Below are 72,089 nucleotides of genomic sequence, written 5' to 3'. Positions count from 1 at the left end.
TGGAATGTATGGGGTTTGTGCCTAGGAATTTTACATCTCTGTTTCTCCTGGTACATGGAAGCTCTCTTCAAACAAAGCAAGGGAGATCTTTCCTTGTCTAGGGCACACTGCTCACATTGCATTCTACTTTTGCTCCTGAATGTGTATTTCTGGATGAAACTAAACCATACTTCATTTAAATCTTATTTCTTATCTTCTCCATCTCTGAAGACTGCAGAGAAGCTGTGTTTTACCTTCCCTGGATAACTTCCCTCCACCAGTTGGTGTGGTGGGGTCTCCCTGGCTCTGGGGAATGTCTCGTCCTCCTTGATGTGATCTCTGCTGCTGGTTCCAAGGCCCTGTTCCACTGTGTATGTCACTGTTGTCCCATCTTCTTTCTGGAGTTGGTTCCTCCTGATACCAGCAACAGCCTCCAGGAAGAAATCTGTTAACATCTACACAAGGCTCTTTTTCACTGTTATTTCCATGCCAAACTCTTCTCTAGCACAATCTCATGACCTGCACAAGCTTTCAGTGTTGTTTTTTTTATTGCCTTCTTGTATGTCGTCTTGCTTAAGGTTTGAAGACTATCATATTTGTCGGTGAAGCTGGAGCTTCCCGTGTTTATTCATCTGTGAATAAGAGAGGAATGCCTCAGAGGCCTCTTCTGATCCTCTCTCACATTGGCTTTTTCCACAAAGCACCTCAATACCACACTGGGCTCTAGTGCTCCTATATTCTACATCTGCCAACACATATTCTGCTTTCCCCTTCCGTAATAACTGAATGATAGTACCTTTGCCTAATTATTTAACTTAAAACTCTGTTCTCTTCCCTCACCCCTCACGGCTCATTACAATCAAACCTCCTGTAGGATTAAATTCTTTGAAGTCTTCTGGGGGCAAGTCTTAGTGGTGCAGCCTTGCAACTCACTAAGGAGCTCATGGCCTGTTTCAAGACATGGCAATACGGTATTACAGGGTTACAGAGCTACAAATGTCAGAAAGTCTCCAGAGGACCTTGGGCATTGCATTTACTGTAGAAGTAGTTAGTGCTGTTTTCAAAGCATTAGGTATCTTCCAGCAGACTTTCTCACCTCACAGCATCAGCTCATGCATGGCCAGCAATTCCCTTCCCCTGTGATGTGAGGTTCACCACAAGTTTGTCCTCTACAGTTTCTTCTGTGCAAAGGTACTCCCTGTATCCCTTACCTTCTGTGATTTGTCACCGATTTCATCCCTGTTCTCTCCTAAACTAGTATTTATTATGCTGTCTCTCTCCTACAATTTGTTATAAATTTGTGCTTGTAGTCTTCTATTTAATAAAGTCATTTGGGAGATAGCTGGTATTGGAAGGAGACATTCCAACTAGAAATGAATGTCTGTTGAAGTGATCATCCTTTAGCTATGGACAAGGACACACTAAGGAACAGAAAAAGACGTCTGAAGCATGAAAAGTGTTTAATGAGACACGATTTCTTGAACTACCTCATTTCTAAGCAGTTATTATTCTGATTTCATCCTGGAGAGGGAGAAGACGTCCCTCCTCCAGAGTCAAAGGCTACCAAAACCCATGGTCAGAGATGGGAAAGCTGGGGGGGATCATTCCTGTTTTCTCTTTGCTAATGCTCCACAAAGAAGAGAATTTTGGGTTAGAGCCACTGATCTTCCTGACTGTTTGACTGGGTGTGGTGGGTGACTGTGTGTGTACTTCTGCCTTTTAAATTTTCCAAAGTTAAATAAGTATTCTTGCAGGTAGGCTAGCAACAGACAAATGAACATTTCTGCATTCATTTACCATGGGCTTCCATCATAACTTGTAACATATGACTGGGTGAGCCTTGTGCTGTTATAGTCTGAGGAGAACACCAGTCACCTCTGAGAGTGTCTCCAAACATATCCTCAGCTCCATACAGGGTGCTCACAATAGTATTTCTTGCAGAATTAATTCCAAATATAGAAAATAGAAATTCATAAGTATATTATTTACTTATGTTAGTTTATTATTACTTTAGCTTAAAGTCAAATAAGCTATTTCTTCCAAAACCATGTACAGTTAGTGTTTAATTCACAGCTCAAAACTCCATGACCAAAGATAGGACTACACAGGTAATTAACAAAAAAATGCACATACACATGTAACATGCACCCAAAATTTGTCTGCCCCTGAAGATTCCTGTCCAAGATATTTATAATTTGATAGAAAGTGTTATCATCCAATACTGAATAACATTCACACTTTAATCCTGAACTGTTTTTTCTTCTCCTGATGTGGAGCTCATCACGGTTCAAAGACTGAAGTATGGAAGCAGTATCAGACCTATGAAATAACACCACACTAGTGCCACGGGGTAACACTCTGACCCCACTTGCCAGCAGCATGAGCACTATTTGCCAGAGCTGTGCAAGTGTAGGTGAAGGAGTCAAAAAGCACCTCTTTCCTCCTCCACTTTGAAAGCAGAAGCATCAGGACTGGCAGAGCTCTTCTGTCCAGTGGGGCAGTTAAACAACACTAAAAGCATCATCCAGACATAACACTGAGCACTGTGAAGAGCTGTTGGCTGAACCGACAAAGGCCAATGTGCATAAGTCTAAGGAGTGAATTTACTTCTGATATGTGGGAGTCCCCCCTCAGAATATTTAAACCTGAAAAATCTGAAATGGGTCTGCAGCTTATGGAAAACAGAAAAGAACAACTATGCCTGTGACTCCTGGAGACAATGCTTTGTTAGCAAGCCCAATATACTAAATCTATCTTTGAATGCAGTTGAGTCTTGTCTGTTAAAAACTCACCATCCATCTTAAAAACTATTTCCATCCTTCCAGCCCAGGGCAAAATACTAAGGAAGAAGCAGTCGCCAGCCAGAAGCCCTTCCTTACATCCCTGCATAGCATCAGGCCGGCACTGGTACCTTCCATGGCCACTCGTGCACAGCTGTGGTTACAATGCAAGGCTCACCGCTATCGCTCCAGGCTGTGATCTCCACACACATGTGACAGAAGGCACAGATGGTGCAGGTGCTCTAGTATTGCCCATGGCCTCCCAGCAGGACTGGGAAGTGCTTCTGCTTGAGAGAGTGCTCTCCAATGGAGGAACTCACACCATTTCCCAAGATGCCAAATTAATCCTTCTAAGTGTCAGGGCAAACTTTCTTTATTCAGTCAAGTCTTGTCACAAAAAATTAAAGTGTTTCAATAAATGTAGGGAGATGTGTCAGAGACCTGACCTTAAGCCCTGATTTTTCACCTCAAACAAGGGGCAGCACAAACATCTGTAATGGAAAAGGCTACCACGTGTCCAGCAGGTCCCACACTCTGCAACATATTAGAAGTCTAATCCCATTGTGTTGTACAGCCAAGCCCCTTCTTTACTGGCAGTGTAATTGTAGTTTCAGGTAAATCAATACACTGGTTCACTTCACTGCTCCACAAGCAGTTCTTGATGCCTTGGTGCAACACCTTTAAGATAATGTCCTGCAAGCATGAGGGCAGTTGTCTGGATGTCTCCTGGCTACCCCTTCCCACTACTGTGGTTGCAAAGCCCTACTCTGCTTTCTGCAATTTGCACTTGTGGTAGGCAGGTCCAGTAGGGCAGCAATGTGTGATAAACCCATGGATGACCATGCGTGAAGGTTGCATAGTCCTTTCACACTCACCTTGCAGACTCAGGGCTCACAGTTACCAAACAGACTCATGATGAATGGAAAAATCAATATCTTGTGCAGCCAGCACTCTGGGCTGGCCATGTAGCCAGGGCTTTCCATTACAGTAGCACCCTGGTACATAAATAGACTGCCCTGGGGAGGTAAATTCACAGGACAACAAGGGACTTCAGAAGAAAATGATTAATGTGAGATGTGACCATGAAGTTTACAGTGTGCCTCAGCAGAGCCAAGTCTCAGGGCATTTAACAGCAGGAATTCTCCTTCGTGGCTTCAGGCTGCTGCCTCCAGATCAGGCATTGTGCTTGTGTCTCTGCAAAGCGAGCTGCAGGGAGGCTTCCAGCCAGAAGAAACCCTGTGCTGCTCATTTCCCATTTCATCTCCTCAAATTAACACAAAATATGTTATAATTTCCTATTTAATTTGAGAAACTGAGAAACAGATCAGACTTTTTTGGAGGGGAGGGGACAAAAGAAATATCACATCAACATTCCCAGCAACACCCTCAGATGCTCCACGAGCAGCTCATCTCCTCTGAGGACGGTTGCTGCAGGAGTGATGTTCAGCAGGACCTGGGAGGGAGCACACCACAAGGTGTGCTGTGTCTCCTGTGATGTGCTGCAGGACAGACAGCCTGTCCTGGGAACCTGGGACACTCTGAATGAGGTTAAAGCACACACAAATGACAACACTCAAGCCATTGGTGAAAATACAAGAGGACGTGACATGGAGTTCAGAAGTTCATCTTTGTGTGCCATCAGAGTAGTGAGGTAAGCAAGCCTGATGTCCTTTCAGGGCAGCTGCTGCCGTGGCTTCTGAGCCATGTCCTGGGTACAGCTTCCCCCTGAGGCGGGCAGAGCTTCCCCCACAGCAGGTGTGACAGGTGACAAGAGATTGTCCCCCTTAATGATTCCAACTACTATTCCCAGCCTTTCTCTCTCCTTTCACCTTCGACGAGGTGAGGTCTCTGAGGGTTAACACTTGAAGTATTTGACTGTGGAAACTGTCTGACAAAATGCATTTCAGCCTGTAACTGCTTTGTGTTCGCAGCGTAACTTTGAATGTCAGCTGTTGTGGCAGAGCACTAAATCTCTCCCTTTATGACCTGAATGGGAAATGTCTGCAATCCCAGAGGCTTAAAATCCCATCTTCACTTGCAAGGAGTCAGAGCAGCTCAGCGTGATTCTTCTCCTATTTCTCCAGAGATGGGCAATTGTGTGATCTGTTACTAGGATGCTTAAAGCAAGTGTTTACAGCAAAATAAAAAAAACACTACACAAAATCAAAAGGTTAAAAAAGAGCTGCAGGGTTTGCATGTCCTTGTAAAGGTGATGATCACATATGTTTTACCTCCGATGTGCTTTCTTTAAAGACAAGGCTATATAGAAATGGTTATAAAGCATGAAAAAACATTGCTGAGAAACACAGATCTTAAAAGTAATAGTAAAACACATAGGCAAGCAAACGAGCCTTCATGGCTTATTACATGACATAACTATTAAGAACAGGAGAAAACATGGAATAATCCATTAAAAGAGTGAGATAAACATTTTCAGGTGGAAATAAAAATATGACACATTTACTTTTTTTTTTTTTAGATTTTTGTATGTAAGAATAATAGGCTATTGGTGAATTGTTGCAACTGTTACATTGAACATGAATGCTAATAACCAGCAAAAGGTGAGGAAAAAAAGCCACTGCTACTATACAAAAAGTCAGAACTTGCACTCTTGGGACAAAACATGACATCTAACTAATGACAGCTATTCTGCTAATGAAGTATCGGACAGATAGCTCAGACTTTCTACAATGAAGTATCAAGCAAATTAAGCACAGCCATTTAGCTAGCAACAGGGTTGGGGATCAGTGGGTAGAGGGAGCCTTTAAGGCAGATGTCACATTAATCTCTGGGATGGCTTCTTCACCTCCCCTTCACAAAGGGGCTTTTTCCAACACAATGCCATAAACTTGTTGCAGCTACATGCTCAAAACTGCAGCTGTGATGTGCAATTGTGATGTATTATTTTCAACAACGTGGGTATTTTTGGCATTACCTCACTGACTGCTTTAAACCTCCATAAATTGCCCTGTAAGTCTTAATACATAACTTTTCCTGCTCTGCCTACCAGGGTTAACATTGGTCAGAAGAAGCAAGGAGCATCTTACGACTAAGTATCTGTGAAAACAGCACACAGGCAGGGAAGGATTCAGAGCCACCCGTATAAAAAGAAGAAAAACCTGGAAAGTCCTAACAGGAATCCTCGGAAGCTCTTTTAAAGAGAGTTTATAGGCTCAGATATCTATTGTGGATGTTTTGCAGGTCAGCAACTCCAAGTTAGGGCTAGTAGGGCAGTCAAAGCCGATCTACTTCACTATTCTTGAGTATTTCATCGTTAGAAAATACCAGGAATATTACATTTGAAATGCAAAAGATTAACAACCAACCCCGCTTTGGAATATACCAAAACAGAAGTGTAGCACTTTCCCCATAATTGCATGACAATGCACTCACATATCAAATGAGCATGTTGAAGCATCTGCCCAGTCTTCTTTGCTATAAATCTTTGAGATGCCTGTTCCTGGCTTCTCTGTGGAAAATACAGCTCACTTACAACAGAGCAGAGAGGAAGCTCCAGTGTTGCTGAGTGAATGTTGGTAGAGCAATCCCAGCCTAATGATTTAGGAAGTGATATTCCCAGAGTAGAGGTCAGTCACGTTGAAGAGGACTTTATGATGCCTCTGACAATCTTTAAAGCTTTCTTTACCTACCCTATAGAAAAGCAAAGTAACCGGGTAATAAGTTTTTCTTTTTCACTTTTGCTGTGATTATTTTATTTGCACTGCCAGTATTGAGGAACTTGATTTATGAGAACAGCTGATGAAGCTCAGGAATCCTCAGCGGCTGCCTCTGAGGCTGTGCTGCTACTCCAAGAGCTGGGCAGAGGTTTTACTGTACTGACAGAGATTTGACACAACTTTCTTTCAACTCAACAGTAGGTCTTTAGGTCACTAGCTTTTTTAGGTCACTAGTTCAGATACCAAAAGTGCATGGTATCTCCTGAGATGTAGTTCTTCTCTAGATATAGCTTGTGCCCTCAATAAAGTGCTTTCCTTGTTTAGATCTTGCTCTGGAATGTCCTCATCCGTTAAATGTCTTTTCCTCAAGAAAGATTTGCACTAGACTAAAGAAGTCAATGCTGTCAGTGGGCAACAAATTAACTTAGAAGTCTTCTCTAGTGGGATCCCTGGAAGCGTTACATCTCCAGAAGGCAATCTTTTGGTCCAAACAACAACTTAAGCTCATGTCTTTGAGAATGTTGTGATCCATGGGACAGCACCTCAGGCAGGGAAGGAGCCAGCTCCAATACTCACTGCAACCCACATGGGAAAACCAGGTGTTGCATGGGAGAAAAAGACAAGATGTGCAAGCAGAGGAAGGGATGCCAGGGATGCCAAGTGCCTGACAGGGCCGTGCTTCCCCTGGGCACTGCTGACAAGGAATTTAGGGGATGTCTGGTGAAGGATGGTGGTGGAGCAGGAGCAAGTTGTCATCTGTGAAGAATAGTGAAGCAGGGAAAGGATTGGAAGCCAGAGTGAGAGGGTGGCCATGGCAGCACTGACAGCTTGAGGCAGTGTGCTTGGCTCAGGGAGAACTCTGACACTGGTTGCCATGAGGGTCCTTCTCTTGACATGCCCAGGCCTGGGCTGCAGCAGCCCTCTTGCCCAGTGCCACTTGCAGATACTGAACCACAGCGTCCACTTTTGTTTGCATCCAAGGACGCTTTGTCTACTAGTCTTCTTGTTGATCAAAAGCAGAAGAAATTAAAATCAATGTGGTTTTGGTCAGCAGCGCTCATTGAAGCTTCTGGGCTTTTGCAGTCTCAGCACAGCAGCAACGAGGACTTTATAATGGTATTGCTCTGACTCCCCAAGAGAGCAGTGGGCACAGGATCAGAGATAGTCAGGCTTCTGCAGCTTTCAGGGAGGGAAATGATGGTTCTTGTGTCCCCTTGTCCTTGCCTGAGCTAGTTAAAGGGGATTGCTTTTAGAGAAAGTGCCTGTCAGCAGCTCAGATATCACTTGCTGTACTTTCGATGCCCCGTGTGGTCCTAATTGGTTTCGCAGGTACCTTACACAAAATTACCTGTCTTACTGACACTGGAAGTGAAAATGTGCAAAACTTTTGCAGCTAGAAGGAGAATGATGGATTGCAAGCTTCCTTTTGCCATGCAATTACCTGATGGATCTGGGTTTTTCCCAGTAATTTAGAACAATTACCCTTATCCATAACCTACTTTTTCCATGCTCTACTGCTCCCGTCCTGTGGTGAGAAAGGCAGCAAGCTATCATCCAAGAATGAAATAATTTCTCGGTGAAATCTCAAAGCATGTGACTGACATGTGTGTTTGTGTTGGACAGATGCTACCTGGGACTAGTTACGGCATTGCTGTTGAGATCGTCACAGCCCCTTGTGACATGGGTTGGCAAGGGGAGAGGTGCTGCTGCCTGGGAAGCTATGTCTATATTTCAGCAGAGCGTCTGAGAAGGTTTGATGAAGTCAGCAGTGCCAGGTCTGCCTGTGGGGCAGAGACCCCTACCCCCAGCACCGAGCTGTTGCTGTGGTTCCTGAAGGTTCTGCCGGTGCCACAGCACAGCCCAGGCAATGAACTGTGGAGACTGCCCAGCAGCTTCTTCCTGTTACCAGAAATTATCTCATCTTGTTCTGGAAAGCCAAACATCATTAGGTGTGAAAAGATAAGGAATGATCATTTGGTAGGGTGAAGGGGAGGAAGGAAAAGGAAAGCAAAGCAAGGCTGCTGTTCTGAGCCTGGAGTGAGCTCTACTCTGAAAAGAGAAATAAAAGCCAGGCTGCAGCATTCCCAGACTGGTAATGGCATTCCTGCAGAGAGGGTAGTCTCCAGCAGTGCATAAAGGAGCCGTGGGGAGAGACCCTCAGACAAGGAGATTGATTTTGTAATTCTCAATCAGTGCTACAGGCTGTTAGCACAATTGCACTTGTTTCTTTCAAAAGCATTACCAAGACAATTATTGAATTTAACACAGCCATACACAAATGTTTGGGTGATGTTCCAATCACACAAGATCAGGAATTTTTATTTATGTCTTTATTTGTTTGCTTATTTATTATTATAACACCTATACTCCCTTTTAGTCAGGGGGAGCCAGATGGCAGCACTAAAAGAAAGTCAGCAGCAGCACTTTGGGGAAATAAAGTGTATTCATTTATAAATAAATAAATAATCCATGCAGTCCATTAACCAGAGCTTAAGGCAAACAGCCATAATGATTTTCTTAGTTAAAAGGAACAAGACCATTCTGAGAGTCCTGGTGGGTTCTGTGACAGATCACCCACCTGCTTGGTGCTGACAGTCATTAGCCCACTTCCCTGCCTCCCTCTGCTCCCCAAAACACCAGCAAGTGCCTTCCTCAGCACGTCGGGCTTTGTGGAAGCATTGTCTGCTTCCTAGCTTACAGTAGTGGGGAGACACTGAGGCAGAGGACAGTGGCAGTGGTGGTAAACAAAGAAAGAAACAAATGCACACATAAAGATCAAAATCCCACATATTTGGCCTGTTGGAAAAGGATGTGATCTTTCTCTTCTCTTGGGGCACAAAGTGTTTTTGGATGGGGGATTATTGCACAATATTCCAATTATGTCAGACTATTAGGAGCAAACTGTAGCAGAGATCATGAAGAAAACACTGTAGTCCATGCTGGCATGTTTTTCTGAAGCCCATTTGTACAATGTATGGAAATGTTTTCCCTGAAGGACATTCCACGCTTGAGGCACAGCTCTCATGGGATTCCCACTGATAGGAAACCTCAACAGCATAGTGTCTGAATTGGGGTCTGGTGTGGGTACTTCTTAAAAGCCTTATTCTTTCCCTCATTATTTACTGATTATTTAATAACATTTCCTTCAGAATTTCATACCAAGTGTTTAATAAAATCGTTGCAATCTAAAAGCTCATTTGTACCTCTCTCGGACCTTCACCAGTATCTGTTTTTATGATGTGTATTTATTATACACACACATTACACATGTAATTTCAGAAAACAGCTATGCCTTTTTCTTTTTGATTCACTGTACTTGTTAAACTTGAAAAACCTACAACATTATGTGTGATAATAATTGTTTTGAAAAAGCCAGATGGCTTGATTTTGAACCAGACATTGAAGAACATTGATTTGAAAGCTCAAGTGAAAGAGGTTTTGTCTGTATAAAGGGTGTTTCAGAAACCTTTGTGTTTTTTTTCTTGATGCAGTTCACTCCTTTTCTTTTTTTGTTTTTTAGCATTAGTTTCAATGTGCTGTTGGGGACATGTGTGACCCATCCTGTGGCACTGAGCCCCTCCAAGAAGACTCCCAGGAGGATGCTGGACTGTGCAGAGGTGAATGTGAACATGAATTTTGTTGTACTGGGACAGCATGGATCTCTAAGGATAATGTATAGTGTTTGCAGTTATCACATCTTCTGCAGGGGGAACCCTCTCAATAAATCCCATGTCAGTATAGATTTACTATGCTGAGTTTCGACATGTGCCTCCATTAATGTCTGTTTACATATAAGAATACCTGACACGAACTTCAGATAGCCCTGGTAGTTTGATTAAATAGGAGCTTATCTTCTGATCAGCATAAAATATACATTTTTACATTTCACATTTATTTTTTTGATGTCTACAGGGCCAAGATAGGCACAAAATGACTACAGAATTACTTTTTTCTTTTTTTTTTTTTCTCTAAAGCTACAAGCCATTAACTCCCTCTCATGCTTATGGTAGCTGCTCTTCTGGAAAAAGTGATGGAAGACATATGATGTTGGGGGGCAAAATATTTCCTTTTGGAGTTTTGCTTACCTGTCTTTGTACCTGTCTAATTGTGAATGTTTCTAATTTGACACTTTTGGAGAAAAAATCCTATGTTACTTGTTTCTAACTGGAGGCAAATACTTTTCTTCTAAGGGGAGACTTCCACTCTCTAATGAATCCCCTCTTCCTTCCTCCTAGAAGACACCTTTCTGAGAGCACCCTGGCTGTGCTGGGTTCCCTTGCAAACCTCTCTGGCTTGGCAAGGAGACATAGCTTGGGCAGGAATGGAAGCAGCTGCTCTGTTTTGAGGTGTCAGTACCGCTCAGGGAGAGTCAGTACACCCTCTCCCTGCCTCTGCTCATCTGTCCTGCCCTCAGCACATCGACAGTGTGGACTGACAGGGGCTGGTGCTGGTGTGCTGGTGCATTGGAGGTGTCTGGTGCTGCTGGGAGAGGTCAGCTCGAGCACACTGTGAAACCCACGCTTGCAAACTCTTACTCTATTTACTTGTACTGGGACTCACTTTGTGCTGGAGAAGGTGACCTGGGGTTTTAGCATCCTGTGCCCTTGCAGGTGAAGTCCTTGAGCCTGGAATGATGTTCTGTAGGAAGCCAGGCAGTGATGATATTAAGCAGAAGGGAACCTGAAGGCTGTGAAGCGCTACCTGGTGCAGACTACCAGAGACACTGACTAGCACCTCAAATTCGATCCCCTGTAATCAGTAGCACTAACAAAAATGGCTCTTTTATGTTTTTTTTTTTTTTTTTCAGTTTTAATACTTATCTGTTTCTGGATCTGGAAGGCTTCAACACTGCTGAAGCTGCCAGGTGATCTCCCTCTTCTTTTTTCTGATCTTCTCTCCTAGAAACGCTTTCATCTGAGATTTCTGAAAAATATCTTGTGACTGACAACCAGTTATTGAAACATATTTTTGGGTGAGAAACAGAGATGGTGATGGAAGGAGTCCTCTCATCTGTCTTTGCAGAGCGGAAGAGGGCATAATTATCTGCTGTGGCCTCTCCTTTAGAGGAGTTGGAAAAGATGTCCTCTTGCTCTTGGGAGTCCTAAATCCTACCAATTCCTCTGAGACCTTGTAAGTCCTGTCTCCAGGTTCATACTGCTCCTCAACTGCTTCAAGCTCCTCAGAAACTTCTTACTGCTGATGTAAATGGGTGTGCTTGATGTTCTGCCCAACAACTCTTAAAGAATCATTACATTTACTTTTATAATAGCTATTATCTGGTTTAATTTTTTTACTATCTCACGTCTTCCTCTGAGCATTGTATGGATTTTACTACTGCTTCTGCTGAGACATCTCCTTATTTCCCATATATCTTCTAATTCTCCTTTACATTTTAATTTTGTGCTGCAGTGAGAATCCAGGGCTTTTGCTGTTAAGGTGAGGATATCATTAGAGTTTTCCAAGACAGATTAATTAATAGGTGGGTAGTTGGATTAAATAAATTGAGCCACATCTCCCTGCCAAAGCCAAAACTTGTGATGAACTTCACAGAAGTTTCAAAGGCAATAATTGTTACTTTTTGTGTGTTTTTGCTTCCAGCTCTCCCCTAAGCGAGACTCTGAAGGAACTGTGGAAGATCCTCCTCATGATGGACTTCCAGTCTGTTACAGGAGATTCATCAGGTTCTCAGAAAGAAAAAAGAAAAAAAAGAATGAAAGAAATTCTAACTGTGGTGCCTGAGTAAACCCAATATAGACTCCTTTGAGCTTTGCTCTTCTTAAAACATGGCACATCTGTTCTTGTACAGAAGAGCACAGGTTGGCTGTAGACCAATCTCTTGAAGCCTGGGAAGGACTTGTGCTGCCCCTGGGCTGGCTGCCTGAGAAGGATGCTTGCTGCTTGCCAGGTTCATGTGCATTGTGTGCTGCCCTGAGATCAGCAGGAGGAACAGGGCTGGGACAATCCAGGCAGGCTGAGTCAGCTGCTGCACCAGTGCCACCATGCCCTGCTCAGTGCCCTGTGAGCAGGCAGGCACCAGGAGAGATGGCTTCTATCAGACTGACTGTCAGTCCCCAGAAAAATGAACAGTCTTCCTTCGGCATCCTTCCTCCACAGGATTTAATGCCTTCACTGCTTAGACTTACTTGCCTCTAGCATGCTTCACTTTATATTTAACATCAATTCAGGTGACTTGACAAAAAGACATTGAGCTGGAAGCTTAGTCATTTATTTCTGGCTATCCCATTTGGTCTAATGAAGTATATTAACTGTTCCTTTCCAGTCCCAGTCCATCATAGCAGCAGTAACAATGCTGGTGAGGGCATCTGGAACCAGAAACGCTTCCCAAAGAACCTCTTTCCTCTCTTGGTGATGTGGCTCAGTTCTGGGCAGCTGTTTCTCAGTGCCACAACCCTGCACATGCTACCTCTGCCACCGCCAGCCACGGAGTCACCCACAGTCTGCCCCGGGAGACATCAGAGGCCAAGGAGGCAGCCAATACTCTCTGCCATTCATACAAGTATTCAGAAGAATGGGTGTTGACTAAATGTACCCTTGAAGGCAGGAAAGGATAAATGCAGCTTTGGCACAAGGAGGAAAAAGAAGAAGGGTGCAGAGGTCCTGGGCTGGGAGAGCACACAGGGCAAACCCTCCCTGGGATGGTTTTATCTCCCTCCTTCCAGTCCCTGAAGTGCCCAGGTACAGAAGGATTTCACTGCTTGAGAACACTTCTGCAAAACAAGAGGCATAAAAAAACCCTCTTTGAAAAGGAATTTTGCAATATAAGCTGGTTTGCTTTCTCTTCCTATAATAAGGTTAAAGAAGCTTAAGTTTCCATGAAAACCTCTCAAAGAGTAAGATGACAATCAGAGACAACTCATTAGAAAACACATTAGAAAAGTGTTATTCTGCTCAATCTGTGATTAACATTTTAAACTCAATGTTTCTAACACGCTTAAGTGCAAAGTTCATTTAGATTTAAGGTTAATGCTTTGTTAAATATCAAAAATTAATAGAACTTTTGTTAAAATATTGGTCAGATGAATAAAAGCCTTACAAAGTGTGTTTCTTTATAGATATAGGTGCAAGCCTTGATATGCATAATCATTCTTCAGTAATTTTTAAATGAAGTAATTGAAAAAAAACTGCAGTGAGTTAAATAATTACATGGAAAATGAAATTAAAGGAATAAATGGTTTCTTATCTATTTTAAAACCTTTTTTTTTTTCCCTTCCAGTAATGAATGTGTTTGATCTTACCCCGTGACCTGGTTGAAATAAAGTGCTTTCTATCCAGTGCATGACACATGGCTGCTCTTACAGATTCACAAATTTCAAGGAGCAAGTTGCAAAAGTAGATGTTTATTAAGGCAAGGTCAGATGTAAAGACTGTGTGCCTCTTCCTTTGTAAGTGATCATTAAATCTCCAGTCAATTGATGCTTGCTATTTTGATAATGTAGAAGTACAGAATAAATGTCACCTTCCTCCAGCCTACTCTGCCATATTTCTACTATAAATGGAAACTAATTCATCTCTGCTAAGCTAATTCCCTCTTTTCTCACACAAAACATACAAGACTAGAGGGTAACAAAACCCCAGTAAAATGCAACTAGTAGTAGAAATGGAACTGTAAAGATAGGGGGGTCAGCAAACACTTAATGTGCACTTTGCTATCCTTTCACAGGCTGCATCAGTCATTGACATTCATGTTTACAACCAAGAGAGTGTCAGTGCTGCAGATATGAAATTGAAGAAATGTTCAAATAACCACTCCACAGGGAAAGTTTAGGAAATAACCTCCTCTAGTTAAACAAACAAACAAACAAACCCCTTCCAAGCATCAATACAAAATGTGGAAAAACAGTGTTCAGAGTGTTCTTCCTTTTAATAGTGGAAGACAAATCTGGAAGCACTGGCATTATGACCACTTAAACTGTTTGCCACCCACCCTGCTCTCAACAAGACATTGAGCTAGAGATTCTGTAAAGTCTCTTCCTTCCTACATTATTCCACAACCACATGGCTAGGTGTCTGTCTCTTCTACAGAAGACCAAAGCAAGGGGAAGACTTCGGCGGCCAACACTGATTTCTTGGGAAACAGCAACTCCGTTTGTGATTTCATGTTCTATTTTTTCTGGGGTGAGAAGCCAGAGAGGAAATCTTGGTGGAGGTTTTGTTTTTTAGGAAGGGAAGTCAGTCTTTGAAACAGAGTATTTTGATGTCTTTTGAAACAAAAAATAAGAAAAAAGAAAATGGCACTGGGAGGTGTAGCAGCTTCCAGTGATGCGCTTAGCCCTTCAGTCTGTGGGAGAGGGGTGGACCAAAGGCGCTATGGGCATTGGGCTTTGCTCACCTAGCTCAGGTTTTGACTCTTCCAGTGCTTTTGCACCTTCCAGTGCTGCATGGGAGAAGCTACCAGGTGAGCTTGGTTATTGGATGCCTTTCTTCATCCTCACACCAGTGCCTTCAGCGCTGTTGTTTCAGCATCCTTGGGACTCCCCATTGGATTCCCTTGGAAGAGAAAATCAGTCAGGGGGTGCCCTGGCGTTATTCTGCATGTTGCCTGGGTGAGTAATTTGCACCACAGCAAGTAGTGGCACCTGGGAACCTGACTGATAACAGTCCTCTGCTTCTGTCATATTATACAGTAAAATTGCAGCTTCTTCCTCCCATCCAAAAAGATCTGTTGTGTTTTTTTGCTATTGTAACTGATCAAATGTGTGAACAAGGATCAGTGTGGTTTGCAGCACAGTCAGTGCTTAATACTCCTTTGGGAAAAGACGTCTTCAATATTTAGCTACCAGTAGATCACCGTGTTACCTGTATTAATTCCCTGATAGTTAATGGGGGCCTTCTCATGGATCTTCAGTTTTCTGCCTTGGAATCTGCTCCTGCTTCATGCTCATCCTGGAACAGAAATCACAAGCCTCTTGTCTGTCTTTTTCTCACAGCCCCATTTCACAACTTCCATGTGCCTTTTGTTTAACCAAGAAAACTTATTTTCCAAAAAGTCTTTTCAATCTCTTTTTATGAAGATCTTTTAAGATAATTGAATAATTGTTTTTTGTCCCTATGTCTGACATCTTCTTTGTAAAAATCCGCAAAGTGTAGCAACTGGCACATTATGCCTACACATTTCTTTTTGGCATTTGGTCCCTCTACAGAGCTGCATAGGAGAAAATCCTTCATTTCCAGGAGCTTTGAGTAGACCTACTGGTTTACTGCTGCCCTGAGATGTGCTCTCCATAGGCTTCATTTCACCTTCACTTTGCAGCTGTGTATGTACAGATGACAATACCTGACATCTGGAGGAAGACACAGCTGAGCAAGTCAAATGCAGAACAGCCATCCCCTGCAGTGGCTGTGGACTGTGACACTGTGGTTCGACACTGTGGTTCACCACTGTGGTCCTTGACTGCATGTTGCTTTTGAACATTGCTGGTGATGATACTTCTTTGCCTCAGCTTCTTTCCCCCAGTTTGTTTTGAGGATGTTGGTGTCCTTCCTGTGCTGGATGGTCTATTCCCATTCAATCTCTGTTGTGTCTGTTCCCAAACCCAGCTCCCCACCTCACTTTTGCTCCCCAGGCCTGTGCAGTTGATCTGGCCAAAGTTCACACTTAATTACCACCCCTGTGTGATTTCCAATTCCTGAGAATGGGCAGGAGCTGTAACTTTGTTCAAATCTTAATTTAATTCACTGGTGGTGTGTCTCCTGTGTCTGGAACACACTGGGCCTCACACTAGCATACAGAGCTGATTTTTACTGGATATATAATGGCTGAACATTTTGCATAGCTGTGTCAGGTTTAGATCAGAGTCCTCTCTGCCACAGCTTTTAAGTAATATGGTAAGTTCTATCAGCCCTCTGCAACTCATCTACTCATAGCACTGGGCAGGCATGTCGCCCTTCAAAGGACTTCCTTCTGAGGAGCTATCTTCTAGCTCCAGCTTCCAAATACCTGTAAATATTTAGTTTTCTTTGCCAGAATGATCTACTTGTACCTGAATTTCATATCTGAAATGGTGAATTCTACAGGAGGCTCCAGGTGGTGTTCTGCAGGCAGGTAAGCTGCTGGGCTTTTGCAGCATTACCTTGTGTACATTGAGAAGCTCAGGTAGATCTCTGTTCAGTCCTGCCCGGTTTAACTACAGCCATCAGATTAACCCCTTCTGAAGACACTGCCATCCATTATTTCCCACTGCTTGGGATCTGTAACAGAAAGCACAGAGCTGGTTGCCTTCCTATATGACTCTGCCTGATCCTTGCTGCCATACCCAACGGCTGGCAGTAGCTCTCTTGTCACATGACCTTCTGCAAGTGGTGCCATGTACTGCTTTCATAAGTGCTGCTGAGGTGCTGTGTGTTTCAGTTATGTTAGTGCCTTTCTCCACCAGCTGCTATCAGTCAAAACAATTTTTCTTCTATTTCTTTGGAGTTTGACTGTTAATGTTGACTCAGCAGTGTTTCACCTTTACCTGTAAAAGTTACACATTGTATTGATGGTGTCTGGGTTACACACTCAGTTCTTATCTTGGTAAATTCTTTGCTTCTGCCATGGAAGTGAAAAGCTTCTACATTTATATGAAAATACTTTTATTTAGAAAACAATTGTAATTTATAGCTCCAAAAGGTTTTCTCGATTCCAGTTTAAATTTATTACTTCTTTCCAGAACCGCCTTCTGGGAACATTTCTATCTTTTTGAATGCATCTTCATGTTCTGAATACAAAATTTGCAGCAAGATCCTTCTAGATGATATCCCCACAGCAGCTGAGGAATTGAAGATGCTTGCAAAGCTTTGAGTTTCAAATTCTTAGCTGTCATTAATTTGAAGATTATAGTCAGCAAGCATTGCAGATTATAATGTACGATGCGATTACATTCTGCTAATGTAATCTATCTAATTTTTGAATAGATTATTTGTTTTGATATTTCCAGTGCTTAAAGAGAAAGGGTTTTATAATCCTAAACACTAACCCAGGTGGGATCATTTACTCCTGTGGTTACAGTAGAAGCATTGTCTCTCTGGACTTTCCTATTTGCTGATTTTCACTTTGTCAAGCAAAGAGAATAAGCCTGAAGTAACCAAAGCCACCTCAAACAACTTAATTCCCGTAGATGCATTTTTTCCTGATGTGTTAGCATGTACTGTCTGGTTTGAGGTATTTCAAGATGCCCATGTTTCTGCACTATATCCCTGGCCCTGATTCTCCTCACAGGTGGAGGAGGAAGCATGATGCGAGGCAGATGAGGATGTCCATCACTGGCTTCCTTCCTTCCTGTGAGAGATGGGTGGTTCTCAGCCATGATCACATTTGATGACAATGAAGTAACACTGTGAGGAAAATCTCCTCCCCAAGATGTTCCTTTTGCAGCTTCTTGCTGGGACTTCTCACTGAAGGCTCATCAGCTTGCAGCCTCCTGGGTCAGGAATAGTTGCATGGCAGTCTAGGGGTGCTGAGTGCAGGAGACCAAGGACCTCCAGCCTTGTGCCCTAGCTGGCTCCAGCCTGCCACTCAAATGGCTGTGGTTGCCCTGTAGACATGCAGCCAACTGGTTGCTACGGTCAACATCTCTACAGCTTCAGAGGGAACTGTTTTTGTCCTATTTTCTTCTGGCTTTATGGCACATGGAGTAACCTGGGCAGCTGTGCTCAGACCTTTCCTCTAAATTTAGTAGCTATTCTCTAACTTCCTTGAATTAAAAGAAGGATTTCAGGTAGTCCATGGTAATCGTCTGACACAGTTTTTTACTTTCACAGTCCCACCTCACAGCACACTCCATCAGATTTGTTGTGAGCTTTTCTTACCACTTTACTGTCAACTGAGAGCATCAGAAAAAACTCAAAATCACTTCTAGGATATTTTTTTGACAATCTTTACAATTGTATCTCTGTTTTCAGGAACTTTTGATGTATTGTATTGACTTGTCTGTTACAGGTAAAAATACTTTCACTCACATTAACTTGCATGAAAGAAAAAGAAAAAATACCAAGTAATCTACTAAATATCTTATATTTAACAATTACGCTGCAAACAGTCGGATGTAGCTGCACAAAAAAACCTCAAGAGAGTAGCCAATACTACTGGAAAACCCCACAGAAGCACAGTGGTTGTGAGGTCTCTGGTTTCTAACATGGATGATGCATGGGTTTCTTGCCCATCAGAATACATATTCAGAGGAAGTATCACTAACTTTGGTTGTGAAATTGATCTGCTCCCAGTCCTTAGAGCCGTTAGTTAAAAGCAGGATAAAGACTTATCTGAAAAGTGATATACTAACTGTGGTCTTTGAGAAGCCCGTGCCATGAAGTGACATCTAAATACTTCATAAGAGACCTAACTTGTAATTTAGAGAAGTGTCAGAGCTGAGAAGTAAGAACTGCATGTTTTCTGAAACCTTTTGTCCTAAACCATTCTTTTTTTCTTCACAACAGGTGTTGTCTCGCACTGCTGGTGACAGGACAAGAGAGGGAATGGCCTCAGCTGTCCTCCCAAGCACCACAGGGGATTTTCCAAGCAGTCACTCTAAGGAAAGTTCAACTCTTTTTTCTGCTTTTAAGAGTATTACGGCAGCTGGATGTAGATACAGCTCAGAATTAGCATACCCTACTCAGGTCTAGCTCTGATTTGCATAGGAAGTTCAGAGATAATTCAATAAATGCCATCACATCCTCAGAAAACTTGTTGAGATTTAATTGGATTGAACAATAATTTTATCTGGTGTTCATTGTAATGAACGTCCCAGCAGCATATTCATTTTTAATTGAAGGAATTAATTTTGTAATTATCAGTGTTCAGTTCTTCTGGAATCTCACTCGTCTGAATGTACTACCTGCTCCATTTGTGTCTTCTGACATCACTGTAAAACCACGTGCCAGATAGTTCTGGGTTTCTTTGTCTATCGTACCTATTAAGCTGTGTCTGACACCATACTGGAAATCAACGTACAATTTAAAAAATGATTAATTGCTGTGTTTGTCTTTCTCCCCTTCAGATGCTCAAGAAGGTGCCAAAGCCTCTGTATCCTTGTTCCTGCCAGCATGGCTTTCCCCTGGCACAGTGGCTGCTGGGATGGCGTGTGGCCTCCGTCCCTGCCTGCTAATACTGGCTCTACACCAGAACGTGTGGTGCCGCACACGGTAAATGCTGAACCCATGTGGAAATATAAATGGAATGATGGGCAAAACATTCACCCAGAACTGCAGCTTGCTATTATACCTCTTTTTCAAAACAGATGAGAAGTGAGACAGAGGAGTGTCTCAATGCCCTGCCCCAGCCCACTGAGACAGTCATGGAGTAACAGCCCAGGAGCCGCCGGGCAAGAGCTTGGCACTGCTGGCAGGGGCATGGCTGTGGCAGAAGGCTGAGCACAGGGGTGGCTAAAAGGAGACTTCCAGCCCCTGCCCTCATGCCCACAAGCCTGGGAATGTCTGGGAGTATTCTCCTCAGCTGAGAGCTCTCCCATGGGGCCAGGAGACACATCTGCAGCACAGACTGTGGGGCTGTGTCCTGCCACCCTGTTGCAGGCAATGCCGATCATAGAATCATTATGGCTGGTAAAGATCTGTAAGATTGAGTCCAACCTCACACTGTCATGCCCATCACTACATCGTGTTCCTCAGCATCTCATCTATGTGTTGTTTGAATATCTCCAGGGATGGTGACTCCACCACCTCCCTGAGCAGTCTGTTCCAATGCTTAACCCTCTCAGTGAAGGCTCTGAGCTCTGCTCAATGAACAGATGCTTTTCTCCTCTTGCTGCCTGTGGTGTCCCCATGGCACAACCACTGAGCTCTCACATTTAACCCATGTCTCCCAGCAGGACCTAGTGGTGATAGGGTTCAAAGCATCACTGAAGAAAACGTGGAGAGATGAGTGTTCTTTACAGCAGCTCAGAGGTGCTGCATAGTTTTGAACAGATATTTCCAGAAAGAAAAAATATGGAGGAGATCCATTCCTCCTTCCTTGAACATGGCAAAGTCTGGGTTTGCCCTCACCAGTACAGTTACTAACATCTTGATTCAATTCAACCTCTTGATTGGACTTGATGATCTTAAAGGTCTTTTCCAACTGAAATGATTCTGTGATTTGTCCAACAGACAGAGCAGATCAACAGCAACCATTCCCATCATGTCTTACCAAATTCAAGTTACTGCTACAGTGTTTTATTAATAATAATATTAATATTAACATTCTGTATGTGAGGCAGAATTTGTCATAAAGGATTGATTATTAATCAACTCACATCCAGTCTTCTGGCATCATCTTGCCTAACAAGAGATTACCTTTCAAGATTACAAATCTGTCCCCAATTTTTTTGTAAGCATAATAACCCACAACACTTCTTAGCTATAATTAATAATGTTTCAATATTATTAGCTAAATATTTCCTAGAAATATAACATTAAAATATTATTAAACAATATTCTAATAGCAAACAGTATTTTAGATATATTCATTGCTACTGTTAATCATCTCAAACCTAAATGCTGATCTTTCCTTGATGTGAGAGTTTTGTCACTTGCAGTTTCAGTTAAAGGAACTAATCTTCTTATGAAATTCTTTGCCCTGTGAACCTGGTTTTGTTTTTGTTTTACTATTGTTTCCATCAAAACACTCACATAGCTAAACCAGTGTCACTGACCCACAGTTGTGTGTTGAATCTAATGGTCATGTGGACAAACATGCCTTTGGCACCCACACACTACCATTGATCCAAGTGAATCCTCACCCTGTAAAGAATGATAATATTTAATACTGTGCAATGTTTCAGCATGAAAACTCTCTATTTTGTCAGAAGTAAATATAAGCCAATATTATATTTTTACATCAAATTCTTTTCTCATCCCTGTTTAACAGAGAAATTATTTCTAAGGACTGTTGTTGTTCACAATGATTTTCAGGGAAAAGACAGCCAGCCTGTAAGACAGGAGCTGGTTGTACAATGCAGCGAGAAACAGGAGACAGCTGCCTAAGCAATGACATTACAAAATCCTCTCTGCCAAAGTCTGCATTAAGCAATATCAACATGTATACAAGAGAAGTAGATTTGACATCAAGTATTAAGCACTGTGGCCACAGTGTGGCCCTCAGTGACTCCATGAGAGTGGCACGTTGGTCCCTGCCAGGCCTGTGGCCTGAGTCCTGCTGTTTCATCTGTAATCACCTGCCTTTTGCTTCCCTCTCTCCAACTGCTGTTGCCATGCCAGGGCAGGGACCAGAAACCCCTGATGCCCCCGGGATGCAGCCCTCGGGACTCTATGGCCATTCCAGACATATTCTCCAGGAGTAAAGGTGTGAGTCTGGGTCTGAGTTGTTTGCGTTGCTAAGGACAAATCCCTCATGAAGCTCTAAACCCTTGGTATTCAAGGGAGAGATTCATATGAAAATAAGAAGCCTTGCAAGAATGATTTAGAAAATATAATTTTCATCTAGATTGCTTGAGTTATGATGGAATTTCAAAGTATATTGGAAGGTTTGTTTATGTGAAAGATGAGGAGAATACAGACACTCTGCTGCTGTCCCTTGCTCCATGCTGTCCCTAGTACAAGCTGTCAAAAAGGAAAAGGACAAAAGACTAGTCAGTCTTTTTTCCCCCAAGTCTACATGCTTTGTGTTAGTGTTTTTTTCTTTTCTCTTGTACTAAATATTTTTATTTTCTCCCTCTCTGCCTATTTTTTTTCCTTTCTGTTTTCCCTTTTTACTTCAGAGGAATCTTACAATCAAGGCCAGGCAGACGGGGCTTTGAGCAACCTGGTCTAGGGGGAAAATGTCTCTGCCCATGGCAGGAGATTGGAACTGGACAAACTTTATGGTACCTTCCAACCCAAACCATCCTGTGATTCTCTGATAATTCTGTTTGTACTGCCACCAGGTGTTGCCCTTGGGTGTCTTTACCACATGTGTTTGTCTATGGCTCTGCAATCCAAGAGCTGCAGAGAAGGAGAATCATTAAGATGAAAAACTTCTCCCCCTCTACTCTGCCCTGGTGAGGCCTCATCTGGAGTACTGTGTCCAGTTCTGGGCTCCTCAGCTCAAGAGGGACAGGGAACTGCTGGAGAGAGTCCAGTGCAGGGCCACCAAGATGATCAAGGATATAGAACATCTTTCATACGAGGAAATGCTGTGGGAACTGGGCCTGTTTAGTCTGGCGGAGATTGAGAGGTGATCTTACCAACATTGATAAATATCTAAAGGGTGAGTGTCAGGAGGTTGGGACATTCCTCTTTTCTATAGTAGATAGCAACAGGACAAGGGGTAATGGGATGAAGCTGGAACACAAAAAGTTCCACTTAAACATAAGAAAAAACTACTTCACTGTGAGGGTGAGGGAGCCCTGGCACAGGCTGCCCAGGGGGATTGTGGCGTCTCCTTCCTTGGAGATCTTCAAGACCCACCTGGACATGTTCCTATGTGACCTGATCTAGGTGACCCTGCTTCTGCAGGGGGGTTGGACTAGATGATCTCTAAAGGTTCCTTCCAACCCCTGCCATTCTATGATACTAAGAGCATCCAAAGCTGTTTGTTGGTCAAGTCTTGTCCTGGACAGAGGCTCCTCCTTCTTGTGCTATTGGCAGGCACGTCAGATGAACACTGGGTCCTTTTCTGCCCTCCCTTTCCAGAGAGCACTCTGTATCCCCTCCTATATGGAGGAGACAGAATCTGTGAGAACATTCCAAAGCTACCTACCCTCATCTGCAAACTGCCTGTTGTCTTCTTCCTTATTTTTCTCCAGACTGCTGGCTGACTGGGACACGCACATCTCAATGTACTGGTTTCTTCTTCAGAGATCTGTGAAATCAAAGAAACACGTTTTAAACACAGCTCAGTAGATGCACAAACTATCTTTACAATTACAAATTTAGATGTACCAGCTCCTCTCCATCTGCTGCTCCCTAGAAGTGCACACATACCACGCCACTGATCTTGAGTTGTTATCTGTATAAAGCCTCTCCTACTCCTTTCCCTCCAGCTGTGCTTTCCCTTTCCATTATAAATCATGCTACTTTTGCCAGCAGCTTCTAGCTGCTAGTTTTTTTGGCTTGTTTTGCTCTCCCTCCTGCCATCCCTATGGGTCTCCTCTGCTCCCACCTCTGCCTGCGTCAGACAAGCAGGACCAGGCAGGAGTAGCTATGACTGGCTGGCCGTTTGCCAGCCTCCAGCACAGGAAAGCTCCTGCCTGCACTGCGTGGTGTAATTATAATTCCACTCATGTCCTTAGATAAACCAGCAAGTTGGCAGAGGCGTGCTCTGGAACTGCCAGGGCTGCAGCACTGAGCATGACACCGTCCCCTCGGTGCCTGGCCAGCACACCGCACTCTCTCCCAGACGGAAGCCCAATGTGGTGTCAGGGGACACCCGCTGTGGGATGCGATGGGGTGATGGGGGCTGTGCCTCAGCTCAGCACTGCTCTGCTCTGGGCAGAGGCCCCTGAACTGCAGTATTGCGGACAGCCCAGTGACCACAGCCCCACCCCACCAGCACTTTGGGTATGTTTTTTAGTCTGAGCTACTCTCTCCCATTTTAGATTGAGGTCTTTGCAATGTGAATATTTGCCCCAAATGATCCTGTGGTTAAAAGATGGCCTTAAGGTCTGCTGGAGCTGTGCCTGAGCCTGGAGACAGCCCTGTCCACCCGTGTCTGGGGTGCCCAGCACTGGGAGAACCAGGCTGACAATGCTTTGCCAGGGTCTACAGTCAACATGTGAGCTCAGGGCTTTCAGCACACTCTGGGGAATGGCTTTTACTACATTACGCTGCGTTGCCCTGCACAGTACAGCTTCCCTAGCATGCTGTACGTGTGTTGTTCCGCCTCGTGATGAGCTGGTATTAAGTAGGAGCAGAGGCCTAGCTGACAGATTTTTATTTTTATACTTACTTCTACTATCCAGTGAGGAACTAAAATAGTACTCTTACGGAAATCTGGAACACATGCACTTGAAAAATGAATGCAAAATAAGTTCATTATTATCAGTGTTATTATAAGGAATACTTAATTAACTCATCATAACAGCACACTTGCAGTGAAACGTTCTCACTGATTATAAAGTGCCAAACCCCCATTAAGTGATACAAATGACAAATGAACACCTACGGACACATACATGACAGCCACATCAATAAACAATGAATTAACTGTCTCTAATTTGTGAAAAGGAACTCCTTCTTCAAAAAGATATTTCTTTTCTGTAATTAAAAATTTTCTGATTTTCTGTCTACACTAGCCAAAACCTTGAGAAAATTTGGCAGAAGATACCGCAGCGTTTACTTTCAGTATGCAACTTTTGGGTTCGACATGAGGAAAGAAAGAGAGCTGGTGCTGCATGTGGGCTCTTGGGCGTGGGGGTGGCTGTCAGGGACCAGGACTTGCTCAGGGCAGCCATGTTCTGCTTGTACACTCATGTCAGCGGCCATGGTGCTTGCCCTACCTATGCCCAGTGCTGCAGCAGGGATTGAGACGGGATCATGACAGTGCCCAGCTGTGGTAGGTCCCCTGGATGAGGTGGCACAGGGTGCCCAAGACCTGTGGCTACAGAACATGGTACTAAGGGTGGCAGGATCTCAGGAACTGGTGACTTGGTTCTGCTTTATCTTCCCTTAACAATTTATGTTCACTTGAAAATGAGCACCTCTCTTGAAACAATTCTTGTTTTGGTAATCGACCTCATTAATAGTTACAAGCATTCAAGTGGTGAATGTTAAGGGGATGGTGCAACACTTTTTTTCTATAATGTCCAGTGACAGGACTAAGGGTAATGGACAAAAGCTGGCACATAAAAAGCTACACTTAAGGAAAAAACTTCTTTACTGTTCAGGTGAGGGAGCCCTGACACAGGCTGCCCAGGGAGGGTGTGGAGTCTCCTTCTCTGGAGATCTTCAAAACCTGTCTGGGTATGTTCCTGTGCAACTTCATCTAGGTGGACCAGCTTGAGCAGGGCGGCTGGACTAGATAATCGTTAGAAGTCCCTTCTAATCCCTACCATTCTATGATTCTGTAATGATGTCAAAATGTCAAAATAACAAGGATAACTTTGTTAGGAAAACTGCAGGAACAACAGCTGAGCTTGAAACAATTCACTATTGTATCTGTATGTCAAAAATGGAAATCTGAGTAACTTAACGGAAGCAGAGCCAAGAGAACACGACAAACCACCTGTGTCTGCCAAACTGTGAGGAAACGAGATGGAAGGCAATTGCAGCAGAGGGAGATGGTGACCACTGACCCATGGACCACCGACTCCAACTCAAAGAATAAGGCAGAGAAGGCAAAATGGGCACAAGTGCTAATTGACATGCACAGCGAAGAGATTTTGACCAATCACTCCCTGGAATATTAATGCATTTATATGAATGGATTGAATATGTAGAAACTGTGTGTAGAAATAAACAGAGTTTTGAGACCAGGGTGTGCTGTGTCAGGACAGGCACCTGTGCGTGCACATCCATGAAATAAAAGTAAATGCCTTCAACTTGTGTGTGAACTGGGTGTCTGCACAGCAGATGATGAACCCCTGATTTTTTGGGACAGCAGTAATTTGTGAAGAACAGGTTTCTTTGTGTCTATTCAGGTTGACATGTTTGCATTTTTTATGCTGCATCAGCACTATCACCCTTACAGGTGATTGTGTGTGATGGCCTTTATGAAGTGTTTTACTCCCATGATGTCAGACTCAGAACTATTTTCATTCATAGTAAGCTTTGTAAATACTCAAATGGAAGATAGTTTTGCTTTAAATAGAAATACAAAATCACAGAGCCTGATTTTAGGGGTAGAAGCCATATGGGAAAATTAGTGCTGAGGAACAGCTGCTCAAAATGAAGGTGTTTTCTAAAGTTCATCTCCGTACCACCAGCACTAGTGTGAGTGGAGAATAGCTAACCCAGGTGGCTTCTCAAGGTCAGTTTGTTTTTGACAGGCCTCTCAGGACACTAATCTCCTTAAAAAACCAACTCCAAAGACCAGCTACTAGAGTAATTTCTTCTCTACTGGATCCCAGACCCCAGAAAATAACGCTGAAAGAAAATGGATGTTATCAAAATGCCCCTCAAAAGAGAAAAAAAAAGGCACAAGAACCCTAAAGGTGCAAATGTCTCCAAAAGAAAGGAAAAACACACATATTTTTTCTATGAAGACAGAATTCTCTGTGTGAAGATAGACATTTCTGATCACAGGAGAGATCCTAGCTGCATGGTTCAGTGGCACCTGGGACTATGCAGAGATGGAGTAGCACCATGTGCTTGGGTACCAGAGTTCTCCAGGGCTGACATGGAATGTCAAATGCCAATATTTTCCAAAATCTTTCAGAAGTAAACCTTAATTATCCAAAACCTGTTATTTCTTCCTTGGAAAATGTTTACAGATTCATAGACCCCCTAATGAATGATTTATTTCCAGGCTAGTCTTGGAGGCAGGAGTCTTGCATTCCTCTGTGTCAGCTGTGAGCTTGTGTAGCTCTCAAGCCATACCAGAACCCATGTGACACCCCAGAAATAAGCCAAGCAAGATAAATGAGAGCAATGTTATGATGATTATGATGATACTAGCTTCCACCAGAAGTCTCGCTAAAGGGTTAGGAGCCCCTTTCATGACAAGATCACTGGAGACAGCTGCAACTTTTTCTGTCTCCGAGGAGTGCATCTGTGCAGGGTTTTAGTTCAAAACAGGTACTAATAATCTGAAATTTCTCTCAGATAAAACTTAAGAGAGTTCTCCTTGGGGAGAGAAAAAATTTAGAGAGCTCATTAGCCACGTGACCATAACAAAATGAATGAACAGCACTGTGTGGAAGTGACCCAGCATGGAAGAAGAAAAAAATGCTTTCACTTTTTCTCAGGACCTCAGCCCTTGTAAACTGGGTGTGTGTGTTGCTTAGGCTGAGCTTTGGGAGCTGACCTGATTGCTGCAATAGAAATGTGGAGAAGAGCAGCAAAGCCACTACATTTTGGGAAGGAAATGAAGTCGCAACTGTGTCTTCATCTAGAGATCTTTTTCCTCTTGGTGGGAGTGATGAGTTGCCTAAGAAAATCCCAATGCTGGTGAACCTCAGCGAGGGTGGGACCGTGTGCTGGCCAGAGGTCCCAATGAGGCTGCACCCACCACATGGCTTCCTCTGCATCCAGAGCAGCAGGAGATTACCCATCATCTCCTTCCCCTTCTCATGTTATCTCCCTTCAACAAAAGGCATTTTAATCAAATACCTTGGAGGGTTGAATGCTTTTCTTACTGGGACCTGAAATGGTTTGCTGTTTGTCTTCAGCTCAGGGCTCATCTTTGAGCTGTCAGACTTGAGCAGTGTGAAACGATCTCCCTTTGGATTTCTGGCTGTCAGTCAAGTGAAGGAAGGATAACATAATATAATTTCTTACCCCCCCAGTATTTACATTTAAACACTGCCTCAAAGAAGAGGAAGACGAAAGCAGTGGATAGGGATTATCAAAGGGAATTGTTCCTTACTGGCTGCCTGACCTTCAGCTAACCATCATCTCTCTGGGACTAATCTGATGTTTCTAGGTGTGCAAATAATACACCCGTCTCAGGCCCAGCATTCACAGGTTTGATTTTCATGGTCAGTCAGCTCCTACTGCTCTCAGTGTTTGCCCTACATTTTCTCACATATGTAAGAACAGATCCATGAGAGCACTTACTGATGACTGACTCTGTAATTTGGCCTGTTTTCTCCTTGGGAAAAAAACCCAAACAACATTTTACAGATTAACAATCAAGTTAACAGCTTCTGTTGTGCATATAAATGTACATTACCCTTGTGGCAAACTTCAGTTCTATAGCTCTGTGGCTTCGCAACTCTGACAATACCCATATGCTGAGACAGATGCAGGGCAGACTTTGACATGGACTTGTTTAGATGTTTCTGAAGCTATGTTTCTTGTTCATGAAAGAAAAGAAAGCATATTTCTCTGTATGGCAGGTCAGAATCAAAACTGTGTATTTTTCTAGGACTAGTTAATGGAGCAAGCCCTCATTTTTTCAGCCTGTTACAGTTTAGTGGTTGTTTGTGTTTTGGGAGCACTACTGCCCCAAGCCAGCACTCAAAAAACAGCATTTGCTGGAGTGGGTTGGGGAGTAGGTGGTGATGGGGAGGATGCAACACAGAGCATCCTGAGGTTTGCTCTGGGGGTATGTAGGTAGAGCCCAGGGCAGCAGAGGACGGTGAATGAATGCCCTCCTAGCACAGAGCTCATTTGTGTTGTGGACAACTTGAAAGGGCATGGAGAAGCAGTGATCCAGATAGGAATATTTGCCTTGCAGAAAGCCCTGCTTGTCTGCATGTCCTGCAATGGTGAGTAGCAGTCCTGTACAGAGATGCCTCTGCAGCTGCTTGTCCTAAGAACACTGACAATGTTAAATCATTCTGCCATCTCCACATGATACAGTCTTTTTATTCTTAAGGCAGCATCCCTATTCTGCAGTCAGAAAAGGGGCTGAGGGAGGTACTTGAAGGTGCATGGGAAGGTTTTGCTGCCTTCAATCAGCAGCAAGGGGAAATCTGACCTGCTTAACCTCCAAGGAAAATAACATTTACTAGAAAATGGTATTTCCTTGCCATTTTCCTTCTCCCTGCTCCACTGCATCTGTGCTCACAAAGCAGCAGTGCCCTGCTCCCCTAGCCTAGGACAGGCTCTTCCACCCAATGGAGGACAGTCTCTGTCCCTGAGACAGTGTGTATGTCCACAGATCTTCTGCAGATCCATCCCTTTTGATGTCAGATATCCTGAACCGTCAGTATATTTGAAACCCTGGACTTCCAATTTGCAAGCTGTACTTCTCTGCTCCTGGGAAAGGCTTGATACTGCAATTTTTAGTCATGCAGTAAACCCCACATACTTTATTTTGAGGCATCCTAGAGTGCTTTTTGAAAGCTAAAGGATCTGATGGAAAGACTCTTTTAAGGCATTTTTAAATTTACTTTTTTTGTTTCCTTAGAGTTGACACATCTCTAGAAGTCTGTGTCATGATGACTTAGTGTCTCTGCACATCCTGACAGACATGATGCTGTGTCACTTCCAAGAAATCCCAGAAACATCATTTACCTATAGCTTTCAAATCTGCCACTACCACAGTTACATCTGCCATTTGAGCTGCTTCTGGGCTGTAGATGTTCTAAACCCTTGTGAATCATTCTTCAGTTTCTGCTTCTGCACTTATTTACAAGTGAGTCCTTTCCACTGTGATATAGGCAAGTTTTGGGATCAGCATGAACCCTAAGGATAAAATAAGTATTGTGTACCCCCGTCTCTGCAGACACTGTCACAGCTGTGAAGAAAATGAAAGGCAAAGTCGATAGGACTGCAGACACAACAGTTTTAAGAAACAAATTGATCTCTTGGTGAAGATACATGCATGGGTACCCACAAAAGTGTTTCCAAAGGCACACACATGCCAGTCCCAATTTCTGAATGTATTTTTGTCAAGGAGGAGGCTCCCATAGTGCTGGTGCTTGTGAGGAAGCCTTTCCTTGTCTTCCCTGCACCCAGGTACTGACAGGCTGCCCCATGCCTGTGTCACCCCTTTTCAAATGAACAGCACACCTGATGATATCCCCACATACCATCCTGCCTCCTAGCCTTGTGTCCTGAGAGCTGCCTGAGAGGAGATGGCAGCCATCACTGCTCAACACCTTGGCCACAGCCACCGATAGTCTTTTTCTGTCCACCTACTTTCCCATATGAATTTGTTCTCTTTCTTGCAAAGGCTGTAGCACATCTATGTGATACACGATAGACTATGGGCAGTGTTCCCTAAAAGCTGGAGGTGAGGCATGAGAGGAGGTCACAGACTCCTGAGCATCACATTTTCTTGTTCCTTCTCTCTGCTATTATCCTGTTTTCTTCCTTTTCAGGGATGGCAGCAGCTCTGCACATCTGTACCCATCCGTCATCTATAAGGACAGACTTTGGTGTTTCTGGCCATCTGGCTCTGGACTTGAGCTTTAACTAGGCCTGAAAATGCAGCCACTGCCTGCTGCTGCCCTGTGAGCACAGCAGCAAGGCAGGAGGCCATGGGAGATGGTTGGAGGCATGTCTGGCCCTGAGTTACTTCAGCCTTTTTTTCCTCAGATGATCAGTTATTGCTGGTTTCTTTCTATTTCTCTTCACAATGATGATCCTCAGGTCAATAAAAGTTCCATCACAGGCATGACAGGAATGATCTCAGCTTCTGAGGCTGCTAAGTGAGCAATCAGCTCAGTGAGGACTATTTTTCTGGTTTGTGATGTTCTTGTATTTCAAAATTTTGAGCGTGTAAAGAGGTAAGAAATAAGAAAAAAAAAGTGACAGAATAAAGATATGAAGGTAATTCAAACCCTTAACATCAACAAAAATGCACTACTATACTCTTGAGCTGTCTTTTACTTCTTATGAAATGCACCACAGTAGTAATAAACATGTCTGAAAATATCTGACAATTCCATTAGGTTATAAATATATGGCAGCTGTCAATAACGTTCTTTGTGTTATGTTGAGATAACAGGAAATAACTTACGTCAGTGTAGTGTTTATGCAGTTGTTGAAACTCTTCAAAGATACATTAAATGAAGGCAAAACTATTACATGAAGAGAAAAAGCCATTCTGGATTCAAGTATATTGTGATAAAAAGACACAAGCTTTCAGTAACAATGCTTAATGAAATCAGAGGACAAGTGTGTGCATTTGTGAAAGATGTAGAGAGAGCTGGAGGAAGTAAGCCCAAATATCTATACTTTGTCTCACCCTTCAGAACTTCTGGCAGAGGAAGGTGTTGGTTTCCTGACAGCAGGCTGCAGGGAAGGGAGGTGGATGCTGTGGCAAGCACAGGAGTGTTTATTGCAGGAAGCCATCCCACTGTGCACCGCCTGCTCTCCCTCTCATGCCCACAGGCACATGGCCTGCACTCATCAGCAGCTGGAGGTCAGTCCTGACCGGGGGGAACATGGGTTATTAAACCTCAGCCAGTATTCACTGCAGTCCCTTCCTTTCATCAACTCTCTTCTCCAATATTGTACTTCTTATTCTTTTGGGAAAATAGTGTACTATTTAATAAGAAGAACAGGTTGCTTCTGTACATCTGAGTTCTGATGATTGACTCTCAGGCTTTTCTAATACTCAGCTGCAAGATAGGCCCTGTGTATCCAAAGCACACCTAAAGAATCCTTAGAGAAGAAAACTGAGTTTGATGATTTTCTTGCTGGATGCTGGGAGCTAAGAGTCTCTTTCCAAGCCAGCTGAGTGCAAACCCACTTACCCTTCCTGGGAAGAGATGATTCCATCTGGGACTCAGCTCATTTACTAGCCAAGAGCTAAATCAAGGAACATGAAGAAGTGAGTGAGCAATAACCATCAACACGGTCACTGAAAACGGAGAGTGGAGAGGATGAATACTGATCTGAAGGACAACTTTGCCCAGAGTGTGGTCAACTTTCTGTGTAGACCATATTCGTTACATTTTCTCTGAACTTGACTCTTCCAGATCCAGCAGATTTTCCCTGGGAGTTTGTTTCTAAACTGAATTTAGCTTAGGCATGTGAAACCTTAGGAAGACCATGTTATCAGGAAAAACAAATAATTCTTGCCCATGTTCCATCTTTGCAGACTTTTGGTTGCAGTTGAGCTAATCCTGATGCAGAGGAGACAAAGCACTCCACTAACATCTCCTAGTGACACTTCAAGAGGAGCTGTCCAAGGTTATCGGAGGGAACCAACATGGATTCACCAAGGGGAAATCCTGTGTGACCAACCTGACAGCCTTCTATAACGGCATAACTGGCTGACTAGATGAGAGGAGAGCAGTGGATGTCACCTGCCTTGACTTCAGACACGCTTTTGACACTGTCTCCCATAACATCCTCATCAGAAAGCTCAGGCAGTGTGGCTTAGATGAGTGGATGGTGAGGTGGATCGAGAGCTGGCTGAATGACAGAGCCCAGAGGGTGGTGATCAATGGCACAGAATCGAGTTGGAGGCCTGTGGCCAGTGGAGTTTCTCAGGGATCGGTTCTGGAGCCAGTCTTGTTAAACATCTTCATCAACAACCTGGATGAGGGGACAGAGTGTACCCTCAGCAAGTTCCCTGATGGCACCAAACTGGGAGGACTGGCTGATTCCCCAGAGGCTGTGCTGCCATTCAGAGGGATCTTGACCAGCTTGAGAGTTGGGCAGAGAGGAACCTCATGAGGTTCAACAAGGGCAAGTGCAGAGTCCTGCACCTGGGAAGGAACAACCCCATGCACCAGGACAGGCTGGGGATTGACCTGCTGGGGAGCAGCTCTGCAGAGAGAGACCTGGGAATCTTGATTGATAATGAACTGAACATGAGCCACCAATGTGCCTTCATGGCCAAGAAGGCCAATGGCATCCTGGGATGCATCAAGAAGAATATGAGCAGTAGGTGGAGGTAGGTTGTTCTCCCCCTCTGCTCTGCCCTGGTGAAGCCTCATCTGGAGTCCTGTGTCCAGTTCTGGTCTCCCCAGCTCAAGAGGGACAGGGAACAGCTGAAGAGAGTCCAGTGTAGGGCCACCAAGATGATCAGGGGACTGGAGCATCTTCCTTATGAGGAAAGACTGAGGGAACTGGGGCTGTTTAGTCTAGAGAAGAGGAGATTGAGGGAGGACCTCAATATTGACAAATATCTAAATGGTGGTTGTCAGGAGGTTAGGACATCACTTTTTTTTTCTGTAATGTCCAGTGACAGGACAAGGAGCAATGGGAAAGGACATGGAACACAAAAAGTTCCACTTAAACATAAGGAAAAACTATGTCAGTGTTGAGGTGAGGGAGCCCTGGCACAGACTGTCCAGGAAGGGTGTGGAGTCTCTATCTCTGGAGGTCTTCAAAACCTGCCTTGATGCGTTCCTGTGTAACCTGGTCTAGGACTTGCTTTGGCAGGAGAGGTTGAACTAGTTGATCTCTGAAAGTCCCTTTCAAACTCTACCATTCTATGATTCTATGACAATCCTCCACAACTGCAGCAGAGTTTTGAATGCACTGGTCCAGAAGTGACTATTTTAATGAGGATTTTAAATTTCTTTTTTAAAAATACAATATTTCTGCTGACTGGTTCAATTTTGTCTTCATGTATTTATATGAATTTTACAACCCAGGCAGTCATCAGGGCTCAAATCAGAATAAAGCAAGACCTACAGGCCAAGGTCCAGTTTATCCTACCACATGCACAGAAGCAATCTTCTCATTGGCTTAAGGAAACTAACTCATACTGGTAACTGAAGTGATAAGCAATCTGCAGGCAAGACATGAAGAAAACAAGGATGGATGTTTCAAGAATGCAATGTCATGGATACATCCTGAAGGGTTAGGGGAAAATGATTGTTTTATCCTTTGTGGCATTGACACAAGTGCACACATATGCACTGGGTCCATTAGCTAGCTGGAAGTTTTTCTCATCCTCGTTTTTCCACAGGTTTTGAGTTCCTTTCCATGTTCTGCTAAATCCCTGGTAAAATTTCCCTCAAGTTCAGCAATAAATTAGACCCTTCATGAATTACATATTTCTGATGCCTCCTCAGAGAACCAGGATAAGAGTTGTGTTGGAGCAGCCAGGAACTCTGAGACTTGCTCACTTCATTACTTCAGCTGGCAAAATACACCTGGTTACCAGTACCGGGATATGCAAGTCATCCAAACCAAAATGGATTCTTACTCTTTTTATGACACTATTTTAAACCTCAATTTGATGTGTTGTTTCTAGCTGTACAGAAAGAACAAGCTTATAGTAAACTTAAAATATAGTCATCTGTAGCAAAGAATCATACAGTTTACAAGGCATTGAAATGTTACATTTTTTACACAGCTGCTGTTAAATATTGACTTTATACTCAGAGCATTTAAAGAGATGTCAGCCTCAAAGTGCCATTAATCATACCTGCATTCTGGGACTTGATTGAGCTGTTCAGTGCAAGATACTTACTGCCCATTACACAGACATTTATATATTTTCTTCTGTCCATTAATAGCTTTTGGTTGTGGCCCCATTAAAGACTTAAATTTGCCTGTGAGAGAAACTGTCTGGAAGAGAAAGGAAAGTCTGAAGGATACTACATATACAAGTTGTTTCAGAGAACTCTGAAGAAATCCACTGAGCCTTTAGGTGCTGATGTCTGTCTTGATCCTCATTACATCTTGGATCTTTGCCTTCTTGTACAGTTCTCTGCAAATAAACCCAGGAAAAAATAGGATCAAAACTTGTTATTTTGATAGCTTTTACATTTTACTCTCCCCTTCCTGGTTAGAGTTCACTTAGGACTGGATAGTTTTAACCTGCTCTGTCCTCAGCACAGCACTCCATGCTAATGGTTAAAATGTGTAAAACTCCTTTGTGGCTGATGCTAGAATGTCCTTAAAGTCCTATTAGGAAGACTTGAGCTGGATAGGTGAAGGAGTCTAGGCTTGACGAAACAGAAAAAGCAGTATACAGCAAGTGAGAAAATAGAGAAGCTGGCAGAATACAACAGAAAATTATATTTGAGAAACACAGAATAAAGTAAGCAGCAGAAGTTACTTAAAAAAAAAAATCTATGTCCAAATGAGTGATGAAACGTGAGAAGGAATGATGTAATATTCTACAAGATCATTCTAGTGTGATACAAACACACTTCTATGAGCAATGTTTCTCCATAACGATGTACTAACAGAAGTGTCTTCTACACTTCTGCTGTTTTGAGGAATATGCAGACAACATGTAACCATGGGTTAGAGAGAAAGAAGACATTCCTTCTGTCATCAATGACATCCCAGGCACATTGCCTACCTGCTTCTCCATTTCTTTTGCAGACCATCACAGCAGCACAAACACCCTGGCAGCCTCCCGTGCCTGTGTCTGGATAACTGTACTTGGAAGTACCTGATCAGTTAGGATGCACAGAACATTTTTCAGAAGCCCATGATATTGAATGCACTTTGGTACACTGCAAAATTTTGCCTCAAGTTTTTTCTCTGCTTAGTTGGTTTGATGATTTCTCTAGCTATTTGCACAGACAACTGCACACACTTTTCTTCTGCAGTCCCTGGTAAGTTTGCATTTCTTCCTCATCCTTCTGACAGTTTTACATATTTCTGCTTTTGCCCTGTGATTCTGAGTATCTCTTTGAACTTGTTTTTAATCAAAGTCCTCCAGAAGCCTGGCTCCTGTCAAAGCACTGAGCCAAGTTCACTCTTCATAGGTTTGGTGAACTTCTGGGAAGCATGTAGGTTCCCACATTACTGGATTTGTATTGAGAGCCGGTGCCAGTTGAGAGTTCAGGTTACTTATCAGAGATTTTCTCCTTTGTAGAAGTGGTCAAATATCTCTGTACTTTCTCAAGGTTTCTAACTGACATGTCAAAAGATGTTAGTGGCAATCAAAGTTGCCACAGCCTTTTCAGATATCGAAGGATATTAATAACATTAGCAAAAAGCCACCATTGAACATAGACTTTCTAGTGTTCTGGAAATTCTACAGCTCAAATAGTTTGATTTTTTTCTTAATTCAGGACCAGCAAATCAAGAGAAAGTACAAGTCTTCGGTTACTTGTGGTGGGACCAACAAATATCCTTTACAAACCTTCTCATCATCGAAGTGTCAGCCCAGCTGTGGTCTAGGGGGCTGTGCTGAGAAGTAGGTTTTAATCCAAAGCTCTGGGGTGGTGGAGCCTTTATGAAAGAGAGGGGTAGGTCAATTTATCAAGGTAAATCGAGGTGTGGACTGCATTTCCCTGCTTTTCTCTAGCATGAGATTGGTCTGGGCAGCCTGGGACAATGTCTAACAACTCTTTCAGAGAAGAATTTTTTTCCCTAATCTCCAATCTAAACCTCTCCTGGCACAACATGAGGCTCAGCACACCATGGTCGTTCCTCTTTACAGGGCTCTGCTACCCCAGTATCCCTAAAGCTGTACCCTATTGACCTGTCCCGGGTTTAGGTCACTTCCTTTGTAACTTGGGCATTGTTTTTGATTCCTATGTTTTGCAACACACAGCTTTTCATCCCACCCCAGATATACAAGCAGGACAAGCTCACAGCTCACTCTCAGCCCTGTCAGAGACAGATGTTCTGGGCAACCTTTGAGCTTCCCCATGGTTCTGGGGCTAGCCACTAGAGATCACGAGTCACTGCAGACACCAGTCTCCACCAACAGCAGACAGGAAGTATGTTCACAGTGCAGAGCTGTTCTGCAAGCAATGTTGCAAACACAATATGTACTGCTGCTCTTTTACTGGTAGTTCACCACTGAACCAGATCTTCATGGAATGCTGGGAATGAGGAGTGTCTTGTCCAGATGTCCCGATGGCCCTCAGAGAGAAGCTCATCTTTGGATGAGAGGTTCCCACATCATTATAGCCTCCGTAAGTCTTTGACCATCCTGTCCTGATTCAAGGAAAGTCAATTGAGAGATGGAGATGGGAACATTTATTAACCAGAAGTCACTCCGTCAGTCGTGATCTTGTGCTGACAGCTTTGTGTCTGAAGAGCAATTTTAGTTTCAATCAAAAAGAATAGAATAACAAGTTTAACATTTGGAAAACTCATTACTGGAAACTTTATTAAACTTAGGTTTGAATTACTGCTTGAAAGGACAATTTTTTCTGTTAAAAAATGCAGATATAAAAAGATTCATAGTATCTGAACCAATTATTATAGTGAAATGCAGCATTAGGTATTCCACACTCTCTTCTTTCCCCACGTTTCTTCTTTTTCACATATCAGTGCATCTAAGCTTGATGCCATTATGGTAGAGCATTTAGTGAAGATGCTGTTGTGGGGATTGAATTAAGCATGCTCTGGGAGACCTCCTGCCTCAGATGACACTAGCTGCCTGTTTTCCCTCTACCTCAAAAGTACAACAAAACACTTACATTTCTGGTGACTTACTGTTCAGGATGGGGAGGAAGCGAATAAGGAAAGATTTAATTTATAGCATCCTGTGTCTGCACTTATGTATGAAAAAGATAGTCACTCACCTTCCCAATACCAAACAGGGCAGGTCTCTTCTATTTATTGATCAGCTTAGAAGCAGAGTCCTTATCTATCACCTACCCACATAGCATCCAAAACCTCTCTTACTCCAAGTCTTGTGCATGTGCCAGGAACACTGAACCCTATACTGCAACACTGAGAAGCTGTTAATGCACTCCACAGTACATGACAATATGGAAATGTGTTTATGAATCCAAATTGCCTTTTGGAGTACTAAAGAGTGCAAGCACACTGAATTAGGTGTACAACTGGTCATACACTCATATCAGCAAGGCATTGTGCAAGTTAAATTGATTTCCTTTAGTTTTCTCCTCTAAACACCTACAAAAATATTACAGTTCTGAACATTCAATCTATGTTCTAGAAAAGCCAAGGCTCTTGTGTCTAGTTTACCCAAAAATGTGCTGAAATATTGATGTTTTAATGATGCATTCTTCTGAGTTCCCCATTTTGCCAGAGACTTATTTTTAAAGGCTTGCTCTAAAAGGCATTGGGGGAGTAGAAATTACAGCACTTGAAGTCTCTGACAGAAGCTATATTTTGGTAGCAGCACAGATTACATGCTGAAAGGCTCACAGGGGACTCCCCAGTGCTCTCCAGTACATACTGGTCTCTTCTGTTTTGCACTAGGGAAGCAAAAGCCTCAACTGAAAAGAAACAGCTTCTCCACTTTCAAGATCATTTACCCAAATGAAGCCTCTAGCTCCAGACCAGAGTGACCAGGTAGAGCTTCTAGGGGGAGAAGCTCTACTGAAATTGCTCAAGGGTCTTGTTGAGTGGACAGCAAAGGCTCTGGCCATATCCAGAGAGGGATGGATGGATGAATGAATGAAAGATTAAGAGCTTCATGGTAGCAACTAGAAAGACATCAAGGGATAGCTGGGGACTTGGACATCCCTGAGAGATGCAGCATACCTTTGCTTGTGATGATGCCACTTGCCTCTGCTGAGCACAGAGCAGTCTGACACACTTGTGAAGTCATCCAGCAAACAGAAGGTGGGGAAAATACAACCTATGTTCTGAGACTAAAGTGAAAAAAACACCTCTAGTACCTCCCAATCTTAGGGATCTCAGTCTCCTGCAGAGTGGAAACAAGGTTCATCTTCAAAGCAATGACAACTAACAGTTGGATTTAAGGATGTGAGAAGAGTTATCTGCCTGATACTAGCTTCTAAACCATACAGTAATCATAGTTTTGTTTCTTAGTAAAAATGTTCTCTCTTAGTAAAGATGTTTTTGTGTTGAAGAAAGAGAACTTAGAGGCCAACAAGGTGGCAACAGACACCTCAGCTTCTAGTGTAAAGACTTTCACTTTGTCAGTAAATTTAAACAATTGGTATTAAAATGAATATCTACAAAGTCAGAACATGCAGTGCTTCAGAATGGCAGAAACTGAGTAGTTCATTAAGGTAATTACATGATAATGTTTTGGTGGAAAGAAAAATCATATTTCAACTAAATAGATATAATGTGTTTATACAGCAAGAGATTAGTACTTTTGAAACATAAAAAAAAAATCCCTGAAGTTTTTTTCAGATAAGGTATTCAACAGAAATCTTTATCGCTTCAGAGAGAACTGTTATTGGGCCAAGCCAGTGGCCAGCAGCTGGTCTGGATCATTAGTGTGTGGTGGATCATGGGTAAATGTATGGTTTTATTTGTTACTTGCAAATATGATGTGCTATTTTTTGTAGCATTCACACACTAAACTGGTATTGGCCTCTAAACAGTAAAGGAAGCATTAGTTATAGCTAATGCCTTTCTTGGGTACACTCCGTAATGGAAAATTGATATCCCAGCTGGTGATGAATGTGAAAAACCTGAAATCCGTTGCTTTTACCTTGAAAAATGACTGCAAATGCTCTGTATTGCAGATCTAGGATTCCTTTGGTTCTGTTAATGTTTCAGTTCTGTCACTGCTAAAAAAAAACCAAAACAAACCCCAACAACCACAACCAAGAAACTGACAAAGAACAACCCTGGATCCTGCAACATGCCAAAACAATTCTTCCCATTCATGCCACATGTACATTAAGGAATTCAGTTAAGTTGCTGTAGAGAGGAAGACAAATTAGCCATATTTTATTGTTTTCCTGATAATTTATTCCATTTGCAATGTCCAGAAGTTCAAGTCCTTTGAGCTCAATACAATCCCTTGTTCTGGCTTATGGGGACAGTCAGATGTCCTTCTGCATATGAGTGACTGGTTTTGGTTCAGGGTTGTGCAGATGGGCTTTGGCAAGGCCTGGTAGCTTGGCCTTCAGCTCCCAGAAACATTGCACAAAAACAGCTGAGTTGTTCTCCCTACACCTTTAACACCTATGGAAAATACACTGGTGGAATTTTCATCAGGTGGATTTAAAGCAGCACTACCAACAACATTGTTCCATCTCTGTTCAGTCCCTTGTGTGTAAAGCTCAGATATGTTGGGGCAAGGTCAGGAGGATGCTTTTTCTCTGTCTTCCCTGTCTGCAGAGTTATGCCAGCTAGGAATGTGTCAGTGCCTTGTGCTTGGAAGTGAGCAGATACCTGAGGCTTTTGAAAGCACTGTGTGAGAGTCACTCTAGGATGATCACAATAAGCCTTTCATCCAAGTCTCCCAGGGCTCGAAGCTTGACAGTCTGGTGAAGACTTTCACCTTTCCTGAGGTCTTTGAGGATTTAATTTGTTGGATAGACCCTATCCCCTGCACAGACTCACTTCAGGGGGTTGGACTAGATGATCTCTAAAGGTACCTTCCAACCCCTATCATTCTATTCTATTCTATTCTATTCTATTCTATTCTATTCTATTCTATTCTATTCTATTCTATTCTATTCTATCCAATGTCCTTGATGTGATCCCATCTCTCACCCTTGACAAACACCAGTGTAACAAAGTAGGAGATGGTAGATTATTTTAAATGTAATAGCCAGGAAACACAGAAGTCTGTAAGAGTTGGGGATGGTGCATCAAGCAGACAAGTGTACTGCAACATCTGTGATCATACAGAGGGTTGATTACCTCCTCTGTGCCTAAAAGTTTGACCTCTATAAGTCTGGACTAAGTTCAGTATCAGAGGCTGTGGCCACAGGAGAGACCTCATTAGCTGTGTGGGATGTCTTTGGCTGGATCAGAGGCCCCAAAGTGTAACTCCTGTGGGAAGAGGCTGGTGGGGGTGAGCTAGTGCCCATCTGGGTGCTGGACCAGGATCCTTTCAGCCATCAGGAAGCATGAGCAGCTCCCTGCTCACCCACAGCTGCGTGTACCATCCCTGAGGGGCCCAGGAACAGGGGCTTCATGCTCTGCTTGTCTCCCACCAGCCCCAGACAAGTCCTCTGCTGTCTTGATACACCTTGGAAAGGCTGAGCACTGAGCAACAAGATCAATGACATTGCCTACAGCAGCCATCCACATTACCAAAATAATGAATATCAAGAAAGAATCGTTGAAAGGAAGACAAGGAATTCCTATGGAGAAATTTGAATTGCAAGAGGGACTCAGTCATTTTGAATGTTATTGAATTTTGAACAGTTTTGCCAAGGGACCAATTGTCCATGGTGAGCAGCCTGTGCAACCTGAATGGCTGTTGGCCTCAGGCTGGGAAAACAGGCTCCTTCTGGGACTGCCACACGTACTCTCCTGTCTCTGAAAATGTAGAGGAGGCCCAGTATATGGATCCCTTTAATTTGAGTAAAAAAATAAATACAGCAAGGTAATTTTCTAAATCCCTTAAAACTCAATAAGTTTATTAAGAGAGATAATGCCTCATCTTAACAGGTGTTCTGAAGATGGTCATCTGCTATGTCTTTGCTACCTTAAATAAATGATAAGAACTAAATATTCATGAAGTTCTATTGTTTGTCTTAGTACATTTACTTCCTGTAGCATAATTCATTCAACAATTTTGTGCAAACAGCGTGAGTGTGTATTAATTGCTATAACATAATTTACAGATTTCCTCCCATCTGGCTGGTTAGAAGAGTAGATACAGCAAAATATCAGCTGGCAACACTTGCTAATAAACTCGTGTTCAGTCAGTGCTTAACCCCCCCACACCACAGCATGATCAGTGTACATCAAAGTCATCTTCACCTGGGAGGCAAAGGTGCAGCAGGTTCTCTGGAGATGTGAACATTGTGCCTTTGGAAAAATGGTTATTATGCAAAATAGTTATTATTTAAAAACTAATTGTCTGTTCAATGGCTCAAATTCTAGAGTGCCAAAGACCTAGAAAGGACAATTTTGCAGAGGGCAGACTTATACAAGATAAGAGTATCTGTACTCTGAGCTCTGCCTGTTCCTCAGGACTTCCTGTTTCAACTGTGGGCAGAGCTGGTATCAGCTGCTCACCAGGCCATGGCAATGCAAATCACTTGTAAGAGGGAGCAACTGCAGGAGTGAGGCAGATGTATCAACACTGAACGTGCATTCCCTCCTGGTCTGAAGGAACCCAGCCAAGCCTTGCTCCCCGTTTACATGCACAGCCATTGATCAGCTCCGAGTTGCCTTTGCCAGGGGGTCTGTGAGCCCAGCAGCCGTAACCAGGGAAGAGTCATCTGCCTGCAGCAGCCAAGGGGTCGGGAGTGTTTTGTTTCTTGCAGCTCAGCAAGCACAGGTACTGAAAGCACTGCAAGAGACTTGTCAGGAGAGCACACATGATGATGTACTGTCTCCATATCTGTTCAAAGTCTGTGAATTCCAGACCAAATGCATTCAATTTTCCAAGTCAAACCAAGCTTTTTCCCTGGGAAACAGTGCTCTGGCACTGAGCCTGAACACATCACTGCCTCTTGCTGGCAGAGCCCCGACTGATGCTGGCTTATGAGGAGGAAAGGTTCAGAGCCGGATGGGGTGAAGTGTCTGAGGATGCTGAGCCAGGGTGGACCCTGGGCAGAGCTGACGATACAGTGCTGCTGCCATGGCTCACAGCTGCCCACACCACTGGGGAGCCAGCTCCTTGGTTGCATGCATGTTGTGAAGGCAAAACTCAGCCTGGATGGTCCTGCCCTGCCTGTCTATGGCATGCCCAGGCAGAAGATAAGAAGCATCATGCTGCTCTTGGGTCCTCCCTTAGGTTGGGAAGAAATGCCAGACGAGGAAACATGAGTAAATCCCAGGACCTCAACAGGGTCTTTTCCTGGCGTTCCTGTTCAGTCTACTCAGATGAGGCACTCCTGCAGCCCAGGCATACAAAACACTGCTAGTAGTGAAAAATGCAGTGAGGAATTAGATTTTCTTTTTTGTTTGTTTGTTTTGATTTTTTTTTTCTTTCTGTGAGCATCTGTTACTGTGTGACCTAACGTAGGTGAACCTGTTTTAGCAGAGGGGTTGGACTAGATGATCTCTGGAGATCCCTTCCAACCCAACCATTCTATGATTCTATGATTTGCATGTATGTTGCTTTGTTAGAAGAGCCAGGCTAGCACTTACTCCTTTTTAAGCAAACAAAGGCTGAAGAGCATCTTTGCCAAGCTGCTTGTGTTCCTGCCACAAGCTCTGAGCTCACTTCTGAGGCTGAGTCAATGTGGCAGGTAAGGGAACTTGTGACCCAGGCTGGCTTATATGCAGGATGTGGCCCATTTTCTACATGTAAAGCCTTCTGATCCATTGAAATAGTGTTTGAGTGCACAGTGCTGCTCTTAGAGGGAACTGGGGTAGGTTACAACAGGGGTAAGGACCAATATAACTTGCAATAACTAAAATAACTGCAAACAAATGGTGTTCATGATGGCTTTACTGCTGATACATGTCCAGTATGGGGAATGCCATGTGGAAAGCAGGTACCAAACCTCATGTGTAAAGAAATCATGTAAAAAGGGCATTTAAATGTCTTTATATGTTTGTATAAGGACACTTTCCACAAAATCTTCTGCAATAATTTGTTGATGCTTGCACTAGCTAATAATCCAGTCAGTTTTAATAATACAGATGATTCCTTCATGCTCAGCTCATGTTAATGGTATGTATTGACTTTTGCATAGTGCAAATTGTGCATGAAATGACCCATTTCTGTCTACTAGAAATGGTACTGTGTAATTATTATTTTGCTACACAGTTAGACAAGAGAGTCTCAAAAATGTTCCCTTGGCATTCGCTAGCAGAGGAATGAGTCCTAGCCTGAAAAGTACGTTCCAGGATCAACTTGAGGAATTTCAAGCTGATTGTTTACAAAAAAAACAACCAACCAACCAAACAAAAAAAAAAAAAAAAGAAAGTTTTCCTTCCTGTCACAGCCTGAAAGATTTGTCTTTGAACTTCATCACTTCTGCATGTGTTCAAATCCATACAGTGTCATCTACCAAATAAAAACTGTAGATATTAACGTACTAGCAAAAAACCATACAAAGTTCACAAAATAGTCAGTATGGGATTGCCATCAGTCCTCTAATGGTGTTGCTGATATTTACCTGACTCTATATTAAAATGAGGGAAAACAAGAAATTGTGGTGTATGATTCACACCATCCCTTGGTACTTTATGTGCTATGATTTATCAGGAAAAAAAAAAGCAAGTTTTTGCACGGCAGATCTTTCTCTTTGTGTGCTTTGCTCATTGCTTCAGGATCAGGTGTGACAGCTTCACCCTTCTGCAGCATTGTTTGTTTTGCTGTGTTAATATTGTGTCAGTAAAAGGTTAGTTCTCTTCCCGTTAAGAATCAGACACTATGGTTTCTTGCCCTCATGCCCCTCTGCATTCCACGTGTTCACACAGCATGTCCATGTTTCCTCAAAAAGAAGAGTAGACTCCAAACTGTGATTTACACTATGTGTATGAACCACTTATTACATGATATGGACTGGTTACATAATACTATGGCAGAGTATTACCACAAACGGTAAGGTTTGGATTTTTTTTCTTTAAAATGTTAATGGAACAATATTAAGTGCAGAAGCTACTTCATGCTGAATGCACACTCTGAAATACATAGTGGTAGCCTCTCTGAGCTGGTACCAGGCTCCCTAAAGCCAGTGAGCTGTGATGATGACTCACAGCCTGTCTGTCTCAGCTGTTGAGTCCTCTATAAACCACATAAGTGGTCATTAAGGAAGACAAGGCATCAAGGGAGAGGGCATGGCTCCTCCATGCAGGAGGTCCTGGTCCCTGGTCCTGATGTGTTCCTCCATATGGATGCCCTAAGTAGATGGCAGCCCCAGGGCATGCACTCCTGGGAACACAAGCACTCTTTGTCTTTAAAACTAGCAATTAATTTTATTCTGTAGGATAAGAGGGTGTAGGGAACTGATAGCAGTTTTCAAGGTTTGTGGTTTTGGGGATTTTTTTCCAGCCAAACTACTCACTACCTTTTGCCTCTTTCTCAATAGTTTCAGAGTAGTGTGTGTTTTGTTGAATTTACTGTTGGAGGTATTTTTCTCCAAGACACAGGAAGCAACACTGCAAACACTGGTAAGGACCAGAGCAGACCTGGTAAGGTTTAAGGAGTAGTGGTGGAAGACAGAGGAATACGTGATGACTATAATGAATATAGAAGCAATAAGAGACATTTTATTTGCTGATTTAGAGCATCTCTGTGGGAGAGGTGCTGGACTTCCTTTAAAGACCAGGGAGGAATCCCTTGCTGTTTCTGAATCTCCATTGGTTTCTGGTCATTGAACAGCTTCAGAAAAATAACACAAAATGAGACTATCACCTAATTCAGAGAGGTCTGAAGGGCCTTTTGCTTTGTGTTCGCCTCTCTGCCAGCACAAAAAGTTCCTTGCTCTTTCTCATGGCCTGCTGAGCCTTTAGCTTACTTCAACCATTGTATCCCCCTCTCCCCTCACTATGCAACACTGAGGCTCCTGACACTGCTCTGTGGGTGCTCACATGTATATAAATGCAGAGAAAACTGCACACTTGCTCCTGTGTACCCATGACAAGCCATCTGCCTCCTCTGGCACTGAGTCCTCAGCCCTCCTCTTCTTGGTACATCTTTATTTTAGGGTGCAGGTACAAGCTGCTGCCTCTGGAGGGAAGACCCAGATACATGCATTCACATCCTTGTGGGTTGTTCTTCAGTATCCAGTAACTCCAGCAATCAGTTAATAAATAATCAAAATCTTAACTAGAAAATGTTCTCTCATTGTTGATCATGAAAATTCCACCTTCTCACTTAAGAGCATCTGCTCTGTGCACCCTGAACAGTGCTGCATTTTGAATTATGTCATGTCAAAGGTACAGCTGTGTACTGGGTCTATGTGGGCAGGTTTTGGTAGAGTGGGGGCTACAGGTATGGCTTTTGTGAGAAGCTGCCAGAAGCTTCTCCCGTGCCTGACAGCGTCAATACTACTGGCATCATGGAGGATCTGCTGCTGGCTGAGGCCGAGATCCTCAACCATGGGAACTGTGTCTCTGAGATAATTTATCTAAGGAGTGGGAAAAAGTTACTGCACAACAGCAACTGCAGCTGATGAGAGGAGTAAGAATAGATGAGACCAACATCTCTGCAGACACCAAGGTCAGTGAAGAAGGAGAGGGTGGAGGTGCTTCAGATGCCAGAGCAGAGGTTCCCCTGCAGCCTGCCGTGAGGCCCTGCCTCTGCAGACATGGAGGCCTTGGGGCAGATGAGACTCACTCACAGACCAGGGAAGACTTCACTGGGGAGCAGGTGGATGTGTGAAGGAGTCTGTGACCCTGTGGGAAGACCATGGAGAAGGATCCTGACAGGACCTGTGGCCCCGTGGGGGACCTACACTGGAGCAGGTCATGAGGAGCAGCATCCCATGAGAGGGACTGTCACTGGAAAAGATCATGGAGAACTGCTTCCTGTGGGAGAGACCCCACATTGGAGCAGAGGAGCATTGTGAGGAGTCCACCCCCTTGAGATGCAGCAGTTTGGCTTATGTGGGAAACTTGAAGCTGAATGTTATGTCAGCAGCACAACTGAGGAAGCTGAGTGAGGGCTGAGATCTGATGTCACTTTTCTGTTCTTACTCTCATAGGATGATTTTGAGAGGACTCTGTTCTAACATTACCAAATGTGAGCATCTTTGCAGTCACTTGCTGCATGTACTAGTACCTGTCCCCAGGCCAAGGCAGCTGAGAGCATCTGGGGAGCCAGGGAAAACTCCAGGGGAGGAAAAAGCAAAAATAACTGTTATTTCTGCCTGCTAAACAGATTTGGAGATCACTAGAGATGATGGATATGAATATGTCTTTAGTTTCGTATGATAGAGATGAACTTTGCAGTTGTTCCTGCTGACAGAGGGGACCAAGCAGGCTCTGCTGCATGGGGAGACCCACTCTGCAGGGGTGTGGTCTTTGAAAAGCTCATTCTTTGCATCCTGGTAGTTTCTGTTGGTTGTGCTTTTGTGAAGGACTTTGCAGAAGGGGCTTGGTCCTCAAAGAGAAGTTGAGATGGATGTCCTCTGATCTCCCAGGACACAGCTTCTGTCACCATTTGGTGCATAATAAAGAAAAAAGGAAAGCAGTCTGTTCTGCTGTGGATAAGTTAGTGAAAACAGCCAACTGAAGGGCCAGGGCAGCAGGAAACAGGGATGGGGTGCCCTGGGACCAGGTAGCAACATATCAGCCACTGGACTGGTGCAATGTGATTGTGCTTGAGAGAGTGAGAATTGTTGGAGAGAAAGGCAAATAATAGACCTGGAAACATTTCAAAACTTAATCCTCTAATTAATCTCAATCACTATTATTTGATACCAAAAAGAGCTTTTAAAATCATGCCCTCCTAGAACACACAGACGCTTTCTGTGGCCTTTAAATAGCTCACTGGCTACATTTATATGCCAGTTCAGTTGGCCACATCGATTTTTTCTTTCTTGTAGTTTTATTTTTTTCTCATAATTCTTTATTTCAGTACCTCTTTCACATTTTTCATTAACATGATGTGTTATTAAAATATTTTTTTTTGCAGTTATTAGAATTTTAAATGCATGTTTAAAGAGAAAACAAAGAGATTAAATGAATGTTAATAGAATGTAAGACACTACATTAGCAACTTTGTAAAATTCGTACAGCAACATGTTTAATTACACGTGTTGATGAAACCCAGGTTGTAAGGCCTACCAGTGAATTAACATCAACATTATATATTTAGCTTAAGGTTGAACAATGCATCAATCTTCATGTTTTCAGGCATCAGTAATTCATCAAGGCTGTCAAAGTCATGCAGATCTGTTTATCAGCATGTTACCAATCATTTACAGATAAGACAAAGGGAAAGTTTATTTCTCTCTTCCTAAAGCTGGGTCTTTTGCATCTGTACTCTTTGGTTTTTTTTTTTTAATTCACAGTTTTTAACACCTCAAGAACCTCAGTGATGCATGTTCTTTCAAAGAAACTCGAAATAGTACAAACACAAAAGTCCATCACAAGTAAGAAAGTGCTATAATTCAAACCCAAATATATTGTCTCCAGGACCCTGATAGAGTGCTTCAGCTCCCTGCAGACCTTCACAGATCTTGATCTAGTGTTTCTTTGTCTTAAAATCGGTCTTCCACTATGTGATTCTGAGTTTTCTCTCCCTGATTTCAACCTTAATCTAAGTTTAGGAGAGATGTAGGTACCAGTGGTCTAAGAGGAGAAAGGACAGGCACCCAGCTGAGACCTAGCCTAATGACGTGCCCCTGAACGGAATCAGTCTCTGCCTGCAATAGTTCTGATTTTAAACAGGCCAGCTCACATCACTCTCAAGTTGTCACATACCATTACAGCCCAGCTATAACTGCACAGCAGGTTGTGCACCTCAAACCTGATGGCCAGTTGCAAACCACTGTATTTCTGAGCTGGCTGCTGTCAAATCTGGGATCTTTCCTCCATCAGCAAGTGGAAATGTGTTTGAAATTGGGCATTTGCAAATGCCTGTGAGCTGTCTGTCTCCTCAGCAGTTTTCCTTCCCCCCGCCATCTCCTGCCTGACCAGTGGCACTTGACCCCAGCAGTAGAGGAAAAGTGGGACTTTTGGCAGGAAATGAGACATTTTCTTCCACTTCTACACACCACAGAGGGAGTATGGAGGAGTCAGATGAGCTTCAGCATTGGGCTGCAGATTTTGAGTCATTCTTTCTATTAACACAAGGCAGGATGGATTTCAGTCTGTATTTCTATGAATAAAAGCCTCAGCTACCTGATGTGAGTTTGAGAATAGACCAATATGAAGGTAATCACTTAACTTCTGGCTTTCAAGGGTTTGGATTTTTTTTTTCCTGTTTTTGTATCTTTATAATTCTGTTCTTGAGAATAAGTTTGTTCTCTGAGAACCATGAATTTTGGACTGCCTACCACAGGTGCTTTAATACTGGTTTTGTAGTCACTATATATTCTCCTGAACCTGATTAACAGTCTTTGTGCTGCTGTTGCCTGGAAGTTATCCAGTATAACAATTTCAGTGGAGAATAGGATTTCATCAAAATGTATTGCAGGACTGTGCCAGTTCCAAAAACTTTAATCAGAAAAGGGATCTTGGAGCCAGGAAGGTATTTTCTGTTGAAAGGAGACACTGTTGAATGCAGGTATGTGCTCAATTCATAAGCTGTTTTTACATCTTTCTTCCTACTGTGTAAAGCTACTACCAAAAAAGTTTAATCCTTCTGCAGGATCTTAGTCCATCTGAGCTCCTGGCATGGCTGCAGGTCACAGCTGCAGTGGGCATTGTCAGGGGTCAGTCTGCCCTTCCTAAAGTGATCCTACATTATTAGGAAATTGTAAGAACATTATTAGGTTATTATTAGACAATGTTTAAAAAAACTGAGAAAACCTCTCCAACCTAACTATCCAGTTTGCTGAGGTAAGTGTTGAAGCATTGGTACAAACAGCCCTGAGGCAGCCCAACATGTGTCCATGGCCAGCCTCAGTGATGGGTGGCCACAGACATCTTGCTGGCTCTATCCTGGTTGTTATTTCTCTCCTAAAACAAAGAAAACCTGTGCTCATTTTACTTCCAAGCCAATAAGAAGATTTCTGTTGGCTGTACACAGCCCCTGGCAGCAGCCACTTGTGTGTCACTCAGGAGCTCCACTGCACTGTCCCTGAGTGAAGTGACCTGCCCTACTGACACTAGCACCTCCTGGTGCAGCCACTACCACCAACAGGGCTTCTGACTCCTGACTGCCATCAGGGAAATAATGTTTAATGGCTGTACAGGGGCAGGTCAGGATAATTGTCTAAAGGATGTGTGATGCTTGTCAGATTTCCCAGGTGTCACATTTTGTTGTTTCACGTGTCGTGCCTGTGACAAATGGCCAAGTCACTTGGCTGTGAGGTATGAATTTCTTATTGAAGGTCTAGCTTGCTCTTCTTCTTTATTCATAGTCTCCTCCCTCATAGCTATTAGGTAGTTTGGGAGATCCTCAACTGTGGAGATCCAGATTGTTCTTTCTCCATTTTGTTTTCATCATCTTGAAACAGTCAGGTGCTAATCCATAACAGATGCTTAACTTTTAGCATAGGATAATGATGCCATGAAGGTGCCAGTCAGGACTACTCAATAGCCAGTGTGACTATCAAGCAGGTATTCTTTGTCGCAGCGCTGGGCACACAGGGGATCGCTCCACCAACTGTGTGCATCGTTTAAAGAAAAACTTTCCACATTTATACAGACTAGATGTGCATATTCGTTACATTTATTAGAAAAGACAGGGTTATACAGATTAGTTCCAGTGAGCCATTTACATTAGCTCCTCCCAGACAGAGCATGCGCAGCGACGTCTGGAGGGTCTTTTGGTGGTCTTCAGAGATGAAGCTCCATGTCTTCCTCACAGTGAACTTTTTACCTTTGTTCTCAGAGCGAACTCTTTAGGTTGTTCTTCAATTTCACAAATATCATTTAGTTTGTACCAGTCCTCTTCCTGCTATCTTTGCTAACAAAGATGTAGGTCAGGTCCTTGCAGGCTTTTCTGCCATGCAGACATCTAGCCCCCTTAGTATTCAAGGACCTTTAAAACCTCAAATAAGCTTACGCAAAAGGTTTCGCTATACAAGCAGACACAGTTTACAAGTTAACTACTTAGGTTTAGAGTTTGATTAATGCTTTGTTTCAATAGTTCCACTGAAATATGGGTTGCTGTTTGTGTCTCTAAAAGAAGATTGCATAAAGGCATTCAGTTGAAATCTGACTACACAAAACCAGATGTGAGTTCAGAGGCAAAACTGAATGCAATTAGCTTAAAATAAAACAAAAGCAAAGCATGTTGAGAAACTTCAGAGAGATCTCTCCAGTTCTTGCCATGCTCCTGGTCAGTCTATGCACAAACCCAAAACATTTCTTGGTGTAAAATGGTATAATGCTCACCTTTTCAGGAACAGCCACTGCCATTCATCATTTCAGGGCCAAGCAGTGCTCTGTCTGTGCTGCATAGCTTTTTATTTTGGTGGAATAGCACAGAGCTGGCAAATTGAGCAGGCACATTGATCATATAAGAAGAAAATATCAATAATATTGGACAGTACCTTTAATAATATACTTTAATTTTTGGTCAACCCTGAAGCAGTCAAGATATTGGACCAGATGATTGTTGTAGGTCCCTTCCAGTTGAGCTATTCTATTCTATTCTATTCTATTCTATTCTATACAAAGAAAAAATGGGTTTGTAAACAGAAGGGCTCCTGAACTGATGTTCTGCAGACTATGAAGCTTCACAGAAATCATAGCAGTTCCATGAAAAGCTCTGACTAGAATCCTGATTTTAGTTTCCAGTTGCTGCCTTCAGAATGAGTCGTTTAACAGTTGGAGAAGTGTTTTGCTATATTTGTTCCCTTACATTATCTTCTCTGTTTTCTCTGTTTTCTGTACTTGTAGGACTGCAGATTAGTGATGACATCATTCTTTGGTTTTGCTGTTGAAGAACACTTAAAAATAAAAATGAGCATCTCACCCAGATAAAAATAATCCTTGGTTTAGTGCCTATGGATTTATTAATATGACTACCTCTCTATGCTATTGTTATTAAGCCTGATGTATTTTTAAAATCTCTTACCCACAGAGATCACTGAAGATGTGTCCCTATCTGTTAAAGATACTCAGTATGGGGGCATTTCAGAAAAAAAAGAATTAAGGCCACAAGAAGATTTATTACTTGAGTACAAGTGACTGGTGTGTGATGGGATGGTTCCCTCAGTGCTGTGTTCCGTTGACAAAGCCACTGCCACAAGTGGTACTCCAAGACCCTGATGCAGAGAAGCCCTTTCCTGTTTCACGTTATGATGTTACCGGTTGATATATAACTACAGCACTGAGAATGAGCTGCCTATGAGTTTATTTAGCACAAAAATTCAGTCTCTCAAAAAATTGTCTGGAGAGTAGATATGGAACTATAAGGCCAGTGGACATTGTGGAAAACAAACAAATGTTGAAGGAAAGATCTTTTTGAAGCAAGCTGACTTTTCTTGGCAAAAAGCCACATTTTAGAGTAAGGTTTGATGTTCCTCATTGACTTATTGCCCCAGCTTGGCTCGCCCAGAAATCTGGTAGCAAAATCTCAGCAGAAGTGCTGTTGTAGGGGAGAGGTCCTAGACAGGCACAAATTGTACCCCACTCTTTGAATTAGCTCTGTTTGATACCCCAGGGATTATGCTTTTAAGTGCAGGTGTACCTTATTAGTCAGTACCTTAATGTCTTGAAGCAGCCAGGGCCTTTTGCTAGGAAGGAGTAGAATTACAAAAGCTCAGGTCTGGAGATAAAGGGAGAAGGAGTGCCAGCTGTAGGGAGGTTCTGGCTTCCAGTGGGTGGGAAGGACATTCCACAATTTGATGTGGGACACCAAACTGTGTAAAAAGCTTGGTGGGGGCTGCACTGGCCTGAGCATGAGAAGAGGTGATATCTGATGCTCCCCAATTCCCACTTTCCATTTATGGAACCTGCATCCTTATTTCCTGTGTCCCCACAGTGCTGTAGCACCTCTGTCAGCTTCAGGAGATGGGGAAAGATCTAAAAAGAAACAAACCTCATGACATATTGTCTGCCAGTGTTGAGAAGACACCAAGCTGTTAGAGTTCACCTGTACACAGTTGTCAGTGCTTGTGCCTTCTCATACCACAGCTGGTGGCCTCACAGACCAGCTGAGGAGCCCTGAGGGCTCTCTGGCTGTGACTGTGTCCCTTGGGTGCCTGAGAGGCTCTGAAAGCATCCCACAGGTGAGTCTTAGCAGGGACTCAGGGATGTCCATGATTGCTGGAGAGACTTCTGGAGGTGAGCAGGGACAAGCGGTGAATCTCATAGCCGACACTCTGCCTTACACAGATCTCAGCAGAGCCATTTACATCATGCCAGTCATGTCATCTGGGAAAAGGCTCATGGACTTAATTGGGACTGTTTCATCCTAAATCAGCAGAAGATAAACAGTATATTTGGTCACTTCCTTCCTTCAAAATACCAAAAGAGGAAAAATAACACAACATCCTGGTGCCTAATTAAGAAAATAAGTTTCTGCTAAGGTGACTTTTGATATCTTGGCCAATGTTGACTCCTTAAAGGCTTCTAATTAATACATTCCCTGTTGTCTTTGTCTTCATAGGTTCACTTTCGCATTAAAATCTTTTTTTCATAAGAAGTGCAAGTATAATCTTTCTTCAGTTTAGAAAAAAAGAAAAAATGATTTTCTTTCAACATAATGTCATTAAAAATGAATATTTTACAGATAAGCTTGTGGCTGGAGGGGCTTTATTTTTGCAGGATTATTCTTTGTATTTCATAAAATCAAAGGGCAGCAAAGATACCAAATACCTTCTAATGCCATTAAAAAAGTTGACCAGTTTAATTGACATTTTTAAAAAGGATTAATTTAGCACTTCAGAAGGAGAAGAGATTGATAGGACTGGAAAGTAAAGGCTGCAGTTTATGAACATGAAAAACTGTAGGCAGAAACCGCAGTGGGCTTCAAACGTCCTGCTGTTCTCTTTTAGAGTGTCCTGAACAGACTCTTGAGACAGTAATTCAGATTCGATCTCATTTTGTCTTGAACCTATATGAAATGGAGAATGACAATCATTAAAAATTTTGCTGAGCTGGTGGATGGTTTGGGACTAAGAAAGCTAGTGCAATGTTAAAAGTGCTGAGGCCATCACATCCACTTGAGTGATCTGAGGAGTGTAGAGGTGAAAGTCCAACACCTAAGGAGAAGCATATTCAGAAAGTAAGATATATTATTTTACTTTCCTACACAGATGACAGTCTCCTGAGCTAATACTTGCAATTTAAATACAATACCAAGGATTAATATCCTTCTGTTTTAGGCAAGGACAGCTTACTGTGAAATATGGGATTATTGTATATGTGAGCTATGTCTGTAATAACATACTTACATTGTACTCAGAATTTAAACAGTGATAAAGATACAATTGTGGTAGGAAAAGCAGTGGCTTTTGTTTTTTTTAGAGGAAAAAGCATAGCTGAAGTGTTGAACAACTAAAAATATCCCTTAAAGTTCATTGTAGATCGAATAAACAATCTGTCCCTTAAGAGGTCACCCTATCTGTACTTACAGCATCTGTAACTTGATTATGTTTTCTTCTCAGGTGTAGAAAGATATTCTGGCTGACCACTATTTTCCAGACATTTTTCAGACCAACTATTCTGTTTTGAATCAGTTATGAAGAGAGGGAAACATTTTTAATTCAGAGAGCCGAGGGGCTTGCTATAGCAAGACAGCAGTGAGTTCAGCAGAGCTTCAGGATGAGGTCACTGGGGAGGAGTCCCATCTCTGCCCCATCCCTGATATGGGTGACCCCAGGCTGAAGGGGGTAGAGCAGCCCCTGTGGCCCTGGGCAGGGGAGACACCAGCTTGGAGAGGAATGGGGAGATGAAGAAGAGGAAAGAGAGATTCACATGGCCACAGGCAGCCCACGTGCCCCACAAGCAGCCAGGAGCAGAAGGAAGGGGCACCCACACTGCTGAGATCAACTGCTTGCAAACAAGGCCATTGCCAACAGTGCCATGCTGGTGTCTGGCCTGTCCTCAGAAGGATGCACAGGCATGGGTGAAAGGCCAATAATGCACTTGAAATGCACGATTCAAGTGGTGATCTCAAGAAGTGCTCAATGATGTATACACCGAAATGTCGTGAAACAACTGTTCTTCAGCAGCTTCTGGGGATGTTGCTTTTAAAATATGAGTTTCATTTCTTTTGTATGTTGTTCCAGGTCACTGGTCCTTTGTTCCACTTCTGTGAGTCCTGGTTGGATGACTGCCATTTTTTATCCTTCTTTGATTATTTCCAGCTTTATTTAAGAAGCTGCTCTCTGCAGATCATTTAATGAGGATATTTCCTCATGCAGGAAGGCTTCCATCTTTTTCTTTTAAGTGTCAGGGTGGATGTGTCCTCCTCTGGATGTGAACCACAGTTAACTGTTTTGATTTTTTAATTCCTAGCAGTGAAGTTTCCCTCTTTTGGTTTAGTGCAAAGTGATGGTTTATAGCATCTCCCCTGGAACTGTTGTAAGGAAAATAAAGAAATACTTGCATCAGATTCTGTACATCTCACTGGAGATATGTCCATCTCACTTGAGACTCTGTTTGACTTGTCTACAGAATGTTTTTATTAGTGCTTTACTAAAGCTGTTGCCATTCCTGTATCAAAGTTACAGCCAGGCTGAGATTTTTCCCAGTACTGTTAAGAATGGAAAGCCAAACCTTGTGTGGACCTGGAAGAAGAGACAAGGCCAGAGGTACACAACAGTTTTCAATGGACATTCTAATTCCTTCCTGCCCTTTGGAAAGGGAGGAAGGTGGAGGAAAAGGGAAAGATGGTGAGAAGGGAAAGCACTACTGAGAGAGAGACTCGCAGCCCTCATAGCAGCAGTGGAGCACCCAGGAGGGAGTGGGTGTGGGGCTCTTGTGGCAGGACTCGGTGATGCCCACGCAGGAGTCTCCCCACTGGTTTTGACTGCCTCAGCTACTCTGGAAAGGGTGATTTCCCGCTTCCTTCAGAAGAGTACATGAGACAGTGGTTGGTGTGCTGGTGACAGCCTCCTGAGCAGGCTGGTAGAGGTGGCTGCCCTTGGCCAGGGCAGGGCCAGGCCAGCCCTCTCTGCTCTTCAGCCTGAGGTGGGCTTGCATGGGCAATGACCAGAGGCCAGGTGCTACTTCCAGGCTGTTCACTATGATATTTTTTTAATCACATTCAAGAAACAAGTTTCTTTGCTTGGAAACTAAAAAGAATGTCACAACAATTAAATTTTAATGCAAGCCCTCTTGGAATCTGTTTTATATTCAGTTAAAAGCTGCTTAAAACCAGTTTATTTAGTATCCATTCTTATTTCTCAACATGTTTTTATAAGCCAAAAAGCAAATTTAACCCTCACTAGAAAGTTCAGATGAAGAGATGATATGGCATAAGCTCAATTTACTTGCTATGCAAGTTCCAAGGAAAGATGTGGCATTTATATGCAAAGATGTTTCAAACATGTGTCTGCACTCAGTTTCACCGGCTCTCACAGTCTGAGGGGAAATAAATTTTTCATGCTATTTAGGACCAGTTGTCTTCCAGCCTCCTGCAGGTCTGGGACTGGTTGAAAGACCAGGAACCAGAGGAGAGCAGATGTGCTGCTGACATGTGCTTACTGTCCTTTGCTGAGTTGTTAATGCAGAATGTGTTACTGACAAGACAAGCTTGTGGACATGATGATACTGTCTGAAAAGGGTCTTTAAGTTGGTTTCAGTAATGATAATATATATGGAAAAAAACAGTGCTAGCAGTTTAGTTTTCTTCCTTGGTTTTGATGCTTTTCTGTAGATTTTTGAACAAAAATGGAGATTGGCTGTGGTTAATTTTGTTCTGAATGCTCTTTTCCAAATTGCAGTGATTATGCCGTTTCTTTCTGTTTTCAAGAAAATGTCTAGTCAGCAAATTATGCCGTTTTAGTTTTCACCCATTTGCTTTGCCTGTGAGTACTATTAGCAAATACTACAGAGATAAGGGTGATTTCAGAGTCTGTGGGCTATTACTTCAATTTTGTCCTTCCGTTTTATGTCCTGCTTTGTCAGAGGGACTGGGATTTCTGCTCAGTGTCGGACCACCATTGTTTGGAATAGTACCAAATTTTTGTTACTTATAGTATTTGCTGTGTTCTTGGGTTTTTTTTTCAGTTGTTTTCCCCACCAACTTTTATCATATCTAGCAATCTTCAAATACTTTTTTACCAGGTCAAATGCAAGAGATAACAGAGGTAAGTAGGTACATACTGCTAAAGCTGTAGAAGAGAGGTGCTGAGGTGTTATAAAAAAATCAGTCATTAGTAAATGATTGTAGATTTCAATTCTACTTTTATTCTTTTAAACATATTTAGAGAGTTTTATGCATATTTAAATGTTTTAAGCTAATTTTTTATTTGAGAGTGAACACCACTGAGGGTCAACGTCATTATCTTTTATATGATTGTTTTTATATTTTATATACAAAACATCCTCCACTACATTGCTACATTCAGATTTTTCCAACACAAAAAAATGAAACAGAAAAATGGAGATGAAACACATTTATATATCCCTCTTATTTTCAGTATGCACTTTTTCTTCTGTTTTTCAATGTTCGTTTGTCTACTTGATTATCTTAAAATTTAAGTAAATTTTCTGGTGGAGAATTACTTTAGTTGAGTAAAGCAGAGATGCCAGCCTCCTCGAGAGGTCTCTCTAGGCAGACTGAAATCATACTACAAAGAGAAAAAATGTGTCTAGGACTGAGAAAAAGAATAAACTTGATTCCTTGAACTTTCACAGTTCTGGAGAGCATAAACCACAGTGTTAGTGTAGCTTCCTGGCTCACAAGGCAATCCTCTTGCATGGCTTAATCTGGAGCTCTGAGACATCAGACACCTTTCCTCAGATCCTGTCCTTCCTGAGATGAGGTCCTTGAGTCTTGCAGAGAGTTATGAACTGGGAGAAGGAACAAGCAAGAAGCTACATGTTAGTGTATGTCTGTGGTTCTCACTTTGGTGTTAGAGATGCCATTCGAGGAAGACCTGAGGACCTTCTGTAACACAATGCTATTATAGAAGCAGTAGAGTGGAGACAACAGAAAAACAACAGAAGAAACAAAATCCCAAAAGAGTCCTGATTTTGTTCCAGAGGAGTCTTAGTATTCTACAGGCACATCAAGTCTGAGAGACAGCTGAACAGATAGGACAAGCACTTTTAAGGAGCTTCTGGGAGGCAGATGAGTTCCGAGGAAGTCAAGCTGCTCTGCTTGAGCCCCTCTGAGGGTCTCGAAAATGAAAGCACAAAACCTTCAGGTTCCCGAGCTGTGCAAAAACAAAGAAAGAAAGAATAGGGGTAAATTTTGCTCTAGCTGAGGTTGCTACAGCAAACAATAGCTGCTTCCACTGAAAACCAGAGCAGGCATGAAGAGCCCCTTGATAAAATCTTTGCTAATCACAGTAAATGAATCTTTCTGAAGTCAGAGAAGATGTCACAACCATTAATGTGACTACTTAGTAGTTTTCTCAAATAGAAATATATATGTTCTTTTTTTTCCTTTCTTGTTCCACGAGGCTGTCTTGAATGAATGAGTCATGATTTAGTTTTTATGAAGTCAGTGATCTAGGTATGTGATAGGAGCTGTTGCAAGATGCCCGTAGCCTTTTGTATCTGTGTTGCAATGCATTCTTTCCCACAGTTGTTATTGCTGTCATAAAGACAGCAGTGATTATCTGATGATCCATGACCCAAGCCTTTCTTGAATCTGAGACCCATTTTCCACAGCATGCTTCACACAAATTTCCTTTGATAATCTCTAATTTCTGTTGAAAATACAAAGGCCAGCTTCTTGACATACTATTGCGAATTTATCAAACGCTGTCATGGGCATCTTCTTTTGGGGGGAAGGATGTAAAACATAAAGTCTCTATCTTTTCTAGAGGACAGTGCTAGTCATTGCTTTGCCTGTGGCAACCACTTCCCTGATGCCAGGACCTACCCCAGCTGAAGCTGGTGTCCATTCAAGGGAAGGGAGCTGTGTGCTCATCTCTCAAAGCCTCTGTCCTGCTTTCCCTGAAACTCATTTCAGGGTTCTTAAGTTGTCTTAAATTTCCTCTGATGTGAAATAGGCTTCCAAATTATCCAGGAACCCATCCCTCCATTGGGCTCCAGTTTCCATCTGAGGAAAATATGTTAGCCTTCCAGTGGTACTCTATATGGTTTTGAATTCAAAAGCCTTACAACCTGCCTGTAAGTCTGGAGCCTGGCTTGTCAGCACTGTAAAGAGCAAGGATGTCTTTTCAGTGCATAGTTACCTGGAATTGTGCTTTCCAAAGCATGAAAAGGATGGCTGGGTTCATTAAATGTTTGCCTTGAGGCAGAAGCAGCCTGGTGTGAGTGGGAGGAGGAGCAGGGTGCAGATGGGAAAGCTGAGCAGTGGATTGGGTGCCACTGCATCACTCAGTTCAGGAGCCTGCAAACTCTCCATGCCATAGGATCTGTTGCATCTGTCTGTCTCACTGGAATTCAGTGCATCTGTGCTCAACCCCTGTGCATCTGTCAGGACCTGAACCAACGTTCCACACTTGTCAGCAGCATTTACCATGTTGATAAAAGTCTGACAACAGCAAAAGAAAAGCAAGGGCTTCCTAAGCACCCTGCAAGTCTCCACTACTGACCTTTCAATTCCTGGCACAGTTTTGCCAACAGAAGCTCAGATCAGTGAGGAATATGAAAATGTGGGTTTATTAAGAAGGTGTGTGGGAGATGCAAGGGGGACGCAGTGCTCCTGCACAGCACTAACTCGCAGCTGTAGGGATGTGGGGTTAACAAAAAACACAGGGGTAAATAAAAGGTCTCAGCTACCATTGGATGCTCTGGTCAATGCCGGGTGCTGGGCAGAGGAGTACTGCTCGTTCATCTGATAAAACCTTGCAGAGACACCGTTATCTATCATTTCTGTAACTAAATCCTACCTGTTTTAAACTACCTGCATTTTTATGAGTGCTCTTTTCACAGGCTTTAGGCACATAGTAGCCATTTGTGTGCCAAAGTGCCCTTGTTTTTAAAATATATACAAGCAGTGGAAGTACTTGATGTATTTTGTCCCTAGCATGACTCCATTATCATCTGCCAGCTACACAGCTGTGCACCTTGTCCCCTCATCCTGGGTCTTAATAAGGATGTGAAACAGAACCTGCCCCAATACCAGCCCCTAGTTGGCATCACATCTAACTAGACAGTAGTCTGAGTTGGAGTCCTTGACCACCATCCTTCGAGCCCAACAAACCTCCTGACAAACCTTTTCAGCTACCTTGTCACCTACCCATCTGGGATGTGTCTCCACAGTTTGACCTCAAGCATGATATGGAAGATTATGTTAAAAATCTCTCTAAAGAAAATAATGCATCCACAAACTTCATAGAGATAAGAAGACTTTTTGACACATTTAATTTAAGAACTCAGATGCTACCACGTACTGCAGATGGACAGTGTTATTGTTATTGGCAAATGGGAAAAGCGAGGGAGAGGCTTTAAAAGTTTTTTTAATATTGGATGTATTATCACAGCTCATTTCCAAGATTCATGTCTTGTGTGCTTCTTCTGTTATTATTTGCATTTTACGTTGACCTATTTTAAGTATCGCTTTCTCTGTTCCTCCCAGTCCCCACTGGCAAACCCTTTTAGTGTTCTGGGAAAGAACCCCATCTCTTGACTTACAGGAATGTTTTCTGCTCTTCTGTGAATGTTTTTGCTAAAGAATTCTGATGGAATGATTAGATAAATATAAATATTTCATTATGAGGCACTAAATCTGCTCCTTTCCCAGAGACATGTTTAGGAGAGAGTGCCCCGTCCTTGACTTGCTTGTGACACCCGGTTGGCTGCTTCATTAGATGCAGTGTCAGTGGGCAGGCTGCTGTAAAGCTGCTGCTCAGCATCCATAAGCTCGGGCAACGTGTTAATGCTCAGCATTGTCCCTTGCCATTAATTTTCTAGAACACAAAACTAAGTGATAATTATTAGCAGTGCCCATTTATTATAGCTGTTTTATTTTTCATGTCTCTTAAACATTAATTGTTCTTCTTAATCAGATGAGGTTGGTTAATCAGATGTGAAGTAAATGGTATAGGTCTGTGCTTTGTAAATGCCTTTTGAGTTTTTCCCTCTTTTTCATATCCTAACTATGCAAACATACCATTTAAGATTATTCTGAGTGTTTAATAGACTCTTCTGCCTAAGTGTCACAAACAGTAACAAGAGGCCTTCAAATAAATTGGGAGTGTTACATGTTGCAAGTACTTTTTTCCCTGAGCAGCATAATTCAGTAGTAGAGCAGTTACGACAGGAGCCACTGTGGGAGAAGAACGTGCATCCCATTGTACCTGTCACACAGAGAAAGGAAGGGAAGTGCAGTGAATAACTAACTTTTTTTTTGGGATGGAAATCTGCTTGCATCTATGTTGACAGATATCTTGGGCAGTGACCTTCAGCCAGTCAGATTGCAAGCACTTTTGAAGTTTACACAACAGTAAATAATGCCATCCTTTATATGCTGTTGCATTTCCTAATCAGGAAAACAAACAGGTAAGCAACCATTTGGATACCAGGTCACCAAGTAATTATTAATGTTTGGTCAAGGAAAATTCTCGAGGCAACCACTGTAAACACTCCCACTCCATGACCCATCAGCAGACCTTGGGCCTTATAAAAGCCTTGTGTTGAACACCACAGCATCTCACAGGCAAGATCTGAGGTGTTATCTGTACTTACAATGCTGAGACATTTGTTTAATATTGTGTTAGCTTTTCTTCTCCAAATTTCCAAAGAAGGTAACATTGATGTGAGTGGAAATGTTTGGCACAGAACCTGTGTCCTCGGAGGTGTAATTTCATCAGAAACCTTAAAATTTTTATGACTATTGAATATATAGATATGAAAAAAAAGTTTTTGCCATTAATTCATTGAAAAACCTTCAACACAATAACTCCTTTTGTGTCCACTGTGGTCAGAAGATGTCTTTTCTTAGTTCCCAGTAGCCTGCCTGAGAGAGAGAGATATTGAGAGGTGGTGTCCATCAAGCCTGAGCTACTGCCTTCAGCTCTCCTGAACATAGAAATATTCTTTCTGGCTATGCTGGATCTGGCCTTTACAGACTTAGAAGGGAAAGAACAGGACAGCACCTCTTCTGCTATGATTTCATCATCAAAATTGTTAATTTTCTTGCTTCCAAATAAGATATTTCCCTATTTGAGGCACAGTACTTTGGACAGACATTTACTATGTTGTTCCTCTGTCCTAGTAATTTACTTTTTTAGATAACACAGCAGAAAAATTAACCTTTGTGGTTGAATCATAGAATCATAGAGACATGAGGGTTGAAGGGACCTTGAAAAGTCACCTGGTCCAACATTCTCCGGGAATGGGAGCCCAGATGTGATTTTCTAACACCCTGTCCAGTCACATGTTGAAAACCTTCAGCGACTTCTTACTTATATCGAGATAAAACCTCTCCCAGTGTAACTTGTGCCCATTGTTTTCTCTACGTGGCTCCTTGTGAAGCTTCTGACCTCTTTAGAACCAGTCTTTATGTTTTGGAATGCTGAGATGAGGTTGTCCCTGAGCCTTCTCCTCTCCTTCAGTCTTTCTTTCTAAGACAGGTTCTCCAGCCCTTTGATTGTTGATTGTAGTTGTCATCATCTTTAGGTTATGGTGTAGATTCCTTATTTCTGCAATTTTTTATTGTTTCTTTGTTTAATTGCTACCCCATATTATTTTTTGTTTGTTTGCTTGTTTGTTTGTTTGTTTCCTCCTAGGCTACTAAAACACTTACCATGAAACAAAATGATGAAGTGGATTCTGGAAGTACTGTCTGTAGTAATTTGCAAGTAAACAAGATCTTGACCTTTTGGTGCTATTAAATATAAACACTTGGGTGATTCTGTCCTCTTGCATGAAACACAGAAAGAATTACCCTTTATTTCTGGTGCAGGACTTCTTTTGTTGATACACTTTGGAATTGGCCTATTCAGTCCCTTGTAAACTCAATCCAATCCCAAAAGCGAAGCTTCAAAGTCTCCAAATCTCTTCCACAGCCAATTTCAGGTTCTGGAGAACGAGAAAAATAATTATGCAGGAAAAAAGATTACTAGGCAGTTATTTCTGATTGTTTTCATTTCTACCTGCTTAGGAAAACAGGAAAAAATATTCACTCTTAAACAATTGCTTTAATAAAGTCAAAGGTTCATCTTGTTGAAAGATGAATACTGTTTGAACTAAGAAATCACAGAAGTGGAAATCCAAAATACTTGACCATGATACAACATCTTTTTATAGAGTCTTAAATCATGACAATTTCAAACACCTGTAACTCATCAGCACACTCTTTTTGCTCAAATCCCATGTCACTGCCATAGAAAAGGTTTTTTCTAAAAGATCACGTGTTTTTTTTCACTTTCATTTTGAGAATCAGCATTTCTTTCCATATGTGTTTTCAGGGTAGCAAGTTGGACTTTCAGGCAAATGGGGCTCAGAGTCATCTTGGGCAGGTTATATCCTTTCCCATGTGCTTCCCCAAGTGTAAAGCAGGATGTGTCTCTCTCTTTATAGAGCTGTTTTCCATGAGGAGACCAAAGTGCTGTGCATGCAGGTGACTTGCAGTGTCTCTGCCAGCAAGGCAGGATCCTCTATCAGCAAGGAGCCACGTTTATGGGTTTTGTCCCAGCATCCTTTCTACTCTCGTCACAGGGGGATGTGGCTGAGCAAAAGGATGACAAATTTTCCTGCACTCCCCTGACGTGTGATTCTCCTTGGAGCTGTGGGTAGACAAGATGAATTAGACCTCCCATCCTGCTTGAACACAGAGCATGGTTCATGTGTACCCAGTCTGCAGAGGCAGATGCAAAGTGGCTTAATTTCCTCCCACTCCATTTCCCCCTAGCACTGCTGCTACACCCAGCCACTGCAGCATAGCAGGGGGGCTCAGCCCTACTCCAAGAAGGCATCTGGTCGACTTGGCCTCCTCACCTCTCTGAGCTGTTTGGGGCATTTCTTAGCCCCAGACACAGCTGCAGATCCCTTAGGACTAAATTCTCAACACATCAGGTTAGCCTACCATGAACATAATCATCTGAATTACCTTTGCCTCTGCTTCCTTTGAGATTCAAGCAGAGAAGAGACACTTAAGAGAATCCTTGACCTTCGTGGGTCTCTTATGAGTCATTAACCTAGAAGATGGATGAGAGAGAGATCTTGCAGCCTGGCAGTGCAGCTCTTGCATTTTGTTTCTGTATATCTGTAATTCAGCTGCTGTTCTGCTCTTTTTTTTTTTTTTTTTCTGGCAGTTAACATTATTGCATATGGTGGAAGTGTAGCAAAGGTCAGCTTTCCCATATATCTGTTCAGTTTTACAATCTCTGCCCTTTATCCTCACACATCCATGTAATGTGTGCATAATGAAGGTGCAAAATTCTACCTCCTCGCTCCAGAAACTGCAAGTGGGTTCATCACAGTATCTACTTCTTTAAAGAAATTATGTTGTACTAATAGATAAGCTTTGAGAATCACCCTGACAACGCATTACAGAGTGGAAGAGTTTACATTTCATCATTAATATTTTTTTTCAATATTGTAACACCTTGTTTTGCTTTTGGATTGGAGAAAACTTTTCCCTTATCACAGAATTTTCAGAGCCCTCCTTTGAGGTAGTGTGAGCTTCTTGATAAGAAATCCAATTCTAATGCAGCATCTGAGAGATTTCCTTTTTGCAGGTCTGTTAAAGCACTTGGTTATTCAGTCTAAATAGGTGGTTACAAAAAGAGAGCCCCAGTCTTGAAGTCCATCAGGTGCTGGTACTTCAACACTGTCCCTCAGTCTCTGACTGTCTGGGCCACTATCTCTGCCATGCACTGATGTCTCAGGTGGAGGACTGCAGCCACTCATACTGGGCCCTTCTGGCCACCACCCCCAGCACTGGGTACTGCCTGTCCTCCTGGGCACAAACCCAGAGCAAGCCAAGTCCTCTTTCTGTGTTCAGAAAGACCAGGGAAGTGTGCAAGAAGAGCAGTTTCTCTAACTAACATTCAACCTGCACATGGCTGTGCCCTGTTAGACAGCCGTGGCCTCTTGAAATATTCAGCATGAGGTAAGATGCAGTGTGAGTGCCTCTGAGTGCATGTAATCGCTACACATGTTAGAAGAGAGCTTAGCATAAATAAAAGAAAGGTGTTCAACGTTTTACTACATGTGACTGCATATGGAGTGCTGCGTAGACATGGAGTCATTTGGGGATGCACTGAAAAAATACAGAAAAAGAAACCAAGAATAAATCATAGAATCATAGAATGAGATGAGGGACAAAGAAGAAGGGACAGAAATGCAGATCTTTCCAGCAGTGAGATTAATAATGAATTTCCTTCTCCTGATCTGAAAATGGAGTACAGCTGCTGCAGACAGTACTATATTTTGAAAAGGGAAAAAACCCAAAGCATTTATATCCTCCTTGATAATTTTGTGGAGTGTGTGTACCAAAGCATATTACCCACAGTCACTAGCCAGCTAAGCCTGGGTGTCTGAACATGGCCAAAATCAGAGAATAGATAACAACAACTCTCTGAAGAAATATATTCCTGGAACATTGCATCAGTTTTTCTCCAGGCTAGAACCTGAGGGAAAGTTTATGTGAGTATCATGGGCACAGGGGACATGGTAAAAGGGGACTCTCAGAATACATGAAAGGGTTCAGGGTGTCAAGGAGGGGAAGTTATGGGTGCTGCTGGGGTACAGGCAATGTGCTCTTGGTGAGTGCCACACTTCCCCACATTATGACCTGCCCACACTGACCTTAACCAGCAACGTCTTGTAGCAGCTCATTTTCTACTCTGGAAGGGCGCTTGGACTAGATGATCTTTCAAGATTCCCTTCCAGCCCTTAAGATTCTGTAATTCTGTGTGTGATTCTGGGTCTGGGGGACAGCCCTTTTCAGGCGAGGGTGGAAGTGTGGCCCTGTCCCAATGCCAGTGACACGGGGATGATGCTCAGTTCTTAGAGGATGGGTGTCATTTTCTGCTTGAAAACGATGAGTGATACTTAACTCCTCCTGTGCTGCAGCCACACCATGGATGGATTCAGAGTGTCATCAGACAGCAGCTTGAATCAGAGATGTTACAGGCATTATGACAGAGATGGAGTCGCTGCTCCTAACTATCATTAGGGAAGTTACAGCACATTAAAAAGTTTAGAATGGAAAAAAAAAAAAGAAAAAAAATTATGTGCCAGAGGTTATCCAGAGAAAAAGATTGATGGAGTCTTTCATTTTAAAAATAGTTCTGTAAATCTCATCTCTGGATTCAAAAAATCCCTCATACCAGGAAGATCATGACAAGTGAGTAGAACAGGGGCTGACAGAAATCAGCAAAGGCTCATTGCAGGAATGCTCTCAGTGTTTGGTTTGGCATAATGCTGAAGTGACAATTGAGCATCTGTCAGACCCAATGGAAGTCCTGGAAAAGTGAAATACCATGGAACTACATCTTGTTTCCTGTGCTCCCATCCACGGGAGCTCTGGGAGACCTGGAGATCTAGGAAAGCCAGTATGTGCCAGGTGCCCGCTGGGATCACTGTCATGGCATCCTGCTAAGCAAAGAGAGGTCAGAACCAAGCAATTAACGTGTTAGGCACTGAGCTACTGTGTGCACCTCAGCACAAGCCTCCAGCTCATATGCGTGGATGGATGGATGGATAGAGGGCAGCAGTATTGGTGCTCCCTTCCCAGCTCCTGGCACTCTGATGAGTGACAGGGAACAGTACTGAAACCTGTCTTTGGAAAGCAATTGGACTTCAAGATGCTTTGACTGCTTTTGCTGTTTATTTCCATGCCCTTTTTCTATTTTTCCCCCTCTAAAATCTCTCATTATGGTTTAATTACAGAGTCCACAGACAAAAGCAGAGTTTAACAACAGGTGTCATGGAGTATAAGGGCAATAGATGGTTGGGGACTGGGCTGCTAACTGTCAGCAGTATTTATCCAATTGTAGCTTGGCCCTTTGGCCCTTTGGGGCACAGGACTTGTCCAGTCTGTCCCAGGAGGATTGCCACCCAGGGCAGGGAGCAAAAGACATGTCATAGGCAAAGGAGAGATTTTCTAATCCAAGAGTAACAGCAAATGTAATTTGGTCTCTGTGACAGGAAGAGGAACAGCAGCGTTTCACAAGAGTTATGTTACTGAGTTATTCAGTACAAAGTTCATATGAGTTCTTAAAATTTACAGCACAGTCTTGGAAGAAATGGAAAACCCTGCTCCCACATGAACAAAGAGTTCATCCTCCCGGTCAGGAAAGAGCCCATGCAGTTTGCCTATTCCCAGACACTGCAGTTGTCTGACACTGTGGGAAGCTTTTTTAATAATGAATGATAAAGCCTGGATCGTTATAAGAAATCTCATTAAGAATCTGTCAGCAGGACTCTCAGATGAATCCCATGCTTGTATGCAACTTCTGCACAGAGGAGCAGGGCTTTCCTGCCCTGTGCCCTGGAAGATAACCCTTGCCTGAAATTCATCACCTGAATGCATATTTCCACACTGTTGGGTAACCCACCCATGTTCACATGCTGGTTTAAATTAAACATATCTGTTTTGCTGTGAGTTCCTCAGCCGCCCATTGCCTCTTAGCCCCCAGGAGCCCGCCCAGATGTTCCCAGGCACCTCGCTTCCAACCTGGGTAGGCTCCCACCTCCTGGGATACTGTCTGAGTCTTTCTCCCCAGCCAGCTTTTCCCAGAGATGCAGGAGAGTGGCTGGGGAGACAGGTTGTGGGGAGCAAAGAGAGGAAGATAAATCTCCTTTCCTTCAGAAAGCAGGCTAATGGCCAGGCAGAGGAGTGGATTCTGTTTCTGGACCCCTTTTTCCCTGTATTACTGAATGGTAACTATTTCTGGTTTTTTGGGTATTTTTCTTGCTATATAGAAATTCAAATTCAGCTGTCTGAGTCTTTTTCTGCTTTTACCTGGTAGGTTAGAGAGTCCTTAAGGATCAGATGTCTCCTCCCTATACCTGCAGAGCACCAGCATGCAGCTGACCTTCGTGGCTCGGTTGTGTGTTTATATACCATGATGGACTGTTAAATTGCATGCTGTCACACAGGGTAACTTGATAAAATGGACGGAGGAGGAAGATTTGTTTTGTCTTAGCTGTCCTTTTTTTTTCTGGAGAGTTCCCTAACAGTGTCACAGTAAGAATAAGGTTGCCTGTCAGCTCAGAAACAGCAGCACAGAAACATTTCCAGTCATCCTGTGCTAGTCAGGAAAACCCAAAGCTGGATATTTTAAAGTCTATTATTTGAAATATGCCCACGAGTTCTTAAAGTGTAATGATTTGAAAATAGCACTAATTTCAAAATTCACTGCCTTCTTGAAACACAAGGAAAATTAAAATTAAGAAGGAGAAGGAGGACATATAACAAATGCAATTAATCTGGAGTTATTTGGCAGGGCAGAGGTGCCATTGATGTATTTAACAAAAAATTCCTCAAAACAAAATTCATGCTGAAAATAAAAGATGTTATGTAATGCAAATAGCACTGATGAAAAACTGTAGCCTCAAAAATTTGAAGCCTGTGTAGATAAATCATTGACAAGTGTACATTTTGCAGTGATTAGTCCTTCACATAATTCTAGTCTCAGACACGACCAATTTTTTAACTGGAAAAATTTCCTTTTGAAGGCCTTTGGTCACCACCCATATTTTAATAATGTATTCTTCTGAGAGAAAGGTTTTTTATATGTAAATTCCAGCTCAGGCTTGCAATGGCAGAGGCAGAGCCAATCTTACCAGGGGAAGGAAAAGATCATAGACTTTCTTCAAGACTCTCCAGCACTTCTCCATGGTCCTGCATAAACCACTTCAGTTTTAACAGCCGATTCAACTGAAGGACCTCTGGAGTTTACACAGATGTGACTGGTACCAGACAATTCCCCACATTTCCTTAATTTAATATTTGCTGGAAAGTCCTTGCTGTCAGAGATCACCTGCCAGAAGGTCAAAAATACTTTCACACAGGGTCCTAAGTGCTGAGCACTCATCACCCCTGTGCCCTTGGTTGTCCTCATCCCCTGGGGGTGTCTTCTTTAGCCTTGGAATAGTCTCCTTCTGAAATGTTGTTCTTCCATTTAGATTTTAGCTAACAGGATTGCTGTTTTCTCAGGTTTCTCACACTGGAGAGAGAAACCACCTGGCAGATACAGCAAGACGCTCTGCAGTGTTTTCTACACAGTAATCATCACGTGCATCACCAATGGATGAAGATTTGGTGGTGTGGTCTATCTATACTTCCCTCTTCTGCACTTGCTGCTCTGTTAGTGCATCTACTTAAGAAAGCACTCATGCCAGTTTTTGTGGTGTACTGTGGAGGATAGTCAGGTGATTGGTCACTCACTGCTGCTATCTACTGGCAGGATGACAGCTTTCAATGATGGGACAGAGTTTAACAGAGCTGAGGTCCTGATGCTGGCCAGACTGAAATGGAACCTGTAAGAAAGATTCAGAAAAAGTTATTGGAGGAAAACCTGTGTGCAGGAAAAGAGAAAGTATGGGAAGAGTTACAGCATAAAATGTTGAACTGCTCAAATGCCATGCTCAAATGGAAGTTTTATTAAATAACTGTACGTTCCTGGATCCCTGTGGTTTTATTATTTTCTCATGGACTGCAGTAAAGAGCAGGAGTTGTTGCATCCTCTGACTACTGCCCAGGAGCTGTGTGATCATGACTGCACTATATCTTTTGATTAAAAGAGGTCCCTGTGTACTTTGTGCTTTTGAAGCGCATCTGGAGTGCTGTATCCAGCTGTGGCACTGTAAAATGTTTAGATGCACACCTCTGAAGTCCTTTGCCACATGAAAGGTACCATGGTTCTGGCATTTTTTCCTACGTTATTCCATATTTACTGCTATTAGCAGCACTATATCTCTGGTTTGCCATTATTTTCTTTAACAGGAGTGGAGACCCCTCAAGCCCTACTAGATTATCCAAGGTAAAAGAGCCAAGCTTTTACACTCCCAAACAGTATGTTCATGAGGGCATACTCTTTTAATTAACTCTTCCAGTAAGAGTATTTTTGTCTTTATTTTTATTGTTTCTCCTCTTACTGAATGACTCTGTGGTTAAGCAGAAGATCCTTGACTTTCCTCACTCCCAGATCCTGCTCAACTTGTGGCAGTAACATGCCAGAACGTACTGACAGAGCGCAACCACTTTCACTCACCACTCTACAACAAGGGAGTTTATTGGAAACCATGCACAGCACATATTTTCTGTAAAACATTGTCACAAACTCTTAGGGAAAAAAATACCAACAAACCTCCCCACAACTACATGTTTTTTTTTTTTTTTTTGTTATGGCATTTCTTGTCAAGTGTTTCCATCATTCACACTGGTGCTCTTGTGCCTGAAAGTTGTCAGTGTTAATGATGTAAGACTCATCTCCCTCTCCATGTGTGGAAAAGCTTAACTGGAATAATTTGAGTAGTGAGTTCTCATGATCTTGAGAGGACATTGATGAGATGTTGAGTTAAAAATCCAGAATGTCTAATGCAAGCCTACCGTGAGCTTGTGCAATGCTGAACACAAATGCACCAAGGTAAATACTCCCTTCAGCTCAGCTTACTGTTCAGTCATGTTTATGATTTCAGTTCAGTGAATCTCTGGATTTTACTTTTCAACTCACTGCACCTAGTCCAGAGAATCAATATGAATTATCAGTAATTTGTCAGGGGTTGATAAATAGCATTATAATGTGGAACTGCTGCTAATCCTTGCATTGTCCTTGCTTATTGGGTCAGTGGCATTTTGTTTAATCCTTTGATGTCAGAGTGATATGCTATTCTACAGCAACTAATCTGCTGGGTTCTTAGGAGGTTAAACAAACAATGGCACAGTCAGCAAAATATATTTACTGTAGAGGAATCTGTCAAAGCAGGTGTAGGATTCCTCCTGCATATTTTGAGATATGGTCATATGCAACGTGGAAGCAATGACCTTCCCAAGCGACAGCTTTTGGTGAGTTTCATGGGCTGCCCTCACATCCCTAGTGCTAGGAGCTGTATCCACAGCCCACTGAAGGTATGTTCCTGTGGTGCAGCTGGGCCTACAGCTGCAGATCCCTCAGTACTGCTGCCAGACAGATGCTCCAGGCCTTACCCTCCTCTGTCACTCTCATTCACTGATAAGTGAGAGCTGAACTGGTTCAGCCTCTTCCAAAATTAAGAGCAGGGCAGAGCTCTGAGGGTGTAAGGGCAGGAGAATGTCCGTGCTTTTGGCAGTGGTGGAGCACTGGGCTGAGGTGCTCCAGTTGCTCTCACCAGAGCAGATTCCCCTGCACGCTCCCACCCGCAGCACTGCAGTGTAGCTGGATGTTCAATAACCCACTTCAAGAGCCTCCTGATATTGAAGGACTAAGAAGATATTTAACCTGATTTTGTGGAGTTCAGCTACATAAGACTGCTTATTAAAAATGAATGGATTAATCTGATAAGAATCATAATCCTCCCTATGTGATGCAGTAGAATAAATGGGTCTACTATTTTCTGCCCTGCTCTTTTCTCAAGTACAGTCACTCCTGCATTTCTGTGTACTGAAAATATACTTGTTTGCTTTTTCACTCAAATTCCCTACTTATTGATCCCTCTTCAGACAGAGAGTGCAACGAACAAAGGAAGAAGATAAGTGAGAGCTGCACAGCAGCTCCTTGGTACTCCTTGGCCACACAGCCTGCAGAAATGTCCCCCTTTCAGCTGCTTTTGATGCGCTTCTACTCTTCAGGCCCATTTATCCTTTCTTTTTTATCCATCTTTCATCCCACTGGGCATTTAAATAAGAGCTTCAGAGCTAAGGCTAATGTTCTTTATTGCTATTGTTGACCACACAACAAAAATAGATACAGGTTAATTAGCACTCGTTGACACCGTTCCTTTGGCAGCGGCTAACCTTCACTAGCACTAGTGCAGAGAGTCATGGGCCGACTTGAGCCCAGATGAAGAAACAGTTGCCTTGTGTGACTGAAAAAAAGAAAATAGGCTTTTGCAGAGCAAAATCTTAGAAACAGTTTATTATCCCTGCCCTAGATTAGTCTGCAAGAGTAACACGACGGGCAGATGTAAAAATATCAAGCTCCAGTAACCTTCCCTCCCAGAGATTTATAAGTCAATTATCATTTTCTCATCTTGATTGGAATAACTTGCAAGATCATTGTTAATATAATTTTCTAGATGCTCTGACCAAACAAAATTGTAGAAGGTTCAACATTTTTGTATCAAAGTGACAGTTTAAATGTCAGATTTCTATTGTAACAAGAATTCCTCACAGATTAAAAAAATCCCAGTTCTTCCCAGGCCAGTGCCTGATTTTCATCATTACTCCTGTCACACAATTGATCTGTGACTTACCAGTGCCTGCTGCCTGAATGCCTGCACGGGATGGGGAAAGGCTTTGGTTTATGTGCTGTGAGCACAGGCCTCAGCAGTTTCCCCTGCTGATGCAAAGATAAAAGTGATTCTCACCTGCAATTTCCTTCAGCAAAGGCTGCCCTGGAAAAGGACATTTTTGTCCTTGGTCTGTGAAGCCCTGGTAAGCAGTGCAACTTCCCCACTTCCAGCTCTCCTGTGCTGTCTGGACACTGTGGATTCCAGGGTACAGGCTGAGCTTTGGGACTGTGCTGGGAACTGTCATTTTACCTCAGTTTTCATCTTATCACTCAGATTGGAAGAACCGTTACGTGGTCTTCAGACTCTGCAGATAAAAAAGAAAGAGGGATGTGATATTTTTATGTGTATTAAGGTCAACGGCAGTGACTTTCTTCTC

This window comes from Colius striatus, chromosome 6 (assembly GCF_028858725.1).
Source record: "Colius striatus isolate bColStr4 chromosome 6, bColStr4.1.hap1, whole genome shotgun sequence".
Lineage (NCBI taxonomy): Eukaryota > Metazoa > Chordata > Aves > Coliiformes > Coliidae > Colius > Colius striatus.
This window is presented reverse-complemented; position numbering follows the sequence as displayed.